Raw genomic sequence first — 72,089 nt, 5'->3', positions numbered from 1 at the left:
TGTTCTGCCCTGCACTAGGAACACAGCAGCAGGCAGACTGCTGTTGCAGGGGGAGGGGGACAGACTGCTGTACTGCTTTGCTGTTCCTCAGCACGGAGGGCTCACGAAGCTACTCATGATGCTGCTCTCCGCAGCTGAGGGGGCTATGGGAGAACTTGGAGAGAATCCCAAGATGCGCAGCAATCAGCTCTTCCTTCCCACAACACTGTACTGTGGGATACATACCCACGGTTCATTGCTCACCCTGTCGATGATGGTGTCCCCAATGTGGACATGATCTGCTCACAGAGGGAGCAAGTGTGAACACCCTTTAGCAATTTTTGTTTTGTCGACTTTTGGGTGACAACATAAGTTTTGTTAACAGAACTTGGTAGTGTAGACAAACCCTTACACACTTATGCCCCCCAGGGGATACTGACAATTGTAAAATTAAGCATGTGCATATGTGCAGGATAAGCATATGAGTATAAGGCGGTAGTTAACAAATAGATACAACAGATGGAGGGGGGGCAAAATTAAAGAATGAGATGGTTTGCAAATCAGATGTCTTTGATAACATTAGGCATGCGTACCCTTAGCTGTTATCATTTTAGCAACACAATAACACAAATCTAATTTTGATTGTGTAGCCAGTTTTTAACTAATTAGATTGGTTATTTAAAAAAAGAAAGAAAGAAAAAGATTGATATGCTGAGAGATTAGATATGGGCCTGAACTACAAAATTTGTGTCCAGATCTGAACTTTCACAGTGTTTAGTGGTATTTGGACCTGAAATTTTCTTTCAGTCTATTATATAGCGAGTAGCATGCTGTTGAGGTCAAATCAGGATCAGGGATATGCAGAATCAAGGGATTAGATTTGGTTAAAAGGGTTTGTTTTGATTTAACACAACCTTCTTCTCCATAGTAAGCAGATGACAATTAAATATTGCACTACAATGGCAGCCCTTAATTTTCAGTAACCTAGGAATCTCCCTGGATCCTACCCTTAAACCCTACACTTACTTCCAAATAGGAATCAGAGTATTTACTATGTTACACATTGGTTTAGTTATTTACAGTTATAACTAAAGTTCAACTTATAACAAGTTTGTGGGTTTTATTTCCATTACACCAGACAACAGACAGCTCTCAGGTTCTCTTGTGAGCCACTTTCTCATAAATACTGCAGACTTCTATATTTACCAAATGTCACATTGCCTTCTAGTCAAAAGCTGACATAATAAAAGAACTATTATTAGAATCTTTGGACCAAAGTTGTTCTTGGTGTAACTCAATTGGTTTCTATTGTGTTGCCTCAAGGGTGAATCTGGCCGATTGTATCCCTCACTTAAAATGAAGTGCAGAAAAGTTAACAATAAAAATGGTCTCTTCTGTAAAGGGGCATCTTAAGGATCAGATTGTTTTGTAATTCTCAGTTTAAAAGGGGGGGGAATAAATGAATACATATACTTACCATTACATGTAAAACCAATTTTAATATTCAAAGCCCTTTTAATTCCCAGTGTAAAGAACTCTGAAAGTATGCTAGAGAGACAGGTAGGTGAGGTAATATCTTTTATTGGACTAACTTCTGTTAGTGAGACAGACAAACATTTGAGCTACACAGAGCCCTTCAGAACTAAGTACCTTTCCCAGATTGTCACAGCTAAATACAAAATCAAACAGATAGTTTAACTTAAGTAGTTAGCACACATTCTAAAGGACCATTCAAGTTCAAGTGTCCTATTAACACCCATGTAGTCATAGGACAAAAAGGGGGGTTAGCGGGTTACAGATTGTTGTAATAAATCAAAGGGAAATGATAAAAAACAAAAACACCATATTACCTGTGGATGAACACTTTTCACAAGACAATAAAGGTTGGGGTCATGCATTAAACCAGGGGACGGCAACCTTCGGCACATGGCCCATCAGGGTAATCCGCTGGCGGGCCGTGAGACATGTTGTTTACGTTGACCGTCCGCAGGCACGGCCCCCCGCAGCTCCCAGTGACCGCGATTTGCTGTTCACGGCCAATAGGAGCTGCGGGAAATACTGAATAGCTGCTCATTAAGTGAGCACCATCCATCCTGGAATGGATAAGGCAGGGATCCTGTGGAAAAACATATTATGTGATCATGTAATTAAAGACTGTTTTATAATGCATACACATAAGGGGGGGTGAATTAAGGATGCATTGGCCTTTCTTAACTTTTGAGAACCTGAGTTTTCAATCTTAATGTTGTCTGAATGTCATTTTTTGTAAGTAATAAGTATTTGTATCCTGATTTTTCTCCCATTTAAATCTGTAAGTTTGACTATTGACTTCAATGAGTGTAGGATCAGCTCTTTAGGGAACGCTCCTATACAAGTTCAGTTAGTAGGATTTTGTTTTATTTTCCCCCCACCTGCTATTGTAATAATAAGTTATTGTGTTACTCTTGCTTATTTAACTTCACCTTGAACTTGGTTTTGGATTAAGTACTGACCACTATAGAAGAAAGCCTGATTATATTTTCTAATTTAATTTGCCTTTTGTTTTTAAAAGAAGTTCTTTCACAATATTTCATCTGTTTCAATCCTATTTCTCACTGATGTTTGGACATTCTTTCAAAGAGGAATTTATCATGGTTTATGGTTGTGGTTATTGGAGTGGTTGCCTCACATACTAAATCAAATAGAAAACCAAATTAAAACTGCACTTCGTACCATTTTGGGATTCACATTCTCACAGCACAGCTGCTGTCACCAATTCAGAATCCTTTGCTTCCTCCCACCACTTATCAGTGCCCCATGTTCAGTTGTTTTAGAGAAGATCAAATACACAGGCTTGAGGCAATAATAGCACAGCTAGTACAAAATGTGAATCCACTTACTAGTCAATTTCAGAGATCAATTCAATCAATTACCGTACTTTAGTTATAATTGTGATCTTGTTTTTTCCCCAGCAATCATATGTAACAGTAACTTCACTGGATCTTTCAGATTTAAGAGGAAAGAAGGCAGTGGGAAGATATCTTAGCAATAACAGGAGGCAAATGTTACCCTTCCATAATCATTCCCTTTCCCTTAACTTTGCAGTGTTTTTTCAGTATGGGGCCTTAAAATTCCACCTGTTTTGTGTCTATTGTTAATGGTCTCTCAATGTTATTTAATACAATTCATATGTCAGAGCAGTATATCCCCTGCAGAACATGAGACTTTAAAACTCTGTGACTGATATTGAAGGTTTCCATCCCAGGCGTCCACCTATGATATTTGTTGCTGCAAGCTTGTACCATATGTGCCTCTTTCCTCCAGAAAACTGAAAAGCACTTCCTCAAGCAGTCACTCATGTCTTTTAGACAAGCATTTAAAAAATAAATTTACTTGGTCCAGTTACCTGTGCTTTGCTCATATACCGTTGTGGTGAGCCTGGTAAAAAGACCAGGTACCAGCAGATAGATTAGACAGAACTAAAAAAACTAAAACTTGTATTGCCTTGGTAACAATAAATATAAAAAGATAACTATTAAAGCACTACAGATTGTACATTAACTTTCTCCTCAACTGCTTTCTAGGACCTCAACCCTTTATTTCCTCACTGCCTCCTGACAATGTGGGGGGCTGGGAGATTGCTAATTTGTGACAGTGACTGAATCTTGAAGTTGTGTATGTGACATGCATTCACCAGCTGAATTACATATATAAAATTACTTCTGTAGCTCCAATCTCTGCTCATGAGTTTAGTCATGAATTGAAATAGTAGAGTTTAGGAAGAGAGGAGAGCTGCAACTAATGCAGCACTTATTGTGACATATTATACCTCAAAATAGCACCCTGTAACACTGACATTCCCTACTTATATGTGGTTATGATATGTTCTACAAAGAATGCCTTGTAAAGTATCCCATGGAAAGTCATGATTTGCTGAAACTCACTGTTCTGTCAAAATATGTATATTATCATCATATATGAAGTTATGAGATTTTGCTATATGGTTGTTATTGAAATATGTTGTGAATCTGGGAGAGGCCCACAACTAATTCTCCAGTGGCAACAAAGGGGTGACCCATACCCAGACGGGTGTTAAGACCATCACCAGCCATTAACCCGTAGGGGGATTGTAAATAAGAGATTTACAATTCAATAAAAGACAGTTGCTCAAACTCTACACAATGGGAGTTTGCTTAAGTCTGTGACTCAGTAAAGTATCAGAACATAGAATCATAGAATCATAGAATATCAGGGCTGGAAGGGACCTCAGGAGGTCATCTAGTCCAACACCCTGCTCAAAGCAGGACCAATTCCCAACTAAATCATTCCAGCCAGGGCGTTGTCAAGCCTGACCTTAAAAATATCTAAGGAAGGAGATTCCACCACCTCCCTAGGTAACCCATTCTAGTGCTTCACCACTCTCCTAGTAAACAAGTTTTTTTCTAATATCCAACCTAAACCTCCCCGACTGCAACTTGAGACCATTACTCCTTGTTCTGTCATCTGCTACCACTGAGAACAGTCTAGATCCATGCTCTTTGGATCCCCCTTTCAGGTAGTTGATGTGATGGTTGACTCCATATTGGAGCCAGTATTTTTCCAGACACATGAAGTGAGAGTATAAAATAAGGGACAGTGGAATAGTGAGTCCACCTCTCTCTTCCCCCACTTATTCTGAAGGCAACAAGAACATTTGGAAGAAAAGACTTTGAACTGGGGAGATTGGTCCCAGGCTTAACAGGTAATTCAGCCTGTGAATTAAGAACTGTGAACTGTTTACAATGCCTAGTGGAGTGAGAAAAACTGCTTGATTCAACTCTTGCTTAGTCTGATAAAGTTTAGGATTTAGGCTGTAATTTTACCTTTTATTTTTTATATAACCAGCTCTGATCTCTATGCCTTACACTTATAATTTATTTACAGGTATTTTTAGTAAAAGTCATGGACAGGTCATGGAATAAGCAAAAATTCACAGCCAATGACCTGTCCATGACTTATACTAAAAATACCTGTGATTAAATCTTGGGGGCAGGTACTGGGGGAGGGGGCATGCGGGGCTGCTGCTGGGGGAAGACACTGGGAGGGGCACCGGGGCCAGCGGCCAGGGAGCGAGGTCCGCAGCTGCTCTGGCCGGCCGGGGCCAGCGGCTGGAGCCAGTCGACTGCGGTTGCTCTGCCCCACCAGACGGGTACTTCTGCCTGGGACTGCAGACCGCGCGGCTGCTCTGGCTGGCCACCTGGGGGGGTTGCTGCTGGGAACCATGGACTGCGGCTGCTCTGGCTGCTCTGGGATTCCTGCCAGGGGCCGCCAGAGCAGTGGCTTGTGTGGCTGTCCCGGGGGCCACTTGAGCAGCTGGCTCCAGAGCCTGGGGTCAGCCACACTGGCCCCTGCTGAAGTCACCAAGGTCACAGAAAGTCACGGAATCTGTGACTTCCGCTACCTCCGTGACAGACATGGAGCCCTACTTATAATCAATTAAAATTGATCTTATCTATCCTTCTGTAGTTGATAAACTTATTTTAATGTTTTATCTTTACCAGTGAGATTGTATAAAGTGCTTGAGGAATCTGCTCAGGTTACAAAGTCTAGTGCATGTCCACTATCCTTTGATGAAGTGGCAAACTAAATAATGAGCTTGCATTGTTCAAGAGAAGGTCTTGAACAATGTAAAATGGTACATTTCTGAGGTGCAAGGCTGGGCTGGGGGATTTGCTAATGTTTCCTTGGGTATAATTCATGAGCGTCTGTGAGAGCCTGCACGTAACTTTCAGTGTGCCTTCACATGCTAATGGCTGTGTGAGAGTGAAGCCTGTAGGGACTGCTTGTCACTAGCAAAGCAGTATGAGAGATACCCTGATCCAGAGTGTTAGAGGGGACACGACAGTCCTACAGTCCAGGTTGTACCATGGGGGGGTGTCACACCTATCTAGCTGAAACAAGTACTATTAAGGACCTGATATGATGAAGTGATGGGCACCTTTTACAAGGTGCTGGCACCCCCAGGTTTTATTGAAGACAATAGGAATTCAGAATTCTGGTCACTTCAAAAGAGTACTTTAATGAATATTCAATACATTCAAGCTGAAAGGGCATATTGAGTGGGGTCCTGCAGGGATCAGTTATGGGTCTGGTTCTTTTCAATATCCTCATCAGTTATTTAGATAATGGCGTAGAGAGTACACTTATAAAGTTTGCAGATGATACCAAGCTGGGAGGGATTGCAAGTGTTTCAGAGGATAGGCTTAAAATTCACAATGATCTGGAAAAACTGGAGAAATGGTCTGAAGTAAATAGGATGAAATTAAATAAGGACAAATGCAAAGTACTCAATTTAGGAAGGAACAATCAGTTGCACATATGCAATGGAAAATGACTGCCTAGGAAGGAGTACTGCGGAAAGGGGGTCATAAGAGATTGCAAGCTAAATGAGTGTCAAAAGCAGCATTCCCTCTAATTTTTTACATCCATGTGCGGAATGAATTTTGTTATGTGCACCAATATGGAGGTGAGGTGTGGTGAGGGTGGGCCTGAGAGGTTCGGAGTGTGGGAGGGGCTCAGGGCTGGGACAGAGGGTTGGGGTGTGTGGGGGGTGCAGGCTCTGGGGTGGGGTCAGGGATGAGGGGTTTGGGAGAGGGCTCAAGGCTGGGGCAGAGGGTTGGAGTATGTGGGGGGCGAGGGCTCTGGCTGGGGGTGAAGGCTCTGGTGTGGGGCCGGGGATAAGGGGTTTGGGGAGGGGACTCAGGGCTGGGGCAGAGGTTTGTGGTGCAGGGTGGGTGCAGGCTCTGGGGTGGGGCTGGGGATGAGGGTTTGGGGTGCAGGCTGCCCCGGGGCTACGGTGGGGAAAGAGGACTCCCCCAGTCCTCTCTCACCACAGCAGTTGGGGCTGGGTGCAGGGCTGGCACAACCCATTAGGCGACCTAGGCGGTCGCCTAGGGCACTAACATTTGGGGGGCGGCAACCGCGGTGGTTGGATCTTCGGCCACCCCAGTCGTCGTCGTCATTTCTGGGGCGGGACCTTCCGTCGCCTTTGTTGGGGGTGGCATTTCGGGGGCGGGACCTTCCGCTGCCTAGGGCGGCAAAAAAGCTGGCGGCGCTCCTGGCTGGGTGAGAGGCACCTCTCCCCAGCCGCAGCAGTTCTGGTGAGGCTGGGCTGGGCCGGGTCAGGGCAGGGGCTCCTCTTCCGAGAAGCTCCGTCAGGCCTGGGCTGGGCCAGGGGAGGGTCTCCTCTCCCCAGCAGCTCCGGCGGGCTTGGGATGGGCCAGGCTGGTGGAGGGGCTATTCTCCTCGGCAGCTCTGGCAGGCCTGGGCTGGGCTGGGGAAGGGGCACCACTCCCCACCTGCATGGCCCTTGATAGGCTGCTGCGCGGCAGCATGGCCGCACAGCTTACAGGGAACTTAGGTCAAGAGTGTAACACTGGCAAAAAAAAGCAAACATCATTGTGGGATATATTAGGAGTGTTGTAAGCAAGACACTAGAAGTAATTCTTCTGCTCTACTCTGCGCTGATTAGGCCTCAACTGGAATATTGTGTCCAGTTCTGGGGATTACATTTCAGGAAAGATGTGGACAAACTGGCAAAAGTCCAGAGAAGAACAACAAAAATGATTAAAGGTCTAGAAAATGTGATCTATGAGGGAAGATTTAAAAAATTTGGTTTGTTTAGTCCGGAGAAAAGAAGACTGAGGAGGGACATGATAACAGTTTTCAAGTACATAAAAAATTGTTACATTGAAGAGGGAGAAAAAATGTTCTCCTTAACCGCTGAGGATAGGACAAGAAGCAATGGTGGCTTTAAACTACCGTTACCCCTTCTCCTGATTCCCTTTGCCTCCAGCAGGAAAGATTCTGTACAAGGGAACTCTGGCCTTGATTTCAGTGGCAGCAGGGGAGTGTGTCAGATTATTTTTCCTTGCCCTCCTCTGAATAGCCCCTCTGACTTTAATGGTTTTTCACAGATATATTTGAGGGCAGAAAATGGCCCAGCAAGTCATTCTTAACTTTGCATTTTCTTGTTGTTGTTGTTTTTTAATTTAAGCTTAGCTATTATTTACTACTTAATAATCCTTTGACTCAAGATAAAAGTTAAAATAATCAAGTTTCACGGTGCTAAGCTCTCATTTAAACAACCCATAGATAAAGGTGGAATAATTTGCTGCATAAGCAGACTTAAGACCTGAAATCTTCAAATAGTAAATGGATAAAAAAACACTTTTCACTCTAACCCAATACATGTCTACAGTAGTGTATTGATTTCAGTTTATTAAACTGTTCCTCAACACTAAGCTTCCCCCATTTATAATTTTCTGTTAAGGAATGCTTTACTTTTAATATTTCTATACAATACATACCAACCTCTTTTGAAATGTAGTAAAGTTTCAGGTTTATTTTACCTGATTCTTGACCAGATCACCTCAGACCTAAATATCTCACCAAGACATGGCCATGTACTTTATATGCAATAAATATGTTATGTAATTACAAACCACGAACACAACCAGTGTGTGCTATAATTGCTGTGTAGTAATAAATGGGAATGCTATGTTCCATCCCACATAAAATATATCAAGGCATTTATTGATTTGCAATAGTCTGTCATCACCACAGTTAATAACACAAACTAATTATACATGTGATTTTGGTTCTATGTTTGAAAGGAGCAGTCAGATCCTTGTATGACTTGTTTAATTGCTCTGTGCCAGGCAGAGCTTTAACACAGCCAGCTTGCTCCTATATACTGTATTAGCACCTCTCTGAAGCTATTATATTGTTCTCCAGAATCTCATTTATGTAGAAAAAAGTTAATCTCTAGCTGTTATGGTTGTGGAAAAAACCTGAGAAAGTTGAACCAAGTGTAACTGATGCAGCTATCTCTATGTGAGTCTGCAGAGTGCCTGGAACAATATCTGAGTAGTGTGCCCCATTCACCTGAAGTGAAGTGTTAGCTTCAAATGACCAGAGAGGATAATTTACATGTGAACATTGTCACCTGTCTGATTTCTTGTAACAAAGGAGCGGGAAGGTCACAGATCTGCACAATTTACTCTGAGTGATGTTTCATTCCACAAATGGGTGGCAGTTGGAAGGGTTTTTTTTCCGCAGTCAAGAAGGAAATGAGTCCAAGGAACCCAGCAGAATCCATGGCCATATTCAAACCTCACTGAAGGGGAGTCAAGCAGCACAAATGATTGTATTTGAATCTTTGTACAATCTACCATAAGCAGAGTCATTTTGATGTGCTTATTTTGCAGGTGGAGCTTGGAAGAACACGTTCACCTTTTTCTGTTCAGTCTGACCCTTTTTCTACTCAGTCTGATCCTTGCCTGGGATCTGACAAGGAGATTTGAGAACAATGTTCCCTTGCTGTGTTAATAAGCAATGTTCCATATCAAATAATAACTCCCTTTACTAGTCTTCAACATGTAATGGAAAAATAGTAGTAACAGCAGCAGAGGACAGAGATATCTTTATCCCCAAAAGGCATTTTTAAGTTCCAGGCAGATGCAAGTGTCCTGTCCTAGTATCATCACCAAAATAGTTTCATCATCATAAACGGGCACTTCTGCTAGCTGCAGATAACAGCAAGCTGCTTCAGAGAAATATCAGTCTGCTTTGCCTAGTTTGACAGGGACAAGCAGTTATTCATGAACTTGTCTTTGGCTGGAGAACTTGGGCCACATACTGTGAATCCAAAGGAGGTCCTACAGTCCCTAACTGCCTGTTTGTCATAGTCAAACAGCAACAGCATCTGAAGTTATTGTACTACATTCTGGAGAACATAGTTCATCTAAAAGTAGCATGCATGTAAGATACATGAAGATGTTCCCAACGAGCGTTTTAATCCTGCTGGGGTAGAGGAAGAGCTGGAAGATGCTGAAGTGGAGTGCTAATGAGGAAGTACAAGTGAGCAGCAGTGAGGACTGCAAAGGTTTTTTTGGCACATAAGACCATAAAAATATTCTGGTGTCACAGTTAGAGGGGGATATAAAGTGGCTTTTTGACTGGTTATGTGCTCTCTTGACTAATCTACTCCCCACTTTCCTAGCAAGTGATTGGCTTCCCTAGAAATTACAGAAGCTGCTGCTACATTAGAATTAGGACCACCTCCAGGTTGTCCAGATCCTCTCAGTACTGAGATTCTCTTGGAACTAGCTTTCAATGAATGTCCAAATGAGAATTTCACAGAAGGGTCTGGAGTTGGTTCTGATTCTAAATTGGCCCTAAAAGCAGTAAATGCCTCCTCCATAAGTATGGACAGGAGCCAAATCTCCCAATCCTTGTAGGCCAAACTAGTGAATTCAAGCCATATTTCATACTGGTCAGGTCCATGTCTTTCATCCAAGTGCCTAAGGCATTGGGAATGAGGGTCTGAGACTAGGAAATTTATTCTACAAGATGCATATTCCTCAAACCAAGACTTTGGTGGCTCCACCATCCACAAGGGCAGGATAGTTCCTAGAACCAAAGTCCCCAAGAAGAAGTCATTTCCCTCTTGAGACAAAAAATAAAGTTTTACATTTTCTTACAATTATGCAGCTATTTACAAGAAACTAGCCCCAGTTAGGGGAGAAAAAGAAGAAAGTAACGGCAAATGAGCTAACAAGTTGGGGGACCAGAGGGCGTGCCAACTTGCTTCTGTAGTGGCTGGAAGGAACTGAGGGTCTGTGGAGGCCAGGCCTTAAAATCCAAATCTAAGCCTCACCTAGGAAATTCCATGCCTCACGGAAAAGTTTGCTCAGACCCTAATTTCTAAAGCTTTCTAATGGGTTTCAGGTTTAATTCAGTGCAGAGGTGCTCCCAGAGTAAGGATCTGTTCACTCAAAGAAGAGTTCTCCCAAGACAATTCTCTCCAAGATAGAAACTTTTACAAGTATTTTGGCATTCAGAAAGTTTTTGAAAACCCCACTGTCTGTTTCCCTGTTAGAGTATGTCAGATTTTCACAGGTTTTTATCCACTTTGTTTGATTTATTTGCTTAGGTTACCCAATATTCTGGTTAAACTATTATATCTGGTGCTACAAATGTTGAAATGAATTTGCTCCTGGCATCCAAATAGTTGAAAGAGTTTCATATGCAACTTCAGTTAATGATACACCGATGCTGAAAATACTGCATTTTCCACAAAAGCTCTGTGAGGCCAATAGTGAAAATTCTTAGTATTATCTATTTTGTAGAGTGTTTTTACATAATCTCCTTTGGTTGGTTTCTGAGTATGCAACTAAGAACAAAAGAATTAAACACCAATAGGAACAGTGCACCATTTTAGAGATCACCTTGCATGTGTTACATTAGATAACTGAATTTATTTTTCTTTATAAAAGTATGTAAATAGGAGAGAAAATGAGCTGGTGTGCTGCCATATTGAATTGCCAGGAATCACTTTTTGTAGGTTAAGATATATAGGTATTTTATGAGAAAGTCACCCAGACTGTTAGCCAAAAAGACAATACTGTTTAGAGGAGAATTGATTATTTTTAAATTTATTTTTTAACACGGCTTGTTGCAATCAGGCTCTATAGATCAAGAGTAAGGTCTATAGTAACCAGAAGGCCAGGTGTATTGTGGTACCTCCTTACACAATACAACACTATTTTGTATAGCACATTTCATATTTACCCCCAAATGCTTTCTAATAATAACTGGCTCCAATTAGTTTTCTAGACTGTAATAATGTAATAGATAACTGCAGGGAGGGAGAGAGAAATTGAGAAGTATCAGCAATGGAGAAAATGCATAGCCTCATCTAAGGAAGTAGTTTCCAACTATGGAGTGAATGGATTTTGTTATAGGGCTCAATTAGTTGGTTCAATGGAAATAGATAGTTAGAGCTATATCTCCATTTCTTGCTCATTTTCTCTTTTGGAAATTATACTATGAAAGTCACTTACTTTAGCTAATGAACTATTGCTAATGACATGCACATGTCAATATCTTGTTGTGATTGATCTAATGGTTTGTTTTATAATTGAATTTTACTTAATATATTCACTGGTTCAATTCACCGATACTTACCTACAGCATTAACTGCTTAAGATATGAGTATTAAATTTAATGTATTCAGTGAATTAGTTTACTTCATTTAGTTTATAGCTTTAAACTTAAACTGTTGCTAAAAATGCCCCCTACTAACACCCATAGCAAAATAAACACTATTCACAAACTGAATCTAAGAATTATAAATTGCAGTTCTTTATACGGAGATTCAGATTTATGAATCATTTCTAACATTTTTCTAGTTATAGTGGACCAACTTCTCATCAATACACATGAAGCACCTGTCCCAAGTCAGTATTTCCATTGACTTTATAGGAAGCTGGACTGTGCTACAAAGGTACATATCACTGAAATAGCAATGCAATAAAACATTTTTGAATATTGTACAGCCCATTGATGCCATAGTCACATCATGACTGAATGTGTAGAATGAAGTCCAGGCTGGGATCTAGAAACCCATTTGGCTTCCACAACTACTATGAGCTATTGCAGATCCAAGATGTCTCACACATAGAGCTAGGCCACCTTTTTACCGAAAGGTAGAAAGAATTACTAGAGATCATTTTCACATAGATGGAGATTGCAAAACCTGTCCTTCATTCATTCAAACTCTCCATTCCCAAAAATCTGCCTTCCTTCTTCATTGTTTTGTACTGCATTTATTCCAGCCCTGAGATAGAATAAATTGTTGGCATATTCCATCTAGCGTGTCTATACATTGAGGTGGTGAGCCTACACAGAGTGTGTCTATTGGTGTAACATACTTATTTTCTCCCTGACCACACTCCCTTTTCTCCCTTCAAAATATGGAGACAGCACACATATAGCTCTGTTATTCTGTGATTTTTCCTGCCTAGCAGGATTTGTGTGAATTCCATAAGCAGTTCCTGACGACATGAGCCACATTACAACTGAGGTCTGCAGATTTTTGGCCGTACACATTGTCATAAGTTTTCTCAGAATTTGGCTCACTACTTTTTGGCATAGTTGTTATTAACACAGCGTATAGTACATAAGCATTGCATGGTATATTACAAAACATGCTGAGCCAAATTCTCATTTACACTATAGTCCATTTACACCACATTGCCAGAGTGGTGAAAATAGCAATGAAAATTAAGCCCCACATGTCAAATCAAGAATCCATGGGCAATAAAGTAGGAACGGGGTCTATGGTGAGAGCTATAAGTAAGAGCCAGAATGCCAGAGTCCTATTCCTAGTTCTATAGTAGGGTAACTTTTGTGACATCAAACAAATCAAACACCCTCTGTGGGGTTATTTTTAACTATCCCCCATATTTTTTCCATATGCAAAAAGGAACCATAGACTTTCAGTCTGATTGACTTATTTTAGGTCAAAGACAAAACAGAAGTCTCCATGAGTTTCCATGAGAGAGCACAGTGTGTGTTTCCTTAGCAACATGCTGCATCTGTTCAGCCTTACAAAATAGCAGCTGCCCCTTCCTCACTACCCCCTCAGACAATAGCCCCTGAGGGTATGTTTACACTGCAGTTAGGCAGCCACTTCTGGCACAGGCCAGCTGACTGAGACTCGTGGACCTCGGGTTAAGGGGCAGTTTAAGTGTGGTAAAGCTGTTTAGGCTCAGGCTGCAGCCCGAGCTCTGGGGCTCTCTCATCTTGCATGAGCCTAGAGCCCAGGCTCCAGACTGAGCCCAAACATCTACACCACAATTAAACAGCCCTTAACCAGCTATGAGTTTTTAATTGCAGTGCAGACATACCTGAATGTTCTGAGTGTTTTCTTCTGCAGTTCAGGGTGCATTGGTGGTTTTCTGCAGGCATTAGGTAGAAGGGAACAGAAAGTCCATTGATCAGTAATGGTCAGTTTTATTCCACAAGTCATTAAGACGAAGGTTTTTTAAAAGAGACTAGTGATTTGGAGATCTCGTTTCTTTGGGTGCCTAGCATACGGCACATTAAAAGAGTCTGATTTTCAGAGGTTGTATGCACAGGGGAGCAGGAAGCAGATGAGATGTCGAGTAAATTGCTGTGGCTTGTGTAGGGAATTTAAAAGTGGGAGGCAGGTAGTGTTTTATGTGAGCTGGACGTTGCCCTGTGTAGCATATAGACTGGGGTGAAAGCTGCAAGCATGCAGTAGTTGTGCCCTGGTTTCCCTGCTCACCCTCAGCAGTGAGATGTCAGCAAACAGGTTGGCTGCCTGTGAAAAAGTGTGTGATACTTTTAGAATGAGTTCCCTGCAAAGCTGCCCTGCAAGCCACAACCGTTTTGTCTGTACGCACAACCACCTTCCCCCTACTCCCGACACTCACCATGATTGGGGTGCTCACGGAGCTGTGTGCCTGCCTAGAGTCAGTGAGAAATTGATTGCTACTAGTTGCAAAAGCCCCTTATTACTGAAATGTTTCAACCGTTTTCTGGAATGTAACAATCCCTCTTCTGTGCATTGTCCACAGTAGCAGAAACCTTGAGGAACACAACACGCACCCCTGCCGACCGGCTTCGGCAGATAAGGAAGAAGCTGAGGCACAGCAAAGAAGACATGTTCTGGGAGGTGCTGCAGTGCCAGGAGAGAGAGCAGGGAATTGAAAGAGTGCTGCGAAGCCAATGCGACATTTGCTAGGCAAGTGACAGAGCAGATGATAAAAGTTATGGAGGATCAGACAGAGATGCTCAAGTCTTTGATACAGCTGCAGACTGAGCAGATCTGTGATCGACCTCCACTGAGCACATGCACATGTACAATTCTTTGCCAACCCACCCACATCTGTGCCCACACATTCCTTTTCAGTTCACAACGTTCCTGAGTTTCCCCATCACTCCACCCCCTCTCACAGCTTGAACAATGATAGCTGGAGCTACATTCAGTTGTGAGGTTTTACCCTTTTTAACAATAAATAAAGGCTAAGGTATTTAATGGTGCAGAGTTTTTTTTCTGTGTTCTACAAAAGCATATAGCAATCAATTCACTCTTGAGAACAGGCTTCTAAAGCATTGTGTTGCATGGATCTTGGGCCCCAGAACTGTACATGGATGCACCAGGGAATCAACTCCAAAGCAGACGTGTTACTGCCCCTCATTGTCAAAGTGGTTCCTCAAAGCTTCTCTGATGTTAATAGCAGCCCTCTGGGCTCCTCTGACAGCCCTAGCATCTGGCTGTTGAAACTGTGCAGCCAAGTGCTCTGCCTCAGTGCTCCACACCTGAGAAAACATTTCACCCTTAGATTCACACAGATTATGCAAAGTGCAGCACGCAGCTATGACCACAGGAATATTATCCTTGGTAAGGTCTAGCCTGCCATTGAGACACCTTTCAAACGTCCAAAGGCACATTCGACTACCATGTGGCACCTGTTCAGCCTGTTGTTAAAATGCTTGTTGCTGCTGTCCAGGTGCCCTGTGTAAGGTTTCATGAGCCAGGGCTGTAAGGGGTAAGCCAGGTCTCCCAGGGTTACTATGGGCATTTCCACATCCCCCACTGTGATCTTGTGGTCTGGAAAGAAAGTCCCCACCTGCAGCTTTCTGTATAGGCCACTGTTCCTGAAGATTCATGCATCATGCACCTTTCCAGACCAGCCTGCATTGATGTCCATGAAACGCCCCTGGTGATCCACCAGCGCCTGCAACACCATGGGGATGTATCCATTCCTATTGATGTATTCAGAGGCAAGGTGGTCTGGTGCTAAAATTGGAATGTGTGTGCCATCAATCGCCCCACCACAGTTAGGGAAACCCATCTCTGCAAATCCATCCACTATTTCAGGCACATTTCCCAGAGTCATGGTCCTCCGCAGCAGGATGCGATTTATTGACCTGCACACTTGGAGTAATACAGCCCCAACAGTGGACTTCCCCACTCCAAATTGATATGCAACTGACTGGTAGCAGTCTGGATTTGCCAGCTTCCACACAGCAATTGCAACACACTTCTCTACCAAAAGGGCAGCTCTCATTCTGGTGTCCTAGAGCCACAGGTCGGGGGCCAGCTCAACACATAGCTCCATGAAGGTTGCTTTATGCATCCTAAAGTTCTGTACCCACTGGTCGTCATCCCACACCTGCATGACAATGCAATCCCACCAATCAGTGCTTGTTTCCCTAGCCCCAAAGCGACAGTCTACCGTATGCAGCTGCTCTGTGAATGCCAAAAGCACTGATAAGTTGCTGCTGTCCATATCATAGTCGGGTGCCTGTGATTTATTCTCTGTCAGTAACTTTGCGAGTAACTCTGCTGCCATGCGTGATGTCCTCACAACAGTTAACAGCGCATAGGAGAGAAGTGTGGGATCCATCCTCTCTCACTGCAGATGCTGGTGCGCACTACAAAGACTGGCAGATGGAAAAACATCATGAAAGGAAAGCCAGAACGGCATGAAAGGAAGCCAGAAACCATTGATGGGCAGGGACACAAAGCGGTGCATGACGGTACATTTTGGATGTCCCAGGATGCGCCGTGCTCCGTTTCCACCTTCCCACAACACCTAGTGACAGATGGTGTCGCCAGATACCGTGGTGTGACAGTCAGCAGCGACCCTCTCCTCCCCGCCCCCCCTTAACAGCTAGCAGCCGTTATAGCAGCCAGCGGCCATTAGGGAAAAGCAAACACCTCAAGTACACAGTAGCCTAAACTTTTTAACTGTTTTTTTTTTTAAGGCCTTGAGGTAGTTGGAGCTGGTCCCAAGCCGGTTTTCACTGACCAAATAGCAAAAGCACGGGTCTGGCAACCAACAATCAAGTGTTAACACGGCAAGGGACTTTGTCTAAATATGTATAAAAAATCTATAAAATGTGTGTAAAACAAAGTTTTTGTACCAAGGTGCAAAGCTCTCCTTTCTTCTGCAGAATAAAGCAACTCTTCCTTATCCCTGTCTGGCTGTTATTGGCTCTCAGCTAGGTGGACCCGATATTTCGGTGACATTGGGATACGTACCCACAGTGCATTGCTCACACTGTTGACAATGGTGCCCTGAATTTGGACATGATCTGTCAACAGAGGGAGCAAATGTAGACTCACTTTGGTGACTTTGCTTTTGTTGACTTTTTTGTGTCGACATTAGTCTCATCAACAAAACTTACCAGTGTAGACAAGCCCTTAGGCTGGCAACTTTTTCTCCATCCTTACGGTTCCACCGCCTATCTCCTAAATTTTCAACCACCTGCAAAATAGACTTTGTTGATTTTATTTCTCATAGTTATAAGTACAGTGATATAGAATGAGTTCCAGGTATTGCTCTGTACTTCAAACTCAGTCCCTCATGGCCCATTAGTGGCTGAATCTTACCATATATTTTACAACTCCACTGGGGATTCCTGAGCAGTACCAATATTCAGATCTGGTCTCAGCCTATTAGGTCAATCTTCAAGCAATTATGAGCTTCTGGTTGCAATTGCTCAGTCTAACTAGAAATTTTTGAATGCTTCTCATCTTCTCTTGTATCTGACACAAGGGAAGGAGTGAGCTAACTTTAAAACTCGTCTGTCAGGGAACCGAAGAAGTGATTAAAAAAAGCTTCCTTGTGACTTTCTTTAGGGGGCACCCTGTTCCTGTTTTTAATATAATTTCCTGGAAGCCTTCAGCAAGTTTCCCTGTAGGCTTTCCAAGAAAGCTGTAAAATGTAGTCTTGGCTGCCTCTGTCACTTTTACACATTTGCTTGTTATTTGATTTTTTTAACCTTTTGCTTTATGGTTTTGTGTTTCAACAGTACCATTGTGATGATGAAGTTAAGGGTTTGCAAACTTTATGAGTGTAACTGGGCCTAGTTTCAAGTGTGCCTGGGCTGATTTATGTTTCTGCATCTAGACCACGTTGCATGAGTTCAACCTGCGAACAGGTGAAACCTAGTGATTTTTTTACTGCAAGTTTGAAACTAAAACACAGAGGTGAATAAAAAATTATGTAAGTATCACCAGTTCATCAGAAGGATTACAAATTTAAACCATAAGGTTTCACTAAAATACATATTGTGAAACCTGTTTTTAATTGACAACACCAAGGAGTGGCATACAAAAAGGCCCATTTTTTCCTTCCTACCTCACACTTGGTATCTTACTCTGACTGTAGTCCCACTGATATTATTATTCATGTAGGCCTTGATTCAGCAAAACACTTAGTTTGACTTTGGGGGGAATTAAGCACATATTTCAGTGCCTTGCTGTAAAGGTGTGGGAATACTCCACTGTTTAGTTTGCTGAATTGGGGCCTGGGTTTTGAGATCAGTGGGACAAATGGTGGGAAAAGATACTACTCAAGCTACTTCTGGGCTGGAAGCCAGCACCGCTTCTATCACAGCCTGACCCCACCCTCTTACCACCAAATAACTATTTATCTTGCCTGGTGGTTGTTATTGTAACACTAATTATTGTCTGGGTGCTCAGAGCTTTCACATGAACATTAAATCTAAAGAAACAAACAACACGGCTAAGGGTTCCAAAATCAGAAAGGCTGCTCTTTAACCAGAGGACATTTTTTTTTTACTGGAAACCTTGAAAATAAGTGGTCTCTTAACATGGGACTGCACACTCTATGTGGTCATTATTTCAGGTGTTTCACAAACACTGTAGAAATCATGTTCTGTCTGGTTACTAAAAACAACTAAAAACAAACATAAAACACTATTTCTTAACTTCCAACAATGCAGCAGACAATGGATTTCAATGCAATTCCAAGATATATTGGTCTTTACAGTGTGTGATAGTCTACACCTGAAATTATTTATTTTTCCCAATAAAGGAAATAAATTCTGTCCTTCAAAATCACAAAATGAAACAAACCCCCCCACACACTTTTATCCCTTAATTTTGATGGGTTTTGCTAGAGTGTTAAGTTTTGCTGCAGAATAGATGTAACTGTAACCTAAGAGATGCAATTGTTTAACAGATGGCTCCAGAGCACAGTAGTAGTTCAAATGTAGTAAGAAGATATGGGAGATTTCAGCAAGCAAAATGAAATTTCAGTCATAATATATCAGACATATAAGAATTAAAACTAAAAAAGACATAATTAATATGTCCAACATTCAAGAACATATATCACAGGATGAATCACAACAATTTGAAGCCTACTATATTTATGGCAATATTAGATCCAATCCTGTACTTCCTGACCATCAACTAATTCCATAAAGTTAAGAGGTTGTTCTGGTGCTACAGTGTTAAGTCTTGTTGTATTTAAAATACATTTCAATATATCACACTACCATGTAGAAATGTAGTAGTCGATGAGATAGAGCCAAAGACAAATTTAAAGAAGAATGACTAAGCATAAGGAAAGTTGGAGGCTTCAGGAATAAGATGTGGATCCACAAAGATACTTAACCACCTAACCCAGGGCTGTCCCTAGGGGGGTGCAGGACCTGGGACAACACCCCCTCTGGCCCAGGCCCCGCCCCCACTCCACCCCATCCTCCAAGCCCCCCCCCCGCCCTCTTTCCAGCTTCTGCCCCCTCCCCCAAGCATTGCCGGGAGCCAGCGGGGTGGAGCGGGCTGGGACCAGGTCACTCACTGCTGCTAAGCCCCCCCAAGCACAGGGTCCCCCAAAGTGCAGGGCCCGGAGCAGTTGTCCCAGTCTGTCCATGGAGGGGACAGCTCTAACCTAACCCACAGATTTAGGCACCTAAATCCCATTTTTAGGTGCCATTCTGATCCATGAATCCCCAACTTGGCTGCTGTCAAACAGTGTAAGTGGCTAAACTCACTCAGCACCTATGCTTTTTTCCCAGTAAAAGTTCCCTAGGCACCTATGTTTCTGCCTCTGGGCATACACACTGCTGCCTCCCTCTAGGTGTCCAGATGCCTACCTACTGCCTAAGCCCCAGATTGATCCACAAACTGGGGGAAATAGGTAGATGAACACCCATTTTGCATGCAGGGTCCGATCCGATCGGAGTGCTCACAGGAACCCAGCTCCACACAAAGTGGGGGAGAGGAGGAACCCCCTTATAACTCTTAGCCTTATGGTTTGGGTACTCACCCCGGATCAGGGAGACCCCAAGTTCAAGTCACCACTCTGCCTGATGAGGAAAAGAGATTTGACCAGTGATCTGCCATCTCAAAAGTGAGCATGCTAACTACTGGACTATATTGTATTTTGACCTGGGGACCCCTCATTCTGTCCTGTGGAAATCATTCTCCTTTAAATAATTGAATAATTAAATATTATTTGGTCCACAGAAAGAGTGAGGGCCATTCTATAGTCCAGTGGTTAGCACACTCAGCTGAGAGGTGATCGATCCCTGTTCACATCCCTTTGGGAATGGCAGAGGGGGGAACACCAAGTGGTGGCCTCCCGCATCCCAGATAAGTACCCTAACTACTGGGCTAAAAGTGATGAGGGCTGTTTTGTGTGGCGTTACATAGCCTCTGAGTATGTCAACCACATCCATCCTTGAAAGCAAGAGGCGTTTGTTCCCCTATCTTTCCCCAGTTCATGAATCGCAAGCAAAGATAGGCATCTTCCTGCAGCCCAGACTTAGGTGACTATCTCTATGAGAGGGGTGTGGCTTAGGAAACACCCTTTTCATCAGTATCTCCCATTGGCTAGCAATGGAAATAGCCGTGGCACCTGAGATGATCAGCCAGAGTTACCCTTCTCAGCCTTACCAGTTGAGAGTTTGCTACTGTTAAGCTATGTATCAGCTTCCTGACATGCTGACTTGTCTGCCCTGCCAGCAAACTCTTCACGACTCAGCCAGTCCAAACCTGGACTGCAAGTAACAACCAGTGAAGCTCAACTCCCGAGTTCCTCAGAGATGTGTCTTTGCAGAGTCCAACCCTCTGACTGAACACTCGCAGAGGTTATTAATTTCTCTACTCCCTTAAAGAATAAGTACCCAGCAACTTATTACCTTAAATGGGGTTAACAAACAGTTTTAATTACAGCACTGAACTGGTTTATAGTAAGGGCATGGCTACACTTGCAGATGTAGAGCACTTTGAGTTAAACCAGCCTTCATAGAGCGCAGTAGGGAAAGCACTGTAGTCTGTCCACACTGACAGCTGACAGCGCACTAGCGTGGCCACATTAGCAGCTCTTGCAACGGCAACAGAGAGCAGTGCATTGTGGTAGCTATCCCAGGATGCAAGTGGCTGTAACGTGCTTTTCAAGTGGGGGTGGGGTGGAGTGTGACAGGGAGTGTGTTGTGTATGTGGGGGGAGACAGATTGGGTTTTGGGGGGGCTGAGAGCATATCAGCATGCTGTCTTGTAAGTTCAGACAGCAGCATCCCTCCCCCTCCCCCCGCTTCTCTCTCTCACACACCGCATTCCACAGTAACGGCTTGCATGCCAGCTGTCAGAAACAGAGTTTTGAAAGGGCATTTCCACATTCCTACAGAAGTTTAAAACAATGACAAGAGTTCTGTAGGCTGATCAGAGCGCAGTAATGTTACACCTCATTCACACTGACACCCGTGCATTGTAGCCAAGGTGCAGCAAACGTTATTCCTCTCGCCAAGATGGAGCACCAGGAGCACTGTAGCCACAGAGTCAAAGCGCTCTACGTGTCTTGCCAGTGTGGCCGGGGAGTGAGCTAATGCACACGGGGCTCCTTTATTGTGCACTAACTTGCAAGTGTAGCCAAGCCCTAGAAGATGTTAGAGGGCTTTCCCTTCACCCTCTCTTCTGGGTCTTGTCATGCAGACAGAAATCAGAAGACCAGAAGTCTGAAGAGCAGACAATGAGATGTTTATTGGGGTTAGTTTCTAGCAAGCATGTGTCCCATAACTCTGACGCTGCAGAGCCTTATTTCTCAGTGTCCCTCTCCCACTCCTCATCAGGCATAATTATACCTGAAATGCACGTCCACAGTCCCACCCTTACAATTTATGGTCATGTTCCATTTTGAGTCTGGGGTCTTCATCCCACCTCTTTTGTACCCCATGGGAAGGATAAGGAGTGAGGTTGTGCTACAGCCAGGGACAGGCATTTCTTTGGTCTTTTAGTGTTTTATCTTCCCCCAATCTCCTTTTGCCCCTCCAGACTGGTTGCTTGACCTTGCCTTGAGATAGGAGTTGAGGCAATCTTAAAGTGTGCACTGAAGTAACACTTTAACTGCTCTTATCTGTTCCCATAGTACTAACAAACCCATCTGACTAGGCAGAAGCAACATACACAGTGTCTTTGTTCTTTGATTACACATATTAGTATAAGATATAAGGGTATCAAAAGTCAAAATCAAAAGTCTATCCCAGGCTAACAAACAGACCTATATCCTAACGAAATTAAAATGAGTTTATTAAAATAAGACATAGGTTTAAGTGATACCAAGTATAAGGAATAAAGACAGAAAGGTTTACAAGCAAACAAAAGTAAAAATATGCTTCTAAGACTAAAACCTGATTTAACAAATTAGTGTCTCTTGTTCAAATAAGTGTTTCCTTAGTCTCTTTTCCAACATGGCTGACCAGGCTCTCTGGCCAGGACCCTTCACAGAGCCCAGAGTGCATGGTTCCTTTGTCTCCTCAGGTGAAGGATAATTTAGGGATTATCTCCCCCTTTCTTTATAGTGCAGTATATATTTGAAATGTATTTTCAGAAGGGTATCCTCAGATAAAGTTCCTTTCCTTTGCTGAGTGTAGATGCCAGGTTCTCTGGTGTATACTCCATGGTGGTTCCTCCCTCACTGGTGATGTTTACAGTGCAAATGATCTCTTCCTGCAAACTCCAATACACATGAATAACCCACTGATTTTGGCCACACGTGGTTTGAATGTTGGTCTCTTTCCTTTGTCTGGAGAAAACGTATTTATCAACTCCCTCAGACATGCCTGATTTAAACACATTTTAGGGTATGTCTACAATGCAATTAGATGCCATTGGCTGGCCCATGCCAGCTGACTCATGCAGTCAGGGCTCGGACTGTGGGGCTGTTTAATTGCATCATAGATTTCCAGGCTTGGACTGCAGCCTGGGCTCTAGAACCCTGTGAGGTGGGACGGTCCCTAAGCTCAGGCTGCAGCCCAAGCCCAGAAGTCTACATTGCAATGAAACAGCCCCGTAGCCCAAGCCTGGTAAGCCCAAGTGAGCTGGCATGGGCCAACTACAGGTTTTTAATTTCAATGTACACATATCTTCTGTCACATATTTCCAGCACATCTGTAAAATTCTTTGTGTGTTAACTGTACATACATCACACAAGAATATGAATGATAAGTTAGTTATTAGTTTTCTAATGATATATTACAAGCCACATTTTCGGTAAATATTGACAACACTGTGCATTTTGGCACTGGAGTGCCTACCTTGCTAGCTTTTGTGAATCACATTCTAAGGCACTTATCTCTCCCCATGCATCATCTAGGGAGCCTAACAACCTAACTTAGACTTTGTGGTTTGCAGTGTTGTGTTTGTGAGTTTCTAGGCACCTAAAAGTTAGGTGACATGCATTGCATCACCTCAGTCCCTTTCTGGATCCAGGCCCAAAGATACATAAGTTGTTTTCCAAGCCAAAGAAATGAATTACAAGTCATAAACCAAAGGCAGAAGTGTGTGTTGGTTTTGAGATGGCATTGGAAAACATTCTTACGGAGTCATGGATTGTGAGGCAATTACAGAGAGTAGGGGCAGTGTAGGAGCATAATTTGACCACTCATTGTACAAAGATTGGGAAGGGGATAGAAATAGTCTGCCATTTGAAGATGATGGGTGAAATTGTGGCTCTATTAAGTCAATAGCAAAACTCCCATTGACATCAATGTAGCCAGGATTTCACCACAAATCCATAAAGCTAGAGAAGAGAAAAATATTAAGATAAGGAGACTGTTTGTATAAGTAAAAAAGGAAATCAGTGGATGCCTAGAAATTTGTACTGGGTTCGAACGTGTCAGGATGCCAGAGACAACTTGGATTAATTGAACTGAAGATAAATGTATTTTACTTTGATTTTACTTTCTCATTTTTCAGAGAGGCCAAGTTATCCCACTTGATAAAAACTGTCACTGATGTGGAGCTCTTTGTATTTTTTATATTAAAAAGCATATTTTATATAATTGGTCATTTAAAAACAAATTTTGGCTATTATGATGAAGTACACCAGCCTGAGTGCACTTTGTGAATCAGAGACAGAAACAAAACACAGCCACCAAGACTGCAAAAAGAGCTTCTGAACACTATTAAAAAACAAAACTCCAATAAAGGACTCGATTCTACAAACATTTATGCATGTTCTCATGAAATCAATGGGACTACCCATGTGCATAAATTTAAACAAGTTTGTAAGTGTTTGCAAGATCAGGGCCTTAACGTGCCCTCTCCTTCCCCCCACCCCCAGAGAACACACCTACTAAGGTAGGTGGCAGAATGTTGTTTTACTTTTAATATAAATCAGTGTTTCCCAAACTTGGGATGCTGCTTGTGTAGGGAAAGCCCCTGGCGGGCTGGGCCGGTTTGTTTACCTGCCGCGTCCGTAGGTCCAGCCGATCGCGGCTCCCACTGGCCGCGGTTCGCTGCTCCAGGCCAATGAGAGCTGCTGGAAGCGGTGTGGGCCAAGGGACGTACTGGCTGCCACTTCCAGCAGCTCCCATTGGCCTGGAGCAGTGAACCGCGGCCAATGGGACCTGCGATCGGCCGGACCTGCGGACGGGGCAGGTAAACAAACCGGCCCGGCCCGCCAGGGGCTTTCCCTACACAAGCAGCATCCTAAGTTTGGGAAACACTGATATAAATGATGGGACTCTATGAGTTTAAAAGGGTATTTTTATACCAATTAATACTTTGGTTTTGACATTTTGTAGATTTTTTCCAGGAACATATTGCAAAATGAAACACATTACATTGATAGTCCTCAAATTCTGGGCATATGCTGTGCCAGCTTGAACAAATAAAATAGAGTACAACAGTGTTTACTGACCACTTATATAATATCCAATATCTATAACATTGCCCATTTTAAACTATGTTTATATTGTCAGGCAGCAAGTGGATTAGGGCTCAGAATTCCATAGCTGATTTAATTAATAGCTATTAACCACTAGTCTGGAACAGGTGTTATTTATACAATTCACTCTGGTACGGGTGTGAAAAGACTGATTTCAGAAATAGCTGCACATTTTCCTGCAGCCAGAGTAGAAATGTGCTGTGCTCTACTTCTGCCCTCTGTCATGGTCTCACTTCAATAATTTGTATTCTTGAATGTATTCTGTATCACAAATAACAAATCCCAGGGCAGACAGTGGTTGTAGAGAGACTTGGCTGTTGGTTAGAATTGATTATTATATTAAAATGTTAAAATTCACCTCATTATCCAGCATGGTTGGTTCAATTATTTATCCCATTAACCTGAGTCTAAAGATGCTGTATATGATATCAGTTTCTCAAGAGCTTTATCTCAATGAGTCTCTGTCAAGGATAAAGACTTGTTACAGGCTGGAGTGCATCAACACCACTTTTAGTGTCCCATCCTCCTTTGATATACAATTTAAAACAGTGAACCTGCAATTTAAAAATAAAATGCCCACTGTATTTTATGTTTTCATATAATTTTACATAAGTATTTTAGTGCTCAGAAACGGAATGTTGTGTATTCATGAAAATCTATGAAGCTGGAAGGTGGGCAAAGCAGTTCTGAGGGGTTCATGGCAGGGTGGGAACTCCCCTTGCTGGTAGTTAGTTCCAAACTCCCACCCCTTGCTTAGGCTGGAGACCCCTCCTACAGCTTTTGGGAAGCAGGAACATACCCAGCCATCACTCTCCTTATCAGCAACAATCAATCACCTTAACAGCAACAGTCATCTTTGTCAGCAAATAAATAGCCCAAGTCTCCCTGCAACAACAGTTTTTCAGTCACCAGTCAGGTTGCTTCCTCTGGCCTCTAGTGGTTTCTCATATGCCGGTGGGCCTGTCTTCCAGTCCTGAGCTCAAACATTCAGCCCACTGTGCTCCACCAGCACCATGGGTAAGCCACACAGTCCATTCTTGAATGGCATCCCTCTCCTCCAGTCAAAGGAAAGCTGGCAGCAGGAAGTAAAGGTGGGGTTTTCCACGGTCTCCCTACCCAGAAGTGGCCATTTTATACTGCTGATATGTGAATGGGGGCTGCACAATTGATAATAGGGTGAGAAAGAGCAGAGATGTCTGAAATGGTTTGAGATGGAATGGGGAGTTGGAATGGGGAGGTGTGGGAAGTGGCTGGTGACATATAGAGATGGGTGAGGAGGAACAGTGGTGAACAAAGGCAAAAGACGCACTGTCCTAGGGATGAGGGTTCCACAACCACCACTCCCAAGAGGAGGAGGAGGGTGGTGGTGGTCGGGGACTCCCTCCTCAGGGGGACTGAGTCATCTATCTGCCGCCCCGACCGGGAAAACCGAGAGGTCTCCTGCTTGCCAGGAGCTAGGATACACGATGTGACGGAGAGACTGCCGAGACTTATCAAGCCCTCGGATTGCTACCCCTTCCTGCTTCTCCACATGGGCACCAATGATACTGCCAAGAATGACCTTGAGCGGATCACTGCAGACTATGTGGCTCTGGGAAGAAGGATAAAGGAGTTTGAGGCGCAAGTGGTGTTCTCGTCCATCCTCCCTGTGCAAGGAAAAGGCCTGGGTAGAAACCGTCGAATCGTGGAAGTCAACGAATGGCTACGCAGGTGGTGTCGGAGAGAAGGCTTTGGATTCTTCGACCATGGGATGGTGTTCCAAGAAGGAGGAGTGCTAGGCAGAGACGGGCTCCACCTAATGAAGAGAGGGAAGAGCATCTTCACAAGCAGGCTGGCTAACCTAGTGAGGAGGGCTTTAAACTAGGTTCACCGGGGGAAGGAGACCAAAGCCCTGAGGTAAGTGGGGAAATGGGATCCTGGGAGGAAGCACGAGCAGGAGAGCGCAAGAGGGGAGGACTCCTGCCTCATACTGAGAAAGAGGGACGATCGATGAGTTATCTTAAGTGCCTATACACAAATGCAAGAAGCCTGGGAAACAAGCAGGGAGAACTGGAAGTCCTGGCACAGTCAGGGAACTATGATGTGATTGGAATAACAGAGACTTGGTGGGATAACTCACATGACTGGCGTACTGTCATGGATGGATATAAACTGTTCAGGAAGGACAGGCAGGGCAGAAAAGGTGGGGGAGTTGCGTTGTATGTAAGAGAGGAGTATGACTGCTCAGAGCTCCAGTATGAAACTGCAGAAAAACCTGAGAGTCTCTGGATAAAGTTCAGAAGTGTGAGCAACAAGGGTGATGTCATGGTCGGAGTCTGCTATAGACCACCAGACCAGGGGGATGAGGTGGACGAGGCTTTCTTCCAGCAACTAACAGAAGTTGCTAGATCGCAGGCCCTGGTTCTCATGGGAGACTTTAATCACCCTGATATCTGCTGGGAGAGCAATACAGCGGTGCACAGACAATCCAGGAAGTTTTTGGAAAGTGTAGGGGACAATTTCCTGGTGCAAGTGCTGGAGGAACCAACTAGGGGCAGATCTTTTCTTGACCTGCTGCTCACAAACAGGGAAGAATTAGTAGGGGAAGCAAAAGTGGATGGGAACCTGGGAGGCAGTGACCATGAGATGGTAGAGTTCAGGATCCTGACACAAGGAAGAAAGGAGAGCAGCAGAATATGGATCCTGGACTTCAGAAAAGCAGACTTTGACTCCCTCAGGGAACAGATGGGCAGGATCCCCTGGGAGAATAACATGAAGGGCAAAGGGATCAAGGAGAGCTGGCTGTATTTTAAAGAATCCTTATTGCGGTTGCAGGAACAAACCATCCCGATGTGTAGAAAGAATAGTAAATATGGCAGCCGACCAGCTTGGCTTAACAGTGAAATCCTTGCTGACCTTAAACACAAAAAAGAAGCTTACAAGAAGTGGAAGATTGGACAAATGACCAGGGAGGAGTATAAAAATATTGCTCAGGCATGCAAGAGTGAAATCAGGAAGGCCAAATCGCACTTGGAGTTGCAGCTAGCAAGAGATGTTAAGAGTAACAAGAAGGGTTTCTTCAGGTATGTTAGCAACAAGAAGAAAGTCAAGGAAAGTGTGGGCCCCTTACTGAATGAGGGAGGCAACCTAGTGACAGAGGATGTGGAAAAAGCTAATGTACTCAATGCTTTTTTTGCCTCTGTCTTCACAAACAAGGTCAGCTCCCAGACTGCTGGACTGGGTAGCACAGAATGGGGAGGAGGTGACCAGCCCTCTGTGGAGAAAGAAGTGGTTCCGGACTATTTAGAAAAACTGGATGAGCACAAATCCATGGGGCCGGATGCACTGCATCCGAGGGTGCTAAAGGAGTTGGCGGATGTGATTGCGGAACCATTGGCCATCATCTTTGAAAACTCATGGCGATCGGGGGAGGTCCTGGATGACTGGAAAAAGGCTAATGTAGTGCCCATCTTTAAAAAAGGGAAGAAGGAGGATCCGGGGAACTACAGGCCAGTCAGCCTCACCTCAGTCCCTGGAAAAATCATGGAGCAGGTCCTCAAGGAATCAATTATGAAACACTTAGAGGAGAGGAAAGTGATCAGGAACGGTCAGCATGGATTCACCAAGGGGACTGACTAACCTAATTGTCTTCTATGATGAGATAACTGGCTCTGTGGATGAGGGGAAAGCAGTGGATTTGTTATTCCTTGACTTTAGCAAAGCTTTTGATACGGTCTCCCACAGTATTCTTGCCACCAAGTTAAAGAAGTATGGGCTGGATGAATGGACTGTAAGGTGGATAGAAAGCTGGCTAGATCGTCGGGCTCAATGGGTAGTGATCAATGGCTCCATGTCTAGTTGGCAGCCGGTTTCAAGCGGAGTGCCCCAAGGGTCGGTCCTGGGGCCAGTTTTGTTTAATATCTTTATTAATGACCTGGAGGATGGTGTGGACTGCACTCTCAGCAAGTTTGCAGATGACACTAAACTGGGAGGCGTGGTAGATATGCTGGAGGGTAGGGATCGGATACAGAGGGACCTAGACAAATTAGAGGATTGGGCCAAAAAACACCTGATGAGGTTCAACAAGGACAAGTGCAGAGTCCTGCACTTAGGACGGAAGAATCCTGTGCACTGCTACAGAGTAGGGACTGAATGGCTAGGTAGCAGTTCTGCAGAAAAGGACCTAGGGGTCACAGTGGACGAGAAGCTGGATATGAGTCAACAGTGTGCTCTTGTTGCCAAGAAGGCTAATGGCATTTTGGGCTGTATAAGTAGGGGCATTGCCAGAAGATCGAGGAACGTGATCGTTCCCCTTTATTTGACATTGGTGAGGCCGCATCTGGAGTACTGTGTTCAGTTTTGGGCCCCACACTACAAGAAGGATGTGGAAAAATTGGAAAGAGTCCAGCGGAGGGCAACAAAAATGATTAGGGGTCTGGAGCACATGACTTATGAGGAGAGGCTGAGGGAACTGGGATTGTTTAGTCTCCAGAAGAGAAGAATGGGGGGGATTTGATAGCTGCTTTCAACTACCTGAAGGGGGGTTCCAAAGAGGATGGAGCTCGGCTGTTCTCAGTGGTGGCAGATGACAGAACAAGGAGCAATGGTCTCAAGTTGCAGTGGGGGAGGTCTAGGTTGGATATTAGGAAACACTATTTCACTAGGAGGGTGGTGAAGCACTGGAATGCGTTACCTAGGGAGGTGGTGGAATCTCCTTCCTTGGAGGTTTTTAAGGCCCGGCTTGACAAAGCCCTGGCTGGGATGATTTAGTTGGTGTTGGTCCTGCTTTGAGCAGGGGGTTGGACTAGATGACCTCTTGAGGTCCCTTCCAACCCTGATATTCTATGATTCTATGAACAGAGAGGTGGGTACAAAGGAAGAGTTGGGAAAGCTGAGTATCCTCAAATCCCATTGAAATCAATGGAAGTTGCAGGTAGGTGCTCAGCACCTTAGAAAATTGGTCACTTTTTTTTAGGTGCCTAAATAATAATTTTAGAAAGCAACTTCAGCCACCCAGATTTGAAAATATAAAGTCTTAATTAAAAATCCTGGCTCCACTCATGCTGCCTACATATTTGATCCGGATGTGAAAATCATAGTCATCAAACTTCTGCTCTCTATTTAGTATAGCGTACTCATTTTGCAGCTAAAGTAGTTTGTCTTGGATGAATTATAGATTGTTATGAAATTATATGTTAATTTTATTATTTGATTTGCATTAGTGTTTCAAGTGATACAGTAGCAGCAACCCTTTAAAATATTGCCTGAGGGTGTCTTTTAAAATCCTTATTTCTATATGCAAGAATCTATAAAGCTTGTAAAAACAACTAAGCATTGATTAAAAATTCTATTTGGAGTGCAAAGTGTTTGGGGCACTCTTTGTGTTCAAAAGTCACTTTAATCTCTACAAAGCAAGAAAATTGATATATGGATATTACTTACTTTGTTAGAGGTTAGGGGAAAGATATATTGTAGCACTTCATATACACACCATTGATATTATTGTGGCATTTCCTTTTCCAATAATAAAATATGCACACAACAACAATAAAAGAGATGGATGCCATTAGAGGTCTATGTGGCCTTGGGGAGAATGGCTGGGGAGAAGGTTGTTTTCAGACAGTTATATATAGGTGAAGCTTTTATAATTTGCTATGAAAGCACCATAGAAACATTGTGGTTCATCTGTAGCTAAGTAATGGATGACCTTACTCCACTTTTGTGTTAGCTTACTGCAGGGGTCGGCAACGTTTGGCACGCGGCTCGCCAGGGTAAGCACCCTGGCGGGCTGGGCCAGTTTATTTACCTGCTGACGCGGCAGGTTCGGCCAATTGCGGCCCCCACTGGCCACGGTTTGCCGTCCCGGGCCAATGGGGGCAGCGGGAAGCCGCGGCCTGCACATCCCTCGCCCGCGCCGCTTCTCGCTGCCCCCATTGGCCTGGGACGGCGAACCGCGGCCAGTGGGGGCCGTGATCGGACGAACCTGCCGTGTCAGCAGGTAAATAAACTGGCCCGGCCCACCAGGGTGTTTACCCTGGCGAGCCAAGTGCCAAACGTTGCCGAACCCTGGCTTACTGTATCGGAGGGCTTGTCTACATTACCCGCTGGATAGACAGGCAGTGATCTATCCAGCAGGGGTCGATTTATTGCGTCTAGTCTAGACGCAATAAATTGACTGCCGAGCGCTCTCCTGTCGACTCTGGTACTCCACCAGGGTGAGAGGTGCAGGCGAAGTCAATGGGAGAGCATCAGCTGTCAACTTACCGCAGTGAAGACACCGCGGTAAGTAGTTCTAAGTATGTCGACTTCAGCTACGTTATTCACGTAGCTAAAGTTGCGTAACTTAGATTGATCCCTCCCCCAGTGTAGACCAGGCCTGAGAGCTTTCCCAGGTTGTACCTCAGGTCTTCTATAACTAAGTATTAGGTTAAAGCTCTCTTGTTTAGCTATATAATTCAAATCCATTTATTTATGATGCTTTTCCTTACAGTGAAGCATAGGAATTGTACCAATAAGTGATGGCTTAATTTCTTTATCCACAGGCAGTCTGAACACATAAACTAATGTCTATCTGTACGTTCTTTCAGAAGTCCTGCACAATGTGATTTTTATAATTCTTACAAAAAAGAGTGGACCTCACAGCTTACATTATAACAAGTGTATAAGCTTGTATAAGCTCCTGTATTTTACTGTACACTGATGGAATTACAGAGTGAAACCCTAGACCCCTTGAAGCCAAAACTTCCAGGAGTTCACTCACAGTTAATACAATGTAAAAATGGCATTTGCCTCATTTAATAACTTCCAGAAAAGGCAGTTATGTAGCCTTCAGTAACTCTTCACTTCGACTAGAGGTCTTTATTTCTTTTTTGTTTCTTTGTTTAGTGTTATATTTTGACACGTTTGGGCCATCATTGCATTTTCTGGGTTGGGGCAATTTCAATTTATTCATTCTTTAAGACAGATGTTTGCCAGGTTCTGCTCTTCTGTCTTAATACAGCTGATGCCAGCTTATAAACTTGTTGTATTGATCTTCAGGGCTATAGTATGGGTGTCAGTATTGCTTGTGACGGTGTCTTCTCTCAGATATACTGGTGCCTTAGGGATTTGTCTTCACTGAGTATGGTATATGCATCAGAAAATTAAGTGATTTGTACTGTTGCCACAAACAGCAGAACCATAATGCCTGAATGATGTTAGCATTAAAGAATAGGGATGATGGCAGAGGTAGGAATTGTAACTTTACCTCAGTGTGCTCATAGTGAACTAGTTGACAAGAAACAAAAACGAAGTTCCAGAATTGCCACTAAGAACCTGGCACCATCCAGCACAACTAGAACCACAATAGTGGAGTAAGAAAATGTCTCAGTCATGTCTACCCTCCCATTGCCTTCATTGTGCCCATGTTCCCAGCCTTTAACGTGCACCAAGTCACTTTCACAAATATCTTTGTACATTCTCCCATGTCACCCCGTATGCAAGGGGGAAAACTTGCCAAAAATTGCAAAGCCACTACCTTATCCTCCTTCAAATCTCCCCTTAAGATCTACCTCTACTGTTATGCAGAAGGAACAAAAACTTTTGATAATGGCTATGCAGGTGGTGAGCTGACAATATATACATAAATATATACTGATTGTGCATGTTATAATGCAATTAGAAAGAAGTATTTTAAAATGAAAGGGTTTAAACTATCTTAAATTATCTTTTCCTGTGTGAGGGAAATTAAACACACAGATGGAAACTATAATTCTTTCCAATTATTAAATTTTCAATACTTGTGCATCTTAAAATAACAATGACTTTGCTTTCTTTTTAATGATTTACGGATAATTGTAATTGATAAACAAGGTGGTTTGTGGAAAAAATCAAGGCCAAAATATCACAGGTATATTTTAAAGAGCAGAGAAAAACATGGATTTAATCTTTTCTTTTTTTAGTCACTTGGAGATGTTAATATGTTGGATGCCTTTGTGATATAACATTTAAAAGTTTGTAAAGAATTGTTCTTTAAGCAATGGTATGAGAATCTTTTTTAAAAAATACCATTCAAATCTAAACTGACATTTGCATGTTTTAACTGTACATACTGAATAATAGAATACAATATAACTTGTATTTTCAAATTAACATATTAATTGAAGGTAGGAGTACATAGTGCGTTTTGAAGTCAAAAGATAACTACTTAAGCTTTAAGATAAAATATTTATAATATTTGTGCAAAGCTAGCCAGGGTCTGATCCAAAGTCTGTTGAGGGTACTTCAGAAAGCTTTGGATCAAGCCTTTAAAAACAGGAAATTATTATAAGTATCTCACTGAACTAGGAGATACTCTCTCCAGGAAGATTTATTATGGAGTTTTAACAAGAATTTGAAATGTTATAGGGCTTTATGCTTGAACAAAGTCAATTGGGACTGACATCACCTGAGTTGCAGCTAAGTATTTTTTAGTACTTGCTGGCCTTCTGTATCTGTTGTTCCATTTCTTGCGGCACATCTATTAGATTTCTTTCTGTGTTGCTGTGACAAGCTGCACTACCCAACGGGCTCCTATCAGGCTCCGGGATGCCTGGCCATGGATCCACTGGTATGACCAGAACTGGGGTTTTCTATCAGGTCTCCAGGGGTATATAGTCAGACAGGGAAGCATTGAGAGGTGTAGAACATGTACATCTGAGCACAGGCACCTATCAAGCCCAGATGCTCTGTATAAAAGGAGAAGGAAGCAAACAGTGGAGATACCAGGCTCAAGGGAAGGGTGAATGCTGCTCTTATGACTGAACCCCAGAACAGGAGACATTTGTGTTTTTAAAAATTTGCATGCATGTTGGGAAAAGGAAGAACGTTGTACATTATTATAGCCTGGACAGGCAAAATGCTTTATGGTAGATGGCTCATTTACTATACCCCACATAGGGCAAGACCTAAGAGTTTGGTTAGATAGTGAATCTTGCATCCAGCGAAGAGCGAGAACCCACATAGTGACAGGCTCAAATTTTTAAAAGTGTGCATTTTTCATATGCCTGAGTTGTGTATGTTCAGTGTGTGCACACAAGTTGAAAATATGGACAAGGATATGCCCCGGTGTTTATGCAACCCTGATTGGACACATGCATTGGATATGCTCACTTCAGGTGCATGGAGAGGTGCTTGTGCACTATCCCAGGCACTCTTTTTAATATGTAGACCTCATAGACTCATAGGCCTGGTCTACACTAGGAGCTTATATCGAATTTAGCGCCGTTACATCGAATTAACCCTGCACCCGTCCACACCAGGAAGCTACTTAGTTCGAAATAGAGCTCTTTTAAATTCGACTTCTGTAATCCTCGAAAACGAGAGGAGTAGCGCTAAATTCGAAATGGCAATATCGAATTAGGCTAGGTGTGGATGGAAATCGACGGTAATAGCTCCGGGAGCTATCCCACAGTGCACCACTCTGTTGACGCTCTGGACAGCAGTCTGAGCTCGGATGCTCTGACCAGCCACACAGGAAAAGCCCCGGGAAAATTTGAATTCCTTTTCCTGTCTGGCCACTTTGAATCTCATTTTCTGTTTGGACAGCGTGGAGAGCTCAGCAGCACTAGCAACGATGCAGAGCTCTCCAGCAGAGTTGGCCGTGCAATCTAATAGAAAGAGGGCCCCAGCATGGACTGATCGGGAGGTCTTGGATCTCATCGCTGTGTGGGGCGATGAGTCCGTGCTTTCAGAGCTGCGCTCCAAAAGAAGGAATGCAAAGATCTATGAGAAGATCTCTAAAGCCATGGCAGAGAGAGGATACAGCCGGGATGCAACGCAGTGCCGCGTGAAAATCAAGGAGCTGAGACAAGGCTACCAAAAAACCAAAGAGGCAAACCGACGCTCCGGATCCCAGCCCCACACATCACGTTTCTACGAGGCACTGCATTCCATCCTAGGTGCGGCCGCCACCACTACCCCACCACTGACCGTGGACTCCGAGGATGGGATATTGTCCACGGCCGGTTCCTCCTCGGAAATGTTAGGTGACGGGGAAGATGAGGAAGGAGATGAGGAGGACGAGGCAGTCGACAGCGCTTGCACCGCTGATTTCAACGACAGCCAGGAGCTCTTCATCACCCTTACCGAGATCCCCTACCAACCGTCCACAGCCCTTACCCCGGACACCGAATCAGGGGAAGGATCAAGCAGTGAGTGCTTTAAACATCTAAACATTTCATTTTAACATAAGTGGAATATTTATATTGTTAAGAATGGGCTTTTCAGTCACTCAGTTAAACATAGAAACTTTTATTTATAACAAAACAGGAATAATAACTATATCAGTAATTTGTTGTTCATGATTTAGTTGGCTTAGTAAACTTTTTTCTACTAACTATCTATTTAAAATCAAGTACTGTCCGGATATTCATGATTAGTCCACAACACGGCCCCTCCACTCTGTAGTCCGTTATGCTCAACTTAAAGGAAAAGGCGGTCAATGTGCCCGGGAATGGACAGACAGTCCTCCTGTGATAGCTCCGCATAGCTCTCCTGGAGGTACCGCTCCAGCATGCGCACGAGGTTCAACGGCAGGGCAATCTTGTTTGGTCCCCCGTGGTAGCACACGTTCCCACGCCATGAGTCCATGAGGTAGTCGGGGATCAGTGCGCGGCACAGCATGGCGGCATATGGCCCAGGCCTCTGCATGCATTCACGCAGCATCCTTCCCCTCTCGGTCTCCGAGATCCTCATGAGGGTTATGTCACACATGACGCCCTGCTTTAAATTAGGGAGGGGAATGTTAGTATTTGGACTGCTTTACAGCCACGCGGTGGAGGCGGCAGAGGGGCAGCATACAGGGATCTTTCCCGGGGACAGCCGCGAGGTGGTGGGACAGGGGCAGAGCTCATGCTTCCCTGATTGCTGCCAGCAGAGAGTGGCCTTGCATTCAGTGCGAAAGGAGCCCAGTGCTACTATTACATGTTTAAGCTGCCACAAGTCTACGGCTTACCATGTTTTCCCGCAGCAGAAGTAGAGGTGTCCTGCAACGCTTCTCTGATCGCAACTGCAGGACCCCAGACACATAAGGCGAGGGCCGAAAATTCGACCTTGTCCTGAGTGCGCATGTGAAAGGTGCAGTGCATGGTGTTGTTCACAGAGAAAGACTATGCTCTTTGTTAGCAACTTCATTTATCTGTCTCAGGAATTTACTCCCTTTTTCCCATTCCAACAGACACATCTGCGACTGTCTCCCAACCCAGCCTGGCATCACACTCCCAGAGGCTAGTGCAGATTAGAAGAAGGAAGAGAAAAACTCGTGAAGACATGTTTTATGAACTTATGGAGTGCTCACGAGAGCAGGCAGCCCAGACGACACAGTGGAGGGAGAACTTGTCACAAATGCACAGAGCAGTCATGGAACGGGAGGAGAGGTGGCGCCAGGAGGACCAGCAGGCTACTCAAACCCTGCTTGGACTAATGAGGGAGCAAACGGAGACGCTCCGGCGCCTAGTGGATGTTCTGCAAGACCGGAGGCAGGAGGACAGAGCACTGATGCTGTCTATCTCTAACCGCCCTCCCCCGCCACCAAGTCCCACACCCCCCTCACCAAAAGTACAAAGAAGGAGGGGCGGCAAGGGCCGTTAAAACTGTCAGTCGGCCACTGCACACTGCTGCAGCAATGGAAGGCTCTCGTTCCAAAGTTTGAAAAGTCCTTTCCTACCCATCTCACACTAGCCCATGTCCAAGTTTCCTTCCCCCCCCCCCCCCTTTTCATGTGCGGTTCGTAATAAAACATCGGTTTCTGTTAAGTACTGTTTCCGAGAGTGTCTTTTGGAGGGGATTCTGTCTGAAGGGGGGGGGAAGGGGTTTGTTACTTGGACAGGACAGTCACCTGTAGCAGGCTACAGAGGCGGGGGCAGGTCCAGCATCAGGACACATACACAGCACAGTCACCAGTTACCCTGGTCAGTCTGGGAGGCGGTTTTCTTGTTCTGGGGTGCGAGGGGGTTGATCTGTGACTTTGTGTCGGGGGAGGGCAGTTAGAGATCCTATGCCGCGGTCCTTATCCTGGATCACAGAGCCACGCAGCAGGGGATCTGTTACCCTCCGCCCCCTGCCAGAAAGTCACTTGGCCGACACATACATCCAGTCCCGCCCAGGACTGCTGGCAGGCTGCGTTGAAACAACCAATGCAGCACTGCGGAGCCTGTCATTCCCGGACTTTAGAAGCATCATTTGCATCAAAACAGTAAGCCCGCCCCCCGCCACAGTCTGCGTCCCCGGTTTAAAACATTCCCGCGAAAACAGTAAAAAAGAGAACCTTGTTCATTAACAGAACAGAACAGATTTTATTTGTTGGGAAGGTGGGGAAGGGGGTATGTAACTTGGAAGGATAGTCAACAGTAACTGGGTAAAGAAACGGGGGCAGGTTCAGCATCTGTGTCCACAAAGTAAAAAGTCACTGGAGACCCTGTTCAGTCAGGAACCTGGCTTTCAAAGCCTCCCTGATGCACAGTGCGTCCCGCTGTGATCTTCTAATCGCCCTGCTGTCTGGCTGGACGTAATCAGAAGCCAGGCTATTTGCCTCAACCTCCCACCCCGACATATAGGTCTCCCCCTTGCTCTCACACAAATTGTGGAGCACACAGCAAGCAGCTATCACAATGGGGATATTGGTCTCGCTGAGATCACAGCGAGTGAGTAGGCTTCTCCATCTGCCCTTGAGACGGCCAAAAGCACACTCCACCACCATTCTGCACTTGCTGAGCCGGTAGTTGAATAGTTCTTTCCCTGAGTCCAGTGCGCCAGTGTAGGGCTTCATGAGCCAGGGCATTAGCGGGTATGCAGGGTCCCCGAGGATGACTGTAGGCATCTCCACATCCCCAACAGTTACTTTGTGGTCCGGGAAGTAAAAACCTTCCTGCAGCCGTCTACACAGACCAGAGTTCCTGAACACCCTAGCGTCATGAACCTTGCCAGGCCATCCAACGTAGATATTGGTAAACCGTCCCCGATGGTCCACCAGTGCTTGCAGCACCATGGAAAAGTAGCCCTTCCGGTTGATGTACTGGCTAGCCTGGTGGTCCGGTGCCAGGATAGGGATGTGAGTCCCATCTATAGCCCCACCGCAGTTTGGGAATCCCATCTCGGCAAAGCCATCTCTGATGAGCTCCACGTTTCCCAGGGTCACTACCTTAGATAGCAGTAGCTTGACGATTGCCCTGGCTACTTGCATAACAGCAACCCCCACGGTAGACTTGCCCACGCCAAACTGGTTAGCGACGGACCGGTAGCTGTCTGGCGTTGCGAGCTTCCAGAGGGCTATGGCCACTCGCTTCTGGACAGTCAGGGCTGCCCGCATCCGGGTGTCCTTTCGCTTCAGGGCAGGGGACAGCAACTCACACAGTTCGAGGAAAGTCCCCTTCCGCATGCGAAAGTTGCGCAGCCACTGGGATTCATCCCAGACCTGCAGCACTATGCGGTCCCACCATTCCGTGCTGGTTTCACGGGCCCAGAATCGCCGTTCAACAGTATCAACAAGACCCAGTGACAGCGAGATGTCCTGGGCGCTGGGTCTCATGTTCTCAGAGAGGTCGGAGCTAGTGTCCGACTTCATGCCGTCACGGTAGTGCCGTAGCCTCCTCTCATGATTGATCTGCAGCTGCCTCTGGTACAGGTGGAGGAGAAGCTGCGAGGCGTTGAGAACTGCCACAACTGCAGCGATGGTCGCAGCGGGATCCATGCTCGCACTGCTGTGGCGTCCGCGCTGTCAGTAATCAGAAAAGCGCGCGAAATTATTTCCCGCCGGCGCTTTCAGGGAGGGAGGGAGGGAGGGAGGGCTTGAGTGACGGACGGATGACGACAGGCGCCCAAAAGCACCCTCGACACATTTTTTTACCCAGAAGGCATTTGGGGCTCGACCCAGAATTCCAAAGGGCAGGGGGGACTGCGGGAACTGTGGGATAGCTGCCCACAGTGCACCGCTTCCAATGTCGACGCTTGCCCCGTTAGTGTGGACTCACAAAGTCTCACAAAGTCGAATTACTGTCCTTAGTGTGGACACACACGTTCGACTTAGTAATATCGATTCCACATAGTCGAATTAACTAAAATCGAAGTACTCTCGTAGTGTAGACAAGGCCATAGACTTTAAGGTCAGAAGGGACCATTATGATCATCTAGTCTGACCTCCTGCACAACGCAGGCCACAGAATCTCACCCACCCACTCCTGTAACAACCCCCTAACCTATGTCTGAGTTATTGAAGTCCTCAAATCGTGGTTTAAAGACTTCAAGGTGCAGAGAATCCTCCAGCAAGTGACCCGTGCCCCACGCTGCAGAGGAAGGCGAAAAACCTCCAGGGCCTCTGCCAATCTGACCTGTATGTCTCTTTCTGGATTGTACTGAGGTTGTAGGATAGTACTGCTAATACTGGCAGTATTATCATCATCAGCAAGATCAGCAAGGTCATATTGGCTATCTCAGAACATTTGGAGACAATTTCAATTCCTGAGGATTTCGGGGGCCAAAGATTTCCAGAGTTCTTATCACCTACCAACATCTGATGTATTTGTGTTTGTCATAGAATGATGACTAATTAAAATAATGTATTTGCATTTTTGCCTATATAGGAAGGATGGCCTTGTGATTCAGACAATGGCCTGGGGCTCATGAGACGTATACAGATTCTGGATCTGCCACAGACTTCTGTGTGACTGTAGGAAAGTCATTTAATCTTTCTGTGCCACAATTCCCTATCTATAAAATAAGGATAATACTTCACAGGGGTACTGTGAGGATAAATCTATTCATGTATGTGAGCTGTTCAGATACTCTGATGATAAGATCTCATGTTAGGCCATGTCTATACTAGCACTTATGACGGCAAAAATTTTGACACTCAGGGGTGTGAAAAAATATCCTCCTGAGCAACATAAGTTTTGCCTGCATAAGTGCTTGTGTGCACAGTGTGATGTCGGTGGGACATGCTCTCCTGCTTACATAGCTACCACTGCTCATTGAGCTGGTCTGCATAATGCAACTACACAAGCGCTCTTACAGTGGCACAGCTGTGTCAGTACAGCTGTGCCTCTGTAAGCTTGTCAGTGTAGACATGGCCTTAGTCAATACACAGAATGGGAAAAAGTTGTTGCTACATGTCTGTATAAGTTATTGCTGTTAAGGGAAATACTGTCTAGATACCTAACTAATATATAATCCTGCATATGATCAAAATAAAGCTGTTAAGATACTTGTCCAGAGTTATAAAAATATACACCTAAGATTCACATGTAGTAGTAAAATCAGAAATGAACTCTAAGAATATAAAGCAAGAAAATATTCAGTACAGTTCTTAAATATATTTTCTGATTTAATCACTGTACATTCTTGTATATCTTTTAGTTATAGTAGATTTTAAGTCAGCCAGAAAACATACTCGTTAAGATAACCTAATTGCTAAATTCCTGAAAGAGGAGACTGTTTTCCGGTACCCTGGGGACACACATGCTGCAAGTCCAAACTTCTCTTTATCAGATGTATATTTTATTCCAGAAATAAACTGTACTAAAACAAGAGAGATGATGAATATGGAGGATCATTAATTTGTGATCTGAATTCAAATTACCATCTTTAGGTAGAAAGAGTGTCTGGGCTGCATGCTGTTGGATCCTCACTGGGAAGACATACTGGTGATGAACCTAAATTACAATCTGATGTTACTGTGTAATAGGTCCTCATGAATCCAGCTGAGAAGGCATTATTTTTCATCCAGGAAATCCTAATGCTTTAGAAAAAGAGTTCACACTCTGAAAGTTTTCTGTAGTGCAGCATCTCTCAAGTTAAAGAAAAAAAATAAAAAAAAATAGAAAGAATTGTATTAGACATGAAGAAAACAGCAGTTTTAAATCCATAGGCATATTCTACTTATTTAAAATCATTAGAAGGAAACCACAGCATTTAAAAGCAGTTTATGCTGTAGAGACACAATAATTTACATTAGTTTATTTAACATTAAGGTGGCTCAAAATATATAGAAAAAAGCTATAGCAATTGTTTTTATATTACTTCAATGGCTGGCCAAAGGGATATTTTGATAGAAAGTATCTTGTTTATATTTTTAACTTTAGCTGTATTATTCAACATTGACTGTTCAAAGCCAAATTCTGAATGGACTTTAGGCTGCTGTCCTGTCTGAGTTTGAACCTATGATCTAAAAACCAGTATGTTCCCACATAATTTCTTCTATAAAATAGTTGTTTCATATACCTATTACCTAACTAGGATGCATATTAAAAAGTAGTAGGGCATAAAATGCACAAAATCATGTTTCTACTACTTAGATTTTTTTTCAAAATTATGAGTTTATAATTACATAATATACCAGTAATTATATACACTATTTACAATTTTAGAAAAACTAGAAATTTACTGGCAAATGTAGTCCAATACAATGATGAGATTGTGTTCCTATAAACCAGTGTTTTTCAAAGTTCGGGTTGCGACCCAGTACTGGGTTGCAGCATGTAAGGCACTGGGTTGCTTTGGTCAGCACCACTGACCGAGACATTAAAAGTCCCGTCGGCGGTGCTGCCCAGGTAAGGCAGGCTAGTGCCTACCTGTTCCGACACCGTGCTGAGCCCCGGAAGCAGCCAGCAGCAGGTCCGGCTTCTAGGCAGGGGGGCCACTTGGCTCTGCGCGCTGCCCCTGCCCCGAGCACTGGCTCCGCCCTGGGGGGGAGGGGCATGCCTGCGGATGAGAGCCACGCCGAGCTGCTTGCGTGCCTCCACCTAGGAGCTGGAGCTGCTGCTGGCCGCTTCAGATACAGCGCAGTTTGCAGTGCCAGGACAGGTGGGAAGCCTGCCTTAGCACTTCCGCTGCACCACTGACTGGGAGCTGCCGGAGGTAAGTCTGCGCCCCAACCCTGCGCCCCAATCCCCTGCCCCAGCCCTGAGCTCCCCGCAAGCTCAAAACCCCTTCCTGCACCCCAAACCTCTTATCACCATGCCACCACAGAGCCTGCACCCCCAGCCTAAGGCCCTGACCCCGTCCTGCACCCCAACCCCCTGCCCCAGTCCAAAGCCCCCTCCCACACCCTGAACCCCTCATTCCTGGCCCCACCCTGCAGCCCTCACCCCTGCACCCCAACCCTATTCCCCAGCCCTTAGCCCCTCCCACACACCAAACCCCTCATCCCCAGCTCCATTGGATCGCGGGCATGAACAATTTTCTTCAACTGTGTCCCCAGAAAAAATGTTTGAAAACCACTGTTATAAACTGTACCATGGGATTTTTTAACATCTCGAAACAGTAGTAATACTGGAGAGGGTTGCATCCTGCTGTTCTAATAATGGTCATGGATCACCCATTTACAGTATATTTTAACTTTAATTTTACTGGAAACCTCTGTCCATGCTGCCTACAGACCATTTTCAAATAAGTTACAACCTTATGCCTTTTTACATATCCAGCTCACACCAGGATATTTGGAAGCCTCCTGGCAACTGATTCCTAAAGAAATATGAAAACTAAGTGCTGGAGCTTTCTTATTTCTCACATATGATCACCTTAGAGCTTCTGCATATAGTATCTGCTCCTGTGTTTCCTGGTTAGTGCAGATGAACAAAGCAGCATCGCTTCCCGACAAAAAGTTCCCTGGAGAGTCCCCAGCCCCTTCCTCCCCACATCAAAACTCCACCTTTTTTTAATTAAAAAAAATATATTAATGAGTTTTAAGTGCTGAGAGGACCATTCTGTCATCTAAATTGTTTTTTTTTTTTAATGTAAAATGATACTTTTTAAAGCACATTTGTTATTTAAATGTTGCTAGATCTTTACTTCCTTCTAATTTTATAAGCTTAAATTGCTAAAGGAAGAGTTTGTTCTTGCTTCTTTAATTACAGTTTCTAAATTGTTAATCGAATCTTAGACTTTATCTAAAGGTTTTTTCCTACTAAAAAGAAATCACACTTTAAATGTTAATCTACGTGAAATGAGTCCTAGATCTTTATTGAAATAATTTGTTATGAAAATAACAGAAACTTTAAACAGAAAATTGTTAAGCAAATAAATCATAGTATGTTTGCAATCACACCAACCGTTTGACATATTGAGTATCCCCAAGTAAAGAGAACTCAAATGCTTCAGTCTGTCTATTCTGCTTCATCAGGGTTTCCAGTAGCTGCAGATTGTAATATCTTAATGACGAGCAGATTGGTTTCAAGATAAACCCTTTATTAAGAATAAAAATGATATAAGGTAATAATGTTACAAAACTTCCTAATACTCTTTGGTCTGTAGTCTGCGACTGCCCTGTGCTGGGTTCCTTTCTTTTCTCTGTCCCAGCATGCAGTTCCACACATGCAGTTCCCCAAAAGACTGCATACAGAGTCAACAGGAAATGTGGCATTACTGGAGGATTTAGTCTATTGCACAGATGTCTTCTAGATGAAGTTTTTCAAAAGGATTCGTCTATACTGCAAAAAAAAAAACAACTGTGGCAGCAAGTCTCAGAACCTGGATCAACTGGCTCGGGCTAGCAGGTCTCACATTATGCACCTAAAAACAGTAGCGCAGGTGTTCCCATTTGGGCTGGAGCCTGGGATCTGAAACCCTTTGAGGGAGAGAGGTCTCATAGCCCAGGCTTCAGCCTGAGCGTGAGCTTCTACACTTCTATTTTTAGCCTCATAACTCTGAGACTCACTGCTGTGGGTTTCTTTTTGCAATGTAGATGTACGCTTAGTATCTGTCTATACTGGGGATATTTTTTGCCAATGCAGATACTGATTCAGCTACATACCAGTGCAATGGGTCTACACTCCGGATATACACAATTGTGTCATGTTTGTAGCTAATCCAGTATAAATATGCCCGAGATAGATGGATGGTGTAATGGTGTGCTGCCTGCCAGGGACCCATATTTGAGACATTACAGAAGGATTGTTGAGGATCATCCAGCCCTCTGACTACTACCCCATATTACTCAACCACATGGACACTAATGATACTGCGAGGTATGATCCTAAGCAGATCAGTAGTGACTACAGAATTCTGGGAGCAAGGGTGAAGGAGTTGGGGGCTCAGGATGCTGTTCTGGGAAGAAATATTGCTGATCAGAAATGGAGTCAACTACTGAGGAAGGAGAGGAGTATCTTTGGAAACAGATTAGCTAACCTAATGAGGAGGGCTTTAAACTCGGTTCAACGGGGGCAAGAGATAAAAGTCCACAGGTAAGTCAAAAACATGGAGATTTAGGAAAAGGGTCAAAATTTGTGGAGGGGTGGGGTGGGGCATGGGCCATTATAGCAAGGACAAGGGAGAGACAAGAGAGAATATAGAGGGGGAATCAAATCAGTATATTATATGTCTGAATACTAATGTGAGAAGTATGGGGAATAAGCAGGAAGACTTAGAAATGCTAGTGAATAAACACAACTATGACATAGTTGGGATCACAGACACTTGATGAGATAATGCACATGACTGGAATATTGGTATAGAAGGGTACAGCTTGCTAAGTAAGGACAGGAAAAAAGGGGAGGAGATGTTGTTTTATATATCAAAGATTTATACACTTGAACTGAAGTTGAGATGGAAATAGGAGACTGACTTGCTGAAAGTATCTGGGTAAGGATAAAAGGGGTAAAAAACAAGGGTAATTTCATAGTAGGAATCTACTATATGCTACCTAACCAGCAAGAAGAGGTGGATAAGGCTTTTTTTAAACAACTATCAAATCATCCAAAGCACAGGACTTGGTGGTGATTTGGGATTCAAATACTCAGACATCCATTGGGAAAATAAAGCAGAAGGGCACATATTATCCAACAAGTTCTTGGAACGCATTGGAGACATTTTTATTTTATTTTAGAAGGTGGAAAAAGCAACTAGGGGAGAGGCTGTTCTAGATTTGATGTTGACAAATAGGGAGCAACTGGTTGAGAATTTGAAAGTGAAGGGCATCTTGGGTGAAAGTGATCATGAAATGATAAAGTTCATAATTCTAAGGAATAGTAGGAGGGAAAATAGAAGAATAAAGAAAATGGATTTCATGAAGGCAGACTTTACAGGGAGTTGGTAGGTAAGATCCCATGGGAAACAAGTTTAAGGGGAAAAACAGTTTGAGAGAGTTGGCAGAGTTTTAAATAGACAAGATTAATGACACAAAAGCAAACTATTCCACTGCACAGGAAAGATAGGAAATATAGCAGGAGGCCCCGTGGCTTAACCGAGAGATCTTCAACAATCTGAAACTCTAAAAAGAGTGCTACAAAATGTGGAAACTATGTCAAAGTACAAACAATGAATATAAAACCCCCCAATCATGTAGGGAAAAAAAATAGAACAGCTATGTCACAAAATGAAATTAAACTAGCTAAATACATAAAGGGTAACAAGAAAATATTCTACAAATAGATTAGCAGCTAGAGGAAGACCATGGACAGTTTAGGCCCATTACTCAATGAGGGGTGAAAGACAATAACAGAAAATGTGGAAAAGGCAGAAGTGCTAAATGACTTTTTTTGTTTCAGTTTTCACCAAAAAGGTTAGTAGTGATTGGACATCTAACATAATGAACACCAGTGAAAATGAGATAGGTTCTGAGGCTAAAATAGGGAAAGAACAAATTAAAAATTACTTAGACAAGTTAGCTGTCTTCAAGTCACATGGGTTTGATGAATACTCAAGGAGCTCACTGAGGAGATACCTGAACCACTAGCGGTTATCTTCAAAAACCCATGGAAGGCAGGAGAGATCACAGATGACTGGAAGAGGACAAATATAGAGCCAAACTATAAAAAGGGGGAAAAGGACAACCCAAGAAATTACAGATCAAGCAGCTTAACTTCAGTATCCAGAAAGGTAATGGAGCAAATAATCAAACCATCAATTTGTAAACACCTAGAAGAAAATAAGGTGATAAGTAACAGCATGGATTCGTCAAGAACAAATCATGTCATACCAACCTACTAGCTTTTTTTGACAGGGTAACAAACCTTGTGGATAGAGAGGAAGCAGAAGATGTGGTATATCTTGACTTTAGTAAGGCGTTTGATACTGTCTCGCATGACCATCTCCTAAACAAACAACAGACATGCAACCTAGATGGAGCAACAATAAGGTGGTGCATAACTGGTTGAAAAACTGTTCCCAAGAGAGTAGTTATCAGTGGTTCACAGTCAAGCTGGAAGGGCATATTGAATGGGGATCCCAGAGGGATCAGTCCTAGGTCAAGTTCTATTCAATATCTTCATCAACTATTTAGATAATGGCATAGAGAGTATACTTATAACATTTGTGGATGTTACCAAGCTGGGCGGGGTTGCAAGTGCTTTGGAGTATAGGATTAAAGTTCACAACCATCTTGACAAACTGGAGAAGTGCTCCGAAGTAAATAGGAAGAAATCCAAAAAGGACAAGTGCAAAGAATTCCACCAAGGAAGGAATGATAAATTGCGGCATAAAAATTGGGAAATTCCTGCCTCGGAAGGAGTACTGCGGAAGGGGAACTGGGAGTTATTGTACATCACAAGATAAATATAAGTCACTAATGTAACACTGTTGCAAAAAAAGCAAACATCATTCTGAGCTATATTAACAGGAGTGTTATAAGCAAGACACAAGACATAATTCTTTCACTCTATTCTGCACTAAAAATAGGGCCTCAACTGGAGTATTGTGTCCAGTTCTGGGTGCCACATTTCACGAAAGATGTGGACAAATTGGAGAAAGTCCAGAGGAGAGCAACAAATATGATTAAATGTCTACAAAAATGACCCAGGAAAAAAAGATTTTAAAAATTGGGTTTGTTTAGTCTGGAGAAGACTAAGAAGGGACATGATAAAAGTTTTCAATTACATAAAAGGTTGTTACAAGGAGGAGGGAGAAAAAATATTTTGCTTAACTTCTGAGGATAGGACAAAAAGTAATGGGCTTAAATTGCAGCAAGGAACATTTACTTTGGACTTTAGGAAAAACTTCCTAATTGTCAGGATGGCTAAGTACTGGAACAAATTGCATAGGAAGGCTGTGGAATCTCCATCACTGGAGGTTTTAGGAACAGGTTAGACAAATACCTATCAAGAATGGTCTTGTTATTACATAGTCCTGCCTTGAGTGCAGGGGACTGGACTAGATGACCTCTTGATGTCTCTTCCAGTCCTACACTTCCATGATTCGATGATTGTTGGTGGCATTCATGGAGCAGCTGCAGACGGTGGGACACCACTGGTGGGCCTGATAAATGAGCTCTGACTGGTGGGATTACATCCTAATGTAGGCTTGGGATGATGAGCAGTGGCTGCAGAACTTTCTGATGTGAAAGGCCACATTCCTGAATTTGTGTGCCAACTTCACCCCAGCCTCCAATGCAGGGACACCAAAATGAGATCTGCACTGACAGTGGAGAAGGAAGTGACAATCACACTGTTGAAATTTGCAACACCAGATTGCTATCGATTAGTGGGAAATCATTTTGGATATGGAAAATCCACAGGGGGGCCATTGTCATGCAAGTGTGCAGGGCCATTAATTGTCTCCTGCTACACAGGACTGTGATTCTTGGTAATGTGCAGGATATATTGGATGGATTTTCAGCAATGGAGTTCCAGAACAGTAGTGGAGTTATAGATGGAATGCATATCCCTTTTTTAGGGCTAGCCCACCCTGCCACATAAAAAAATGGATACTTTTCTATGGTTATGCAAGCATTGGTGGATCACCAGGGACACTTCACCAACATCAATATTGATCAGTCAGGGAAAGTTCATGACATTTGTGTCTTTAAGAACACAAGACTGTTCAGAAAGTTGCAAGCAGAGCCATTCTTTACTGACTGGTGGTTTACCACTGGGAATATTGAAATGCCAGTAGTGATCCTGGAGGACCCAGCCTACCCTTTGCTTCCCTGGCTCAAGAAGCCTTACACTAGCCATCTCAATTGCACCAAAGAAAGTTTCAACTATGTCTCAGCAGGTGCACAATGACAGTTGAATCTGCTTTTGGTAGATTGAAGGGATACTGGCACTGCTTACTCACAGATTGGACTTCAGTGAGACAAATATCCCAATGGTTATAGCTGCCTGCCGTGTTCTGCATAACATCTGTGAGGCAAAGGTTGCCACAGGAATGGATCATGGAGTGGCTGTCTCCAGAGATCGAAGAGCCTTATACAAGGGCTATTAAAAGAGTTCAGTGTGGAGCAATATGGCTGAGGGAAGCCTTGAAAGAGCACTTCCATAGTCAGCCACTGTAATGAGGTATGGTGGATTGTGCTCCACCTGGCTCCTGAAGTTTTGGGGTTGTTAGGAATTGTGTGGTACTTGGTGTACATTTATTAATATAACACTGTCTGTTACTGGACCTATTAATTTTGTGGTGATTGCTGTAAATGTATAGTTAGTACACTGTGTTTGTTACTGATTCTATGAGTTTTATAGCCCTGTACAACAAGAAGTAGTAGGTGCTTTCAGTAGCACTAGGCATTCTGCAGCGTATGTTGTGAAGTAATAAAGATTAATTATTTACCAATAGATTTTTATTGCATACCAAAACCAATGCAAAAAACAATGTGCAATTTAAGAACAAATACAATAAAAACTTCTGAAACAAATTAACAGACCAGAACTTAACAAGGATAAAAGAACATTCATGTCCATATCAGCTCATTTTGGCTACAGATACAGCAACCATGGTTCTCACAGGTCAGTTTATATGAAACTGTGATTGTCTTTACTGTCCCCCTGCCCCAGCATGGAGTGATAGGGGTAGGGATGTGGCCACTGATGCCATGTAGAATACTGGGGAGGGGGGTGTATGCAGTTCTCCACGGATTACAAAAGAAAGTGAGGTATGCTTGTTGGACATGTAGGTAAACAACAGTCTGCAGCATCGGTGTTTGCTTCCAGAGAAGCCCCATTATGTTTTGGTGCATTTCCCTCTCCTTTTCCTGCTGTGACTCCTGGGCCTTTCTCTTCTCCTCTCTTTCCTTCTCCATACTGTCTGCCATATTCACCCTCCAGGCCCTCTGTTCATGGTCTGATGCAGCACTAGCTTAAAGGGTCTTGCTGAACATATCCTCCCATGTTCTCTTCTTTCTCCACATTATCATGGTCAGCCGTTTTGCGGGTTCAGAGGTGGTACCCTTCTAGATGGCAAAGTCAGAAACTACAGATAAAGCACACAAAGGTATCATTGTATGTATCATCACAACGGAAAGCAAAAGTTAAGTTTCAGAGCTCCCTTCCCTTGCTTCTCTGAAGTTTTAACAAGACATGCTTTTTGAGCACTGCTCTCCAGCCCCAGCCATATTGAGAATGGACCAGCAAGGACGTGGGGGGGCAGGGAGTAGGAGTAGGAATGAATTGTTTAAGTGCATGAAACAATAAAATTTCACCCCCGGCTGAATGAGGCCCCACTGTTTGGGTCACCATAAGTCTCACAGTTTCTATACTCGCACTGCATCGACCACTTTAGGTTGACCATGTCTCAATGCCATTCAGGGTAGAGATGTTACTGCATTACCATAACAGAGCATTTAAACTGGTGGGAGACAAATTTTAATGTAGACACATGCACAAGTCACTTGACGGTAGGTGACTTACATCGACCTAACTTTGTAGTGTAAACCAGGCTTTGGTAAGTGAGCTCAAGGTTTGAGAGAGCTGAACGCTTTGATGGATCTGGGCCCCAGGCAGCTTTAAGCCATCACTGGAAATAAGCGAATTTAAATATTTACTATGTGAGTAGCTCTGTGTATTTATCAATTCTAAATTGGGAAATTTTCACATGCCTAAAATTATAACATCTGTTTCTATCCTTCAAGAATAAGAATGTGTATACTTCAATATACAATGTTTTTAAATTAGTTTTTAAAATATGCTGTAATAGCAAAATTAGTAAAAGGCAACACAATCAGCTTAATATACTAAGCTTTTAATGCATTACTTAGGTACTAGTGTCATTTTGGGTTCTAATGCAAAATGTCTTCAGCTTCTCTTTGAAACCCTACCTCCTCCCCCTTTGTTTTTATGCCCTTATCCCAGTGGTGTAGCTAGGATGGAAAATCTGGGTGGGCCCCAACTTTCAGGTGGGAGGGCAATGATGGGGGGATGGGGATAAGGGGCAGGAGGGATGGGGGGCCCACTTCCCCCTACTCCCTCCAGCCGGTCCTTACCACTAAATATGCAACAGAAGACACAGACCTGGGGCGCATAGGCTGTAGGGCTCCACCCACCCCTCCTGATTCCATCCATCTGCATCCCTCTGTCCTGCCGGAGCCGCACACTGCTGCCATGGTCTCTGGTGCCCTGCTCATGCCCAGCCCAATCATTCACCTACGTGCCCAGCCTGGATCCACTATGGCCCCAGCTCTAGCCCCATCCAGACCCACTCCCATGAGACTCACCCCCTTCCAGCCTGTGGATTTGGGGGGATCTGGCCCCGCCCATGCTATGGCTCAGATTTGGGTGGGCCAGGATGCTAAGTGGGTGGACCGCACCCACCGAGGCCCACCCTTGGCTACATCCCTGCCTTATCCTCTCTTTATTTTCCTCCTACCTTTTTGCCCAAGGTTCCTTTTCATCATATCTCTTTGGGTTCTGCCCTTATCCTCCTTCAGATCAACCTCTGCATTTTATTCTTGAGTAAACGTATACATTCACACACATTCAGCTATCATTTCTATGCGACTCTCCATTCAACATCTTAATCATAGAATCATAGACTTTAAGGTCAGAAGGGACCATTATGATCATCTAGTCTGACCTCCTGCACAACGCAGGCCACAGAATCTCACCCACCCACTCCTGTATTAAACCCCTAACCTATGTCTAAGCTACTGAATTCCTCAAATTGTGGTTTAAAGACTTCAAGGTGCAGAGAATCCTCCAGCAAGTGACCCTTGGCCCACACAGCAGAGGAAGGTGAAAATACCTGACATGTCTCCATCCATCATCTCCAAGTGTCTTTCTAAATTTATCAGAGGCTGCTTGCCACCAGCACAGACTTAGCACAGCCAAAATCAAATACCTTATTTGACTCCCAAAATTCTCAATTAATTTTTTTCTATTACTGGTCATATAGGGTATGTGTACACTGAAGTGTAAGTGCTTCAAACTCAGGCTCAAGCCTAACCCCTCTTCTGTCTACACACAAATTGGACTGATCCACAGTTCGGACACAGGGTCCAAGGGTGAGCATGAGTCAAGCTGGAACCCATGCTTCACCTCCTATTGCTTTGTAGTGTAGATGCAGCTCCACTGGCTCTGGACAGTCATGTTTGGTGGACAGTCAAATGTTCACACACTGCACCACAAACAAATGGCTAGAGCATCCACATTTTGGGAAGGCGCTAAGAAGTCTGGGATATAGTCACTTCAATCTCCCTGGTCATTCTATTACAGATTTAAAAGTCACTATCATTGAACAAAAAAACTTCAGAAACAGACTTCAAAGAGAAACAGCAGAACTAAAATTCATTTGCAAATTTAACACCATTAATCTGGGCTTGAATAGGGACTCGGAGTGGCTGGCTCATTACAGAAGCAACTTTTCCTCTTCTGGAATTGACACCTCCTCATCTATTATTGGGAGTGGACTACATCCACCCTGATTGAATTGGCCCTGTCAACACTGGTTCTCCACTTGTGAAGTAACTCCCTGCTCTCCATGTGTCAGTATATAATGCCTGCATCTGTAACTTTCACTCTATGCATCTGAAGAAGTGAGGTTTTTACCCACGAAAACTTATGCCCAAATAAATGTTAGTCTTTAAGGTGCCACCAGACTCCTTGTTGTTTTTGTAGATACAGACTAACACGGCTACCCCCTGATACTTGGGATATAGTTGACTGGACTCAGGTCTGTGCATTGCAGTGTGGCTGCTGGAGTGCTGGGTTCAGGCTCAGGATAGAAAATTCTTAACCTAGGGTTGACTATCAGGATATGTCTACACTACGAGAGTAGTTCGATTTTACTTAAATCGAATATGTGGAATCGATATTACAAAGTCGAACCTGTGTATCCACACTAAAGGCAGTAATTCGACTTTGTGAGTACACACTAACGGGGCAAGCGTCGACATTGGAAGCGGTGCACTGTGGGCAGCTATCCCACAGTTCCCACAGTCCCCGCTGCCCATTGGAATTCTGGGTCGAACCCCCAATGCCTGCTGGGGAAAAAAATGTGTCGAGGGTGGTTTTGGGTAACTGTCGTCATCCAACCATCACTCCCGCCCTCCCTCCCTGAAAGCGCCGGTGGGCAATCAGTTCGCGCACTTTTCTGGTGAGTGACAGCGCGGACGCCACAGCACTGCGAGCATGGAGCCCGCTGCGACCATCGCTGCAGTTATGGCCGTTGTCAACACCTCGCACCTTATCGTACACCTTTTCCAGAGGCAGATGCTGAGAAATCGGGCGAGGAGGCTATGGCAGCGCGGTGAGGACATTAAGTCTGAGAGGGGCACAGACCTCTCGCAAAGCACGGGACACCGCGCCGTGAACATCATGGTGGCAATGGGTCATGTTGATACTGTGGAATGGCGATTCTGGGCCCGGGAAACAAGCACGGACTGGTGGGACCGCATAGTGCTGCAGGTCTGGGATGAATCACAGTGGCTGCAAAACTTTCGGATGCGGAAGGGAACTTTCCTGGAACTTTGTGAGTTGCTGTCCCCTGCCCTGAAGTGCAAGGACACCCGGATGCGAGCAGCCCTGAGTGTCCAGAAGCGAGTGGCCATAGCCCTCTGGAAGCTTGCAACGCCAGACAGCTACCGGTCAGTCGCGAACCACTTTGGTGTGGGCAAATCTACCGTGGGGGTTGCTGTGATGCAAGTAGCCAAAGCAATCGTTGAGCTACTGCTGTCAAAGGTAGTGACCCCTGGAAACGTGCAGGTCATCATAGATGGCTTCGCCGCAATGGGATTCCCAAACTGCGGTGGGGCTATAGATGGAACTCACATCCCTATCCTGGGACCGGACCACCAGGCCAGCCAGTACATTAACCGAAAGGGCTACTTTTCAATGGTGCTGCAAGCACTGGTGGACCATAGGGGACATTTTACCAACAACAACGTTGGATGACCGGGCAAGGTTCATGACGCTCGTGTTTTCAGGAACTCTGGTCTGTTTAGACGGCTGCAGGAAGGTATTTACTTCCCGGACCACAAAATAACTGTTGGGGATGTGGAGATGCCTATAGTGATCCTCGGGGACCCAGCCTACCCGCTAATGCCCTGGCTCATGAAGCCCTATACAGGCGCCCTGGACACTGAAAAAGAACTCTCCAACTACTGTCTGAGCAAGTGCAGAATGGTGGTGGAGTGTGCTTTTGGACGTCTCAAGGGGAGATGGAGAAGCTTACTGACTCGCTGTGATCTCAGCGAAACCAATATCCCCATTGTTATTGCAGCTTGCTGTGTGCTCCACAATCTGTGTGAGAGCAAGGGGGAGACCTTTATGGCGGGGTGGGAGGTTGAGGCAAATAGCCTGGCTGCTGATTACGCCCAGCCAGACAGCTGTGCGATTAGAAGAGCCCAGCGGGACACGCTGTGCATCCGGGAGGCTTTTAAAGCTAGGTTCCTGAGTGAGCAGGGTAACCAGTGACTTTTAAGTTTGTTTAAAGAGAAGCTGAACCTGCCCCCGTTTCTTTACCCGGTTAATGTTGTCTATCCTTTCCAGCTACATACCCCGTTCACCCTGTCCCCCCCCTTCCAACCCACATTTAAAAATAAAATAAATGGAACTTTGTTAATGAACCCCGTTTTCTTTATTACGGGTTTCGCGGTAAACTGTTGAAACTGGGACGCAGACTGTGGTGGCGAGTGGGCGTAGTGATGGAAAGGACGCTTCTAAACTCGAGGAATGACAGGCTCCTGCTCCTAGAGGGGTCGACAGTGGTGGACTGGTTGTTTCAATGGAGCCTGCCACCCCTCCGTTTCAGGACTCTGTGTGTGGGGGCTATGTGACTTTGTGGCGGGGGAGGACGGTTACAGATCCCCTGCTGCGTGGCTCTGTGATCCAGGATAAGGACCGCTGCATAAGATCTCTAACCGCCCTCCCCTGCCACAAAGTCACATAGCCCCCCCCCCCAGAACATGAAAACCACCTCCCAGACTGACCAGGGTGCCTACTGACTGCAATGTGTGTGTGACCTGCTGCTGAACCTGCCCCCGTGTCTGTACCCTGGTGAAGGTGACTGTTCGCTCCAATTACCAACCCCCTTCCACCCTTTAAACATACTCTCCTGTAAAAGAACATGATGGAAACAGTAATTAACAGAAACATATTTTTTATTAGCAACTACACAGTTAGGGGATGAAACTGGGACGGGGGCTTGGGTGAGGCGGGAAGGAAAGGACTTATCAAATTTTGGGGAATGAGCAGTCTGCAGGGGTGGAGTGACAGTTTTCAGGGCCCCTGCCGCCCCTCCTTCTTGGGACTTTGGGTGAGGGGGGTATGGGACTTTGTGGCGGGGGAGGGCGGTTAGACAGAGACTGCAGCGGGGCTCTGTCCTCCTGCCTCCGGTCCTGCAGAACATCCACAAGGCGCCGGAGCGTGTCCGTTTGCTCCCTCATTAGTCCAAGCAGCGTTTGAGTCGCCTGCTGGTCTTCCTGCCGCCACCTCTCCTCCCGTTCAATGTTTGATCAATGGTATTGTGACATGTTCTCCCTCCACTGGGTCTGCTGGGCCGCCTCGGCTCGGGAGCAGCCCATAAGTTCTGAGAACATGTCGTCCCGTGTCCTTTTCTTTCTCTGCCTAATCTGCACCAGCCTCTGGGAGGGGGATGCCAGGGTAGGTCGGGAGACAGTCACAGCTGTGGGATGGGAAAAAGGGAGTGAATTCCTCAAAAAGATAATTTTTTGTGAACAATGAACATAGTCTTTCTCTGTGAACAAGATCATGCACAGCACCTATCACATGCGCACTCAGGACAAGGTCGAATTTTCGGCCTTCGCATTCAGTGCCTGGGGTCTTGCAGTGGAGATCAGACAAGCGGGGCAGGACAGCGGAATTCGGGTAGCAGGCTGACATGGTATGCCGTAGACTTTTGGCTGCTTAAAACTTAAATTATAGCAGTGCCCTCCTTTCACGTTCAAAGCAATGCTCCTAGTGTTGGCCAGTTCCTGCTGCCAGCAATCCGGCAAGCATGAACTCTGCCCCTGTCCCACCCCCTCGCAGCTGTCCCCGGGAAAGATCCCTGTATGCTGCCCCTCTCCCGCCTCCACCTCGTGGCTGTAAACTGCCAATTACAGTTCTGTAAAGGAACAGGCAAGCAGTCCCAATAGTAACATTCCCCTAATTCTAAGCAGGTCACCATGAGCGACATCACTCTGCTGAGGATTTCTGAGACAGAGAAAGAACGCATGCTGCGTGAAAGCCAGCAAAAACCAGGGCCGTATGCCGCCATGCTCTGCAAGGCAATGATACCAGAGTACTTGATGATAGCCTGGCGCTGAAAAGTTTCCTACCACGGAGGATGCAATAAGGCCGCTCTCCCCAGGAACCTCATGCAAAGGCTTTCCAATTACCTCCAGGAGAGCTTCCTGGAGATGTCCCATGAGGATTTCAGCTCTATCCCCGGACATATAGACCTTATTTTCCAGTAGCTGCACTGGCAAGGACTGAAAAGTAGAGTGCCTAGGGCAAACTAATCATGATAAACTGGACATTGTTAGATTCTTTTGCAGTAGTTGGACTTCCAAGGACTTAAACGTTAAGCGCCTAGGGCAAACCAATCATGAAAAACTCATTGTTAATGTTCCTGTTTTGTTCAAAATAAATGTTTACATGTTTAAAACACTTACCGACTGATCCTTCCCCTGATTCAGGGTCCGGGTTAATGCCTGTGGACGGTTGGTAGGGGATCTCTCTGAGGGTGATGAAGAGATCCTGGCTGTCGGGGAAATCAGCGTTGTAAGCGCTGTCGACTGCCTCGTCCTCCTCATCTCCTTCCTCATCTTCCCCGTCCGCTAACATCTCCGAGGAACTGGCCGTGGACAATATCCCATTCTCAGAGTCCACGGTCAGTGGTGGGGTAGTGGTGGCGGCCGCACCAAGGATGGAATGCAGTTCCTCATAGAAACGGCATGTCTAGGGCTGGGATCCGGAGCGTCCGTTTGCCTCTTTGGTCTTCTGGTACCCTTGTCTCAGCTCCTTGATTTTCACGCGGCACTGCATTGCATCCCGGCTGTATCCTCTCTCTGTCATGGCTTTTGAGATCTTCTCGTAGATCTTTGCATTCCGTCTTTTCGATCGCAGCTCCGAAAGCACGGACTCATCGCCCCACACAGCAATCAGATCCAAGACTTCCCGATCAGTCCATGCTGGGGCCCTCTTTCTAGTCTGAGATTGCATGGTCACCTCTGCTGGAGAGCTCTGCATCGTTGCCAGTGCTGCTGAGCTCGCCACGATGTCCAAACAGGAAATGAGATTCAAACTGGCCAGACAGGAAAAGGAATTCAAATTTTCCCGGGGCTTTTCCTGTCTGGCTGGTCAGAGCATCCGAGCTCGGACTGCTGTCCAGAGCGTCAACAGAGTGGTGCACTGTGGGATAGCTCCCAGAGCTATTAGCGTCGAATTCCATCCACACCTACCCTAATTCGACATGGCCATGTCGAATTTAGCGCTACTCCCCTCGTTGGGGAGGAGTACAGAAATCGAATTTAGGAGACCTCTATGTCGAACTAAATAGCTTCGTTGTGTGGACGGGTGCAGGGTTAATTCGATTTAACGCTGCTAAATTCGACATAACCTCCTAGTGTAGACCAGGCCTCAGTGGAAATGCTCAAGCGCTGGATTCTCTATCTCAGGGTCCACTGATTTGAGTTCCACTAACTCTATCCTTCATTGCAGTGTAGACATACCCATAAACAACACCATCCTCCCTGTCACTCAGACTCTTACCCTCTGGGTTTATAATTATTGTTATTTATTGTTTGTATAGTAAGGGAAATCATGAAGACATCTAATGGGTGCAGCCCTCAGCAATTTTTAAAGGTTTAATTTAAACAGTCCTACAAGTAACAAACTGCTCGCAGTGGAATCTCTACAGAAAAAGGCAAAATCAATTAAGACATTTATTCTACCTCTAGTTGCTAGCTCCATGTTTAAAAGTATCAAATTTTCAGTCAAGGTGCTGGGCTCATTTGGTACTAAGTCTGATTACTTATTAACATGATTTTATTTACAATAACAAGTTTGCTATTTGCATAATTAGCATTCTATGCTTTTAGAAAAATAAAAATTCGGGCTGATTTTATTGTTGCTTCAAACATAATTCTAGTAGGTTTCTTGCCAGTTCTGGAAGGAAGACTCTGCAGGAGGTGGAGGAGTAATACAGTTTGGCAAAGATATATATGTTTTCTTCTCTCTAAAATGCCTCAATATGAAGATCTGTTTTGTGATATGTCAAGATGTCGTGTACTTTAAACAAAATGCTTTAGGGCAATTCATACTTAGAGCAATAGAAGCAACAATGAAAAGGGTAGGAAGTGGAAATTAAGCAGAGTATGAAACCAGCTTAAAGCATTTACCCTGAGGCAATGCTAAGATTGTTGTTTACAATCATGCAAGTAGAAAAATCATGAACTTCATTAATTTAATGTGGCTTAAAACCAATGATTTCTTGCTCAGCACTGGTAAATACTAGTCATCCAAGCACAGATGTTGTTTTTTCTTCACTGAGATGTGAAAAAAAAGATCATGGACTCTGTCTCTGGTAGTTAAATATATTCCAGCTTCCTGGAATAAGTTCAAAGAATAATTTCTGACAGGTGACAAGTAGAGATCCTCCCCCCAAACACACAAAGGAAAAACAAAAACAGAGGAATTTAGAAAAGTCTGGCTGAAGCTATCAGGAAATATTGGTGTCATGTCTTTAAGAAGGCTTTTTCAGTTTTTATTTAAAGGATATAAAACTTTTAATGAGTATGAGTTACACATCAAAAAAGCAAACTCAACCTACAGAATCAACAATATTTTTCTTAAGAAAACTCTGAATAATGTTAGGTGTATGGTACGGTGGAATTTTAGATATATTTCAGTTCAGTATAAAGTCGAAGAGTAAAAATACATTTTGAAAATCAAAAGAGATACCTGCGTTGTTGAGCATTATGAATTCCCACCATCATTAAGAAGGATACCTAAGCAAAGCACAGGAGATTTGCAATTTTACTGTTTAGTGAATTATAAACTGAAGGATAGATTCACCAGCTGAGGAAAATAAAAAAATAAGTTCTAGAGACAAGTCACTTCAAATCACTTTCCTCAGCATCAGTTCATTTTACAAACACTCAATAACCCCTCAAGGTTGCTTCAACATCTTATACTGAGCTCAGGATATCTCCCTTGTATGTCAAATGCTGTCACCTGGTTCCCTGGTCACATGGCCTCTGGAATCTCTGTCCCTCCTGGGAACTATATTTCTTAGAATGGCCCAAGGGCCATAAGTGGCATACTGGGATGTGTGCATGTGCACCAAGGCCCATTACCCAGTTGAAAGTACATTTACTGTTTCAAAGTTGGCTGGATTCACAGATTGTATCTTGCTGAGATTAAACGTTATTTAATTTGAAAATATCTGGGTGATTATGTCTTGTCCTTACAGAGGAGGGAGGGATCCAGTTGGTGGAATAAGATCTTTTCTATTGTTTACTACTATAGGCCAAATTATGTCTGCCCCAGCACAAGTGAATTGGGTGAAGAGAGAAGCCATAGGGAGCCCATTCCCATTCTAGTTGTCCTAAACAGCAGACTGCCATAGTGCTGCAGTCAGTGCTCCCTGGTGGTGCTGAAAAGCCAGCAGAGGTCTATTTGTGTGAAGATGTCCTGTGCCTCTTAAGGATCCCCTCACAGGTTTTAGGTGTCCAAAGGACAAGTGGGAACACTGTTTTGTGATGGAGGACAAACCTCACTCCATTGATGTAAGAATTTAGGTAACTCAGTGGGTATCAGTTTGCAGAGTCTTCTTGCCTCATAAAGGAGAATAGGGTCCTAAGGGCCCAATCCAATATTAATTGGATCAAGGATTATATTAGAAACTCATTCATGGCTGAAGGCTATGAAACTATTTGGGTCTACAGTGAATACTCCAACTAATTTACAATTCAACCCATGTCAAATTTAGAATAGTAGAATCATAGAAATGTAGGGGTGGAAAGAACCTTGAAAAGTCATCAAGTCCAGCGTTGGTCCTTCTGTGGCAGGACCAAGTAAACTTTGACCATTCCTGAAAAGTGTTTGTCCAACCTATTTTTAAAAACCTCCAGTGATGAGGATTCCACGACCTGCCTTGGAAACTTATTCTAAGAGCTTAACTACCCTTGTAATTAGAAAGTTTTTCCTGATGTCTAACCTAAATCTTGCTTGCAGCAGATTAAGCCCATTACTTCTTGTCCTACTTAGTGGAGACAGAGAACAATTGATCACCATGTTCTTTTTAACAGCCCTCAACATATTTGAAAACAGTTATCAGTCTTCTTTTCTTAAGACTAAACATGCCCAGTTTTTTAAACTTTTCATCAGAGGTCAGGTTTTGTAAACCTTTGATCATTTTTGTTGCTCTGTGGACTCTCTCCAATTTGTCCACATCTTTTCCAAAGTGTGGAGCCAAAACTGGACACAGTACTGCAGCTGAGGCCTCACCAATTCCAAAAGGAGTGGGACAATTGCCTCCCTTATCTTACATATGACATTCTGTTAATATAGGATATTAGCTTTTTTCACAGCTGCATCACATTGTTGATTCATTCAATTTGTGATTCACCATAATCCCAGATCCTTTTCAATGGTACTACTAACTACCCAGTTATTCCCCATTTTGTAGTTGATAATTTGATTTTTCCTTCCCTACTTTTCATTTGTCTGAATTGAATTTCATGTTGTTGAATTCAGACCTGTCCTCCAGTTTGTCAAGGTCATTTTGAATTCTCATCCTTTCCTCCAAAGTTCTTGCAACCCCTCCCAGTTTTATGTCATCTGCAAATTTTGTAAGTATAGTCCCCATTCCATTATTCGAGTTATTAAAGAAAATATTGACTAGTATTGGATTCAGAACTGAGCCCTGCGGGACCCCACTAGATACATCCTCCCAATTTGACAACAAACCATTGATTGCTACTCTTTAAGTATGGTCTTTGAACCACTTTATAGTAATTTCATCTAGACCACATTTCCCTAGTTTGCTTATGAGAATGTTCATGTGGGACTGTGTCAAAAACCTACTAAAATCAAGATGTATCACATCTCCTGCTTTCACTCACCCACTGGGCCAGTAACCCTGTCAAAGAAGAAAATTAGGTTGGTTTAGAATGATTTGTTCTTGAAAAATCCATGCTGGATATTACTTATAACCCTATTATCTTCTAGGTGCTTATAAATTGATTATTTAATAACTTGTTCCAATATCTTTCCAGGTTTTGAAGTTAGGCTGACTGGTCTATAATTCCCGGGTCCTCTTTGGTCCCCTTTTTAAAGTTAGGTACTATGTTTGCCCTTGTTCAGTCATCTGGAACCTCACCCATCCTCCAGGGATTCTCAAATATAATTACCAATTGTTCTGAGATTGCTTCAGCTAGTTCCTTAAGTACCCTAGAGTTAATTTCATTGGGCCCTGCTGATTGGAATACATCTAACTTATCTAAATATTCTTCAGCTTGTTCTTTTTCTGTTTTGGATTGCATTTCTTCTCTCTTGTTGTTTATATTGATTGCTTTGAGTATCTGGTCACCATTAACCTTTTTAGTGAAGACTGAAGCAAAATAGGCATTAAATACCGTAGCTTTCTTGATGGCATTAGCTATTAGCTATCTTTTCTTGCTAAGTAGAGGACCAACACTTTCCTTCATCTTTCTCTTGTTCCTAATGTATTTAAAGAACCTCTTCTTATTGCCTTTTATGTCCCTTGCTAGGTTAAACTAATGTTGTGCCTTTGCCTCTTTGTTTTTGTTCCTACATGCTTGTGCTATACTTTTTGTACTCCTACTTAGAAATTTGTCCATATTTCACTTTTTGTAGGAATCCTTTTTGATTTTCAAGTCCTTAAAGAGCTCCTGATGGGGTTGAATTGGCCTCTTACTATTCTTATCTTTCCTTCGCATTAGGATAGTTTGCCTTTATCATTGTTTCCTTGAGAAATTGACAGCTCTCCTGAACTCCTTTTTCCCTTAGGTTTCAAATATTATGCTAGTTTTATGTCTCCCTATCAAAGTTATCTTTTGAACCTTCTGCCTGCAGAGATTTCAGGGTTTCTACTTTCTCGTAGCAGGCAGAGAGCAGAGCCAGATCCATCTTGGCTGGGGCGGGAGATGAGGAGCCCAGAGCTGCCTACCCCATACCAGTGCCTGGACAGGAGGAATGTAAACTGTAAAGTGCTCTAAAGTGTTGAATTCTAACAAGCCCATGTGGCTCCTGCAGGCTCATTTTAAAAGGCACCTGAAGTGCATTAATTCACTCCTGTTTGAAATGTGACTACATCAGTGTGAACTAGATACCTTTTAAGGTATGTCTATACTTACACGTTGCACAACTGTCAGTTGATTCGGGTTTCAGGGCTAAATACTGTAGTGTAGACATTCAGGCTTGGGCTGCGTAGGAGCAGATTTTTGATAGCCCAGAGCCCAATAACATGCTTAAATCACTGTCAGCAGCTGGAATACCAATTGTTATGCTTATTGCTGAAAACACCGAAAAGGAAGCCTTTCTGAGACCTTAGCACAACTAACAGACCAGGAGGGGAGAGTAAAGTGAGTGATCATGAGGAGTAAACATGACCCTCTGCCCTCTTGACTTGAGTTGATTTTTTCTAAAGCATGCAGTTTTGCAAGATGGAAAATCTGATAATAGTTAACTATTGCTATACAGCTGGTTAACTGATGAAAATTTCCCCAAACTGACTGATGGAAAATTCTCTACCTCATTAGTCTGGAAATCTCCACACTTAACTTAGCTTCTGCTCAGCAGTTTTTTGATGAACAAGCTATGTAATACTAACAAATTAGGTATAAAAAGAGGAAGAAAATCTGAGCTCAATGGACACTTGAACGCTTGGACATCTCTAAAGTTCCCCTGCAGATGGAAGGCTGGCCACTGGACATTTGCAGTTATCCACTCGAGACCTCCTCAAGACTGCGTAAATATGAATCTGGGATTTTGGGGGTGTTTTACTAACCTGTTGCGGATGTGTGTAAGCGTTGGAGACTAAATAAAGTAAAGTTTTAATTGAAAACACTCTTGTACTGTTTGTGCCAACCGCTATTGGTCATTTCCCCCATTGATTTATTTCCTGCCACTGCCTCGCCAAGAGTAAAAGTTACCAAGAGCTTTGGGTTCAGAAACATGAGTAATAGTTGGAGCCCGCCGAGGCTTTGAGACCTTCCCCACTCGCATGGTCTCAAAGCTCGGGCTCCAGCCCCAGCCCAAAAATCAACACTGCAATTTTTAGCCCCACAGTCCAAGCCCGTGAGCCTGAATCAGCTGACCAGTGGCCATGTAACAGGTCTTTTATTGCAGTGTGGACGTACCTATGAGTGAATGGCAAGGTAGAGCGCAACAGTTTAGAGCACAGTATAGTCACCACAGACTGTGGCTTGAAGAGTGAATCCAGTGCCCCACGCCCTGCTGAAAAATGTCCCTTTTTTGCCTCCTGTGGGATTTTGACTGCACAGTCTATGCAGATGCCACGAGGATGCTGGCAAAGGATGCAGGCTGCTCTAGATTTGCTGTGTTTGCGATATGTGTTTAGTGACACACACATGGTAGGGTGGTTGCCTCATTTCCCTCTATACATGAGTCACCACTATTTATAGCTGAATTACATTTTGTGGGCCAGATCCTCAGCCGGTGTCAACTGGCATAGCTTTACTGACTTCATTGGAGCTTCACTGAATTACACCACCTGAGTATTTGGCCTTGTATTTTTATATGAAATTATTGTGTGTATTTACCACTGTGAGTGGACATTTACATTTTGGGGAAGATTGTGCTTTTTCTATTTAAACTGACCAAAGGGTGGTGTGCAACTGCACCACCCCAAGAGAGGACCTTGGATGTAGAAAGGTAAGTTACTTCTCCTGAACCATAGAGTAAGTTGGACTCCACTTTTGCACCCAGCCAACTTCTCTGGTTAGTGAGTAGGGAGCTAGTACAATGAAGGTGCCTTCCTCTCCTTTCTGTCCCATCCCCTGTCCACTCCCCCCCTTCAAAGATTTGGTGAATGGCCCCAACGCTGTCATCAGAAGATGAGCAGCCTTCACTCAGCTGAGTCGGAGTAAGTTGTGTCTTATTTCTGAGTCTCCTGTGTCAATAAGGAAGGGTTGTGACAAATTAGACTTTTGTGATTATTCAAGGCTGGTTATACACCCTGGGGTTCATTTTATGTAATCATAATTTAGACATATTATTATTTCTAACTGGCAGTTATTGATGTCTAATGTCCGTTGAATGGGGATCCTAATCACATGACTTTTACAGGATCAGGGCTTGAAGAATATAATATAATATAATATAATATAATATAATATAATATAATATAATATAATATAATATAATATAATATAATATAATATAAACAAACCACCTGTATAAAGAACTTGTATGCTGTACTTCACCATATTTTCTGGCATTTAGAGCCACCAATCTTTTTTTTTCCCTTTCATATTCATTGATGAAAGAAAAGCTATACAGTTACTCCTCACTTAAAGTCGTCCCGGTTAACATTGTTTCGTTGTTACGTTGCTGATCAATTAGAGAACATGCTCATTTAAAGTTGTGCAGTGCTCCCTTATAAGGTTGTTTGGCAGCCGCCTGCTTTGTCCACTGCTTGCAGAAAGAGCAGTCCATTGGAGCTAGCTGGTGGGGGCTTGGAACCAGGGTGGACTGGCAGCCCCCCTATCAACTCCCCGCTGTCCTAAGTTCCCTGTGCAGCAGCTGCCCAGCAAGCTATCAGTTGCTGGCAGTTCAGCTGTCCCTCCCCCCACTGCTATGTGCTGCTCCTGTCCTCTGCCTTGGAGCTGCTCTCGGGAGCCTCCTGCTTGCTGTGCAGGAGAGAGGGGGGAAAAGGGAGGCTAATATCAGCATGTCCCCCTCCCCGCTGCTCCTGCCACCCGCTTACCTCATCTCCATAGAGCGGGGGGGGGGGGGGCATGAAGGGTTCAGGAAGGGGGAGCTTGCTAGCAGCAGTTGCTGTCTCAACTTGTTGATCTACTTAAAAAGGCAATGTACTTAGAGTGGGGTCAGTGTACTTAAAGGGGCAATGTGCATCTCTCTCTCTCTCTCACACACACACACACAGGGTGTGTGTCTCTGTCTGCCATGCTGTCTCTCCTACCTCCATTTGTGCTGCCTTGTAGAGTTTGAGGCTACATTAACAACAATATTTTAACACTTGAGGGCTCAGCTGAGAGCTTGTTCATCATTTAGCAGTAAGGCATTCCCTGGGAAATATCCCATCCTCTTCCACCCTCTGACTTCACACCTCAATCAAGCTTCACAATCATCATTGCTGTGTACAGTATTAAATTGTTTGTTTAAAACTTATACTGTGTATATATATATTTTTCCCCCTGGAACCTAACCCCCCCTATTTACATAAATTCTTATGGGAAAATTGGATTCGCTTAACTTTGTTTCGCTTGAAGTCACATTTTTCAGGAACATAACTACAATAAGCGAGGAGTTACTGTTCTTTAGACATTTTAAAATTTAGAACATGAATGTACATTTAGTTTTTAAAAAGCACAAGTGTATATTTCCCTTTAAAGATCACCAGAATCTTACTTTCTGATCTGATGGAATCCAGGAATCCTGGCCTTGATTTTACAGTAAAGATTGCTTAAACAATTGAAGGATATTTAACTAATAGCTTAAGACAATTCAGAAAGCTGTATTCCACTACACTGGATAGATAGATAGATAGATAGATAGATAGATAGATAGATAGATAGATAGATAGATAGATAGATAGATAGATAGATAGATAGTTGCAAATCCATAAAAAAATCTTGGAGGAGAAATTTTTTTTTTTAGTCAGATTGGTAGGAATCACAAAGACTGTGGCTTTTTACAGGGGAAAATCCTAAGAGATGTTTTTTGTCATGGAAGTCATGCCTGTGTTTTAGATGTACAGTCTTAGATCCCAATCCTCAACATTTTGCGTGCCAGCAGATTGCAGTGGTTATGTGGGCTTTCACTGACTTCAGTGGTGTTGCTTTGCATAGCTGCAGCAACCCACCTGTATACAGGAAGTTGCAGTCTCAGTCACAAGCCATCAGAAGTACAGATGGGAACTTTATATCTTTGACAGCCAAGTATCCCCTTTTCTAATAGGCCACCACATTTGTCTATAATCTTGACTAGTTATATGACGTTGGGCCTTCATAGCATCACATCATTATGCATGGAAAGTCATTTTAGATTAATGGAGTGTTTTATAAGTCCTCCTTTGGGCTGACCTCAGTGACTTACTTGTGGCATTTCTACTTGTGAATAGCATAATTAGCCAAAATTCATATCAATAAAGCCTTTATTTCAATGGGAATTGTTCCTGTGTATAACTAAGAGCGGAACTTGATCTGTGCTATTATATTTGATTATCCATTGTTTCTCTGCTTTCACAGTGTACATTCTATCATCAGTCTATCTTGTATTTCTAAGGCACTTAACACTTAGATGTTTAAGGGTACGTCTACACTACCCGCCAGATCAGCAGGTAGTGATCGATCTATTGAGGATCAATTTATCGCGTCTAGTGTAGACGTGATAAATCGATCCCCGATCGCTCTGCTGTTGACTCCTGTACTCCACCGCAGCGAGAGGCGGAAGTAGAGTTGACGGGGGAGCGGCGGCAGTCGACCCCGCGCCTTGAGGACACGAGGTAAGTCGACCTAAGATACGTCGACTTCAGCTATGCCATTCTCGTAGCTGAAGTTGCGTATCTTAGGTCGATCTCCCCCCCAGTGCAGACCAGGCTTTAGTGTTTATGCGTTAGAACATATCTTCTGATTTAAGATATGAAACCAATAATCATACCATCATGTGGGACACTGATCATTTTGAAAAGCTGGTGCCTGTTGAAAGTTTTGTATGTCTATTTAAAACTATGTATAATATGCCATTCATTAATAAGTTATTGATAAAATGGCACCTTTCCAATACATTAATATTATTTCTGAAACAGCCAGATGGCTAAAACAATAATACACTTTTTATGTAACAGGAAATGCTGTGGTAAGGATGCTAACATGTCTGCAAAAATATTCTTTCATCTCTGTGATTAGCCTACATGTACTTACTAAGAGAAACACTAAAGATAGTGATATGTTTTATTATACTTCTTTTCAATTCAGCATACTGTTGAATAAATTGATTTTATACATACAATATAGTTCAACTATCTTAAAATACTATAAATAAAATGTATTTGATGAGATAAAGAGGTATAAAGTAATGGTAGAAACATAGGCTCATAAAAAACCAAATCTGGATAAGATTGTTTCCTTGTGCTCAGCCATCTGTCTTTACCCATCTGTTGTCTCTTGTTTTATATTTAGATTTTAAACTTTCTGGAGACGAGATTGTCTTGTTGTTCTGTGTTAGTACAGCACCTAGTACAGTGGGGTAATGGAATAATAATAATAAATAAATAAATAAATATCTGGTATAGTGATTACATGTGACTAGCCATACACAGGTCATCAACTTTGGTAAGGAAAACAATTTCACCAGCCAATATCAAGTATCATCTGCCCTAGAATGATATTATAAAGTAGCTGAATGCCTCAGTACATTTCTTTATTTTTTTTAAAAAAAGGTTTCCTATTGCATACAACTACAGCTGTTCAACATTTGCCTAATTTTGAACAATATTTTTTGCTAAAATTTCAATTTTCAAAGAAAAAAATGGGTACCATTTTCCCCCAAAATTTTCATTAAACTTCCATCCCCCAACAGTTCAACTCCTGACTTTTTACAAATGAATAATGACCACATCCATTATAAAATGATGAAGCCCAAGAAAAATAAAACTTTGCCTTAATTTTAGAGATGCAATCAGTGCAAATCCTCAGCAGTGTGCTTTGAAGGATACTGTTTTCTTTGGCTTCAGCATTTCATATGTAAAGTATTCCTACCTCTTACAAGATTATTGTTCTCAACTTAATATTTTTTCTCTTATTTCTTTAAACCCTTCTCTCTTTCTGTCCCATTTCCCCTGATCTTATTCTCACAATCCCATGTTTACCTTGCCTATATTTAATAAAAATAAATAATTTATGATACCCATCCCTTTATTTTATCAACTCTTTCTCTTATCCTCTGGATGCCATGAGAAATTGGCTCTCCCAGAAGCAAATACCCTTGTCTGTCATTCAGGACGCACAATTCTGTAAAAGTGCTTAATTAGTATAACAGTGGCAGGGGAAGGATTAAAGCCTTTCATAAAAATACAAAAGATTTTACAGAAAATAATGGGGCATCTGAATTCAGAAGTATGTTTTGCTACTTCAAACGTGCATATTCATATTCAAGTATGTATTTGTTCCAGTGCCCTTATACCAACCGATCAAATTATACAGCTTTGCTATGGTCCACAGACAGTCCTGTGGAGTCTTATTTTTCACAAAATGCATGAAGGATTAGAAAATCTCATCCTTGTGATGCAAATTGTAAAAAGAAGAGAAAATAGCACAACATGAATCCTTTTGGGACAATGGTAGGACCGGAAAATGATACTATTTTAGCTCATTCTCATTACTCCCATAAGATTGCAATCTTGTGGTCCTCATCAGATGAAATGCATATTTTTTGTGCTCTTCCTACATATAGTAGGCTTTATTGTTCAGTACAATGTGTTATTTTTCATGGTACATAAATCAGTTGTAAAAGAAAAAAGAAACTCTCAAAGGACAGCTTCTTGTTGCTTTGTGAAGAAGACAGATTGTTCATTAGCTTTATATTCAGTAGTATTCTTTCGCCTCTTTCAAAGTGCACCCATGCTGCTCACAGAAATCAGTGGTGGGAGTGAATTTCACTCTGCTGCTCCTTAGCTGGGATGTGCGCTGAACAGAAAGAGATGCACTTCCTTTAAATCTCTTGTCATAGGTCTACTAAATTATTCCATAGTTTTGATGGAAAACATTACAGTTCATACTCACTAGGCAGACATAACAATGAGGTTGTTTTCATAGTGTTATATAATGAACAACTACATGAACATTGTAGTATAAAATTGAACTCTCAGGAATAATGGAAAAATGCAATAAGGTTGGCCATCCTAAATCCTTCCAACTCTTTTCGTGTTTTCCAAGAGGATTTTTATTTCTATGGTCTTGATCCAAAGTCCAGTGAAATCAATGGGAGTCTTTTCATTGAGTTTTGGATTAGGCCTGTTGACCTTTCATCCTGACCTGATCTTGGAAGGTCGATACCTAAATCAAAGTATAATCTATATGTTAGAAAAAGCTAAAATGTTATAGAAAGTGATAATCAAAACAATTAAATCTATAATATCAGTAGAGAAAAATAAGATATAAAAGGATTAGAAATAGACTTAGCAATAAGTTTGAGGTCAACAGGATTTGAGTAGTTAACATGAGTGTTTGACTTGGAGTTTTAAGGTTTAGCAATATGCATCTTCTGATACACACAAAACTAGAAAATTAGCTTAATTTAGCAGATTTTTAGGGACTTTTTGTAAGCATGGAGAAACCAAATTTATGTATGGAAACCATTAGAAAATGCATTGATGCAAATATCTTAGGCTAGTAGCCAGAACCTTAATTATGGTTACCTGGAACATTATACATGGGTAGAGGGCTAAGACCTAATTAAATATGGCCCCTGATGTGTAGGGGATATATGGAGAAAAGGTATAAAAAGGTTGTCAACTCAACCCCTAATGGGCACATCACGGTGATAGGATAGTGTAAACTGGATCATCACTTCCCACTTATGATGTTCTCCTCTTACTGTGTTTTCCTTCTTCACTTTTGATGATCTTCATAAAGCTGTGAGTAAGCACAATTGTTTTCTTATGTTTATCTTGTTTTTCTATGATTGCTCTTAGACTTCTTTGTATCTATGAAGTCTATGTATCTATTGGTGAGTCTTCATATCTCTATTTGTGTGACTCACCAATCTCAACTTTAATAATAATTTTATGTAGTCACCTGAGTAAAGAACCTGTTATTAGTAATTGGTCCAATCTACACTCTAATTTAATCAAAGTGTACAGGCCCTAACATATTTTTTAGTAATCTTTATGTTTTTCCCTTAAATGTTTGCTGGTTGACACTCTACTGTTCATATATGTCATTCTCTCAGGGGATAATACTGATCCCGCACTACAGAAACCAATGGAAGTTTTGCCCTTACCCTCAATGGGAGCAGGAGCAGGCCATCAGTAAGCACACACACACAGTGTGAGGCTCTATACTTGTGTCTCTTCTGTTACCTCCACCATCTGTGCTAGTCCAAAGACTGAATGTTCTTGTGAAGCTTTTGAAGGAGGACCCTACCAGGGAACATGATGAAGGAACTCTTCACTAAATATATGATGCATTCAAGATGAGATATAGCTGAAGAAGCAAGCGGGGAAGGGTTCTTCAAAGATTCCCACTGTTATCTCCAGTCACTGAACATTGACCTCCACCCTGCCCCTCATATGGGTCTTCGTATAAATTACAGAATGTAGCTTAATATTATAAATTCCCTATCTCTTTCAAATAGCTTCTATTTGTTAATACGTTTTTGGATATCAGAAAAGATATTTCTCAAGGATGAAATCTTAAAAACTTCTTCAGGATATGTACATTTGTTTACCAAAAATCAGAATAATTGATGCCATACTTTCAGTGGGCAGTGGGTGAACTGAAAACATCAGTAGCAGAAAGTCAACTGGAAAGGCCTGTAACATATTAGAATCATCCCTAATACGTTTAAGAAGCTGCCTATAAATACCCTTCAATAGTTTGAGACAAGCCAGAATCAAGTTCTAACCTGCCACATAACCAGAACCTTCAAACACTGGTTAAGAATAGACGGGATCAAAAATGAGGGGGGGGGGGAAATAATGCAAATCTTGATGAAAAATTTGTCCTTTTGTCAAAAATGTTTTTCTTTTCTGCCAGCTCTAGTTGAGAATGACTTGAATGTATATCTGTCTCACCAGAGACATATCCACTAAGTCTACCCAGCTGGACTCAAACTGGAATTTCATGACTGAAGAAAAAGATTATGTCATGGCCAACTCAAGATACTTTTAATAACCAGAACCAAACTGGAATATAACTTTGTCTTAGGGGCCAAGATTTGCCAACATGGATGTTTAAAGTAGGCTCCTAAAATCATATTTATGTATCTTAAGTCCCACTGATTTAAATAGGAGCTGCTAGGTATTCAGCAAGTTTGCAAATCAGGCCATTATTTAGGTGTGCAAATATGATCTTACCATAATTTTAGGCACGCATGTTGGTCTTAATATTTAACGACCATTCTGCGTCCTTATTCCTGGTACCACACAGCATTAAGATTATAGTTGTTTTCCTCATTTTTGTGGTTGAAACTTTAATTTTCTGTGGACAGGTTCTACCTTTGGGCTCAGTTCAGTGTGAGCAGGGCAATGTGTAACTATATTGCTTCAGTAGGAGCAGGAGTGACCTTCTCAGGTGTAGCATGCTGAATCCTACCCCTGTCAGACCAGCTGAGCTCTGCTGGCCAGTACCTTGGGAGCAGACAAGATTCTATCCATTTCCTGCCTCTTCTTGCCTCCTCTCTTCCCAGGTATCATGCAGGGGGGAAGTAAATGCCACACAGAGCCTGCTCTCACATCCTACACCTGGTACAGAGATGCAGGGTGGTTGTGGAGTGGAGGGGGAAGCATTTGTCTCCCTATTAGTCTCCTTCAAGAGCACACAAAAGCAAGTCACAATACATCCCTGCATGACTTTACATACTGAAGAGTTACATACTGAAGAGATAACATAAAAGCCACTATTTCAGCTCATACCAATGGTCCATCTAGTACACCATCATTTATCTGGGTGTAGACACTGTGAAGGAACTGTAGATATTCTGTAATAATTCATTAATTATTATTTTGCATTAATTGAATTAATTAATAGTATGTTTTGATCTGATTATTGTGATGTTTATTATATGAATATATTGGTTGAGATTAATAGGGATCTATAAGAAAGAAAAAAAACAAGCAAGAAGGGAAAAGAATGACTCAAGGTAAGCAACTTCTCCACAAATGCTTAAGAGTTGTTAAAATATAATGCCAGGACAATAAAAGTCCCATGCACACTGGAGATCAAAAGGAGTAGCAGTTTAAAAAGGAATTCTTTCTCAAAATAGAGAGGAGTCATCCAGGGGAACCAGACTGACATATAAGACCTTCTGGGGGTGTCTGAAGAAGATAGGTCTTCCTAGGTCACCATTACAGGTCATGCATCTGACGAAGTGGGCATTCACCCACGAAAGCTTATGCTCCAATACATCTGTTAGTCTTAAAGGTGCCACAGGACTCTCTGTTGCTTATTACAGGTAGATATGTGTGTAGACTGCTTGTTGTTTTGAAATCTTTGTTCTCTAAATGCTTTGTTCCTACTGTTAAAATAAGCAATACTTTGGTTTTAAGAAGGCTGTCTGGTCACTATATACACCAATGGTCACTAACTCCTGGTGTCCAAATTCAGTCAGATCTGTCGGGTAAGCATGGTCTATACACAGGGTGCTGTAGCCCAAGGTTCGGTTTAAGGCTATGTCTACACTACAAACTAGGGGTATGATTCTACAGCTTGTGTACAAATACTCACACTAGCTCTCATCAAGCTAGTACAAGTATGTGTACATAAACAGTGGAATCACACCTCTAGCTCATTGTGTCAGTGTAGTCTAAGAATGGGAGAAGTGCAGAATTCAATCCCAGCAGATGTAAAGACACAAGGCTTGAGACCTAAGGAAGTGCACTTAGAGACCAGTGTGACGGGATCCCTGGGGTGCAGCCTGGGACTGTCTCTCACGATGCTTTGCTCGTGACAAGCTGCAAACCCCTCCAGGAGCTGTGATCACTCAGTACAACAGCATGTGGAGCCCCACACCCAGCTAGATTGCATGAATGCTCCCAGAGCCACTCATTAAGCAGTTTTTCTCACCCCACTGGATATTGCAGTTCATAGTACACAGGTTTTGCCCTTGAAACCTGGGCCAGTCCCCTCTGTTGGAGTCTTCAGAATGTCCTTGTTGCTTGCAGCATAGGTGGGGGCAGGAGAAAGGCTAAGCATGGGTTCCCTGTGTTCTGTTTATTCCATCAGTCAGTGTGCTTGGGGAAGACAAATTCACGCATGTCTGGTGGGCAT

This window comes from Emys orbicularis, chromosome 1 (genome assembly GCF_028017835.1).
Source record: "Emys orbicularis isolate rEmyOrb1 chromosome 1, rEmyOrb1.hap1, whole genome shotgun sequence".
NCBI lineage: Eukaryota > Metazoa > Chordata > Testudines > Emydidae > Emys > Emys orbicularis.
This window is presented reverse-complemented; position numbering follows the sequence as displayed.